The sequence below is a fragment of the Mirounga angustirostris genome, unplaced genomic scaffold (genome assembly GCF_029215605.1).
Source record: "Mirounga angustirostris isolate CCGP_5_RB_7025 unplaced genomic scaffold, mMirAng1.0.hap1 SCAF_3, whole genome shotgun sequence".
Classification (NCBI taxonomy): Eukaryota; Metazoa; Chordata; class Mammalia; order Carnivora; family Phocidae; genus Mirounga; species Mirounga angustirostris.
The window spans coordinates 186326348-186398436 of NW_026991711.1; the positions used below are offsets into that span (position 1 = coordinate 186326348).

At 43.6% G+C, this 72089-nt stretch overlaps 1 protein-coding gene across 2 annotated transcripts; it reads right to left on the reverse strand.

The window, feature by feature from the left end:
* Positions 1 to 11367: 11367 nt before the first annotated feature.
* SLC16A14 (solute carrier family 16 member 14) lies at positions 11368 to 40522 on the reverse strand. Of its 2 annotated transcripts, none has more exons than XM_064587211.1 (5): positions 40304 to 40522; positions 33561 to 33832; positions 26592 to 26735; positions 19988 to 20965; positions 11368 to 13846 (listed from the first exon to the last, which is right to left on the reverse strand). In XM_064587211.1, exons 2-5 carry the CDS (start codon positions 33817 to 33819, stop codon positions 13695 to 13697), a joined length of 1533 nt encoding a protein of 510 aa, XP_064443281.1. In that variant the 5' UTR covers positions 33820 to 33832; positions 40304 to 40522; the 3' UTR covers positions 11368 to 13694. The 2 variants fall into 2 exon arrangements, with proteins under 2 accessions (XP_064443281.1, XP_045723282.1); XM_045867326.3 differs by having other exon boundaries at positions 11369 to 13846; positions 39996 to 40520.
* Between the last annotated feature and the right edge of the window lie 31567 nt (positions 40523 to 72089).

The window sequence follows — 72089 nt, forward strand, 5'->3', positions numbered from 1 at the left end:
GCAGGGGTAGGGACAACTCGCTAGCCACCACTTATCATTATTTTCCCAGCGGCTTCTGTCCAAGATGGTCACCAGCCCTCATTAATTACCCCAACCTGACTCCCAAGATGCCAAAGACTAATATAGAACAACCTTACGAAAAACATAAACATGTGCATGGCATAGTTTTTTACTCTGATATTTAGTTTGATGACATTTATCTTCAGTTTGTGTTAAGATAATATACCGTGGGACAATATCCAAACTTTTCAACTCTGAACAGTTGTTTTCAAATGACGATGAATGTCTTCAATTGGGTGTTAAAAACGCTAAGTAGACAAACTACCACCACATGAAAGAAGAAGGTGCCCTGGCAGTTAGGAGCATAATGCCATGTATCGGGTCATTTTACAAAGGAAAATTGCTATCTTAGCTTTACGCATTTATTATTTTGAAACAAGATCATCTACACATGGGATAGCAGTGGTTTGTCCTCGTAATGTGGAGTCCTCAGGGCCGGGAGCCACAGAGAACTTCCACGTTTCCTGTTTATTACGTTCCCAGATCTGTGTTCCTTCCACAGAGATCTCCATTCAGAAAAGTAATTTTCAGTTGTGAAATTTGTTCTGCACATCCAGAAAGTTTTACAGCCATAGATCCATGGTCACAGACTGAGTTGGAATAACCTTAGAAATAGTAAAAAGAAGAAGAGGGAGAAGGAGAAGGAGAAGAAGGAGAAGGAGAAGGAGGAGAAGGAGAAGGAGGAGAAGGAGAAGGAGGAGGAGGAGGAGAAGGAGAAGGAGAAGGAGAAGAAGAAGAAGAAGAAGAAGAGCAGCTTCCATTTATTGAGTGTCTATTGGGTGCCCAAAAACAGGTAGTAACCAACTTAATTCTTACAGCAACCCTTGAAGGTAAGTGATTATTTATTATTTCTGTCTCATAGATCAGAGATCTTTAAGCTACGGTATAGGCCTAATTTGACCAGCCACTTGTGTCTGTGGAATAAAGTTTTATTAGAGCACAGTCTATGTATTATCTCTGGCCACCTTCACATGACAATAGCAGTGTTAGGTATGGCCTAACAATAGACTATATGGCCTGCAAGGCTGAAATTAGTCTCAAAGAGGACAATTTTCCCAAGGTTTCATGACTAATAAGTGGTAAAGCTGAGATTTAAATCTATACTGAAAGTCTATGGGGGGTTTTTTGTTTGTTTTAAAGATTTTATTTATTTATTTGACAGAGAGAGACACAGCGAGAGAGGGAACACAAGCAGGGGGAGTGGGAGAGGGAGAAGCAGGCTTCCTGCGGAGCAGGGAGCCCGATGTGGGGCTCGATCCCAGGACCCCGGGATCATGACCTGAGCAGAAGGCAGACGCTCAATGACTGAGCCACCCAGGCACCCTCTGAAAGTCTATGTTCTTAATCACAAGTGCAACATATCACTTCTCCTTTCGGAACCAACACTGCATTTGACCAATGGAATTTGAAAAGGTGATAGGATTTACCCAAGGTCATTTGAATTAATTAGGCCCTGAGCACAATATAAGAGACCATTCTAATTTATTCCAAGCTTTTGATGAACTAAATTATTCATTTTTTATTATTTATTTATTTTTATTAAAAAATATTTTATTTGTTTATCTGAGAGAGAGAGTGAGAGAGAGAGAGATCATGAGCAGGGGGGAGGGGTAGAGGAAGAAGCAGACTCCCCGCTGAGCAGGGACCCTGACATGGGACTCAATCCCAGGACTCTGGGATCATGACCTCAGCCAAAGGCAGACACCTAACTGACTGAGCCACCGAGGTGCCCTTTATTTTATATTTTTTATTTTTAAAATTTTAATTCCTGTGCAGTTAACATACAGTGTTATATTAGTTTCAGGTGTACAGTATAGTGATTCAACAATTCTATATATTACTCAGTGCTCATCAAGGTAAGTGTCTTCTTAATCCCCTTCACCTATTTCTCCCATCCCCCCCTCCACCTCCTCTCTGGTGACCATCTGATTGTTCTCCATAGTTAAGAGTCTGTTTTTTGGTTTGTCTTTCTTTTTTCCCCTTTGATTGCTATTTTGTTTGCTATTTTGTTTCTTAAATTCCACATATGAGTGAAATCATATGGTATTTGTCTCTCTCTGATTGGCTTATTTTGCTTAGCATTGTACTCTCTAGATCTGTCCATGTTGTTGCAAATGGCAGGATTTCATTCTTTCTTATGGCTGAATAATATTCCATTATATATATATATATATATATATATATAAAATATACCACATCTTCTTTATCTATTCATCTATTGATGGACACTTGGGCTGCTTCCATAATCTGACTATTGTAAATAATGTTACAATAAACATGGGGGGCATGAACACCTTTGAGTTAGTATTTTCATACTCTTTGTGTAAGTACCCAGTAGTGCGATTACTGGATCTTAGGGTAGTTCTAGTTTTAAATTTTGAGGAACCTCCATACTGTTTTCCACAGTGGCTGCACCAGTTTGCATTCCCACCAATAGTGCATGAGGTTCCCTTTTCTCCACATCCTCACCAACACTTGTTGTTTCTTGTGTTGTTGGTTTTAGCCATTCTGACGGGTGTGAGGTGATATCTCATTGTGGTTTTGATTTGCATTTCCCTGGTGATGAGTGATGCTGAGCATCTGTTCATGTGTCTGTTAGCCATCTGAATGTCTTTGGAGAAATGTCTGTTCTTGCCTTCTGCCCATTTGTTTCATTGGATTACTTGTTTATTTTAGTGTTGAGTTGTATAAATTCTTTATATATTTAAAATACTAACCCTTTATTGGCTATATTGTTGGCAAATATCTTCTCCCATTCATTAGGTTGTTGTTTAGTTTTGTTGGTTGTTTCCTTCACTGTGCAGAAGCTTTTTATTTTAACGTAGTCCCAATAGTTTATTTTTGCTTTTATTTCCCTTGCCTCAGGGGACATATCTAGAAAAATGATGCTACATCCGATGTCAGAGAAATTTCTGCTTGTGCCCTCTTCCAGGATTTTTATGGTTTCAGGTCTCACATTTAGGTCTTTAATCCATTTTGAGTTTATGTCTGTGTGTAGTGTAAGAAAGTGGTCCAGTTTCATTCTTTTGCATGTAGCTCTCCAGTTTTCCCAACACCATTTGTAGAAGAGATTGTCTTATTCCCATTGTATATTCTTGCCTCCTTCATCAAAGATTAATTGACCATATAATTGTAGGTTTATTTCTGGGCTTTCTATTCTGTTCTGTTGATCTGTGTGTCTATTTTTTGTGCTAGTACCATACTGTTTTGATTATTACAGCTTTGTGATGTAACTTGAAGTCTGGAATTGTGGTACCTCTATTTTTGTTTTTCTTTTTCAAGATTGCTTTGGCTAGGGGCACCTGGGTGGCTCAGTCAGTGAAGCCTCTGTCTTCGGCTCAGGTCATGATCTCAGGGTCTTGGGATTGAGCCCTGTGTCGGGCTCCCTGCTCAGTGGGGAGCCTGCTTCTCCCTCTGCCTTTCCCCCTGCTTGTGTGCTTTCTCTCTCTCTGTCAAATAAATAAATAAAATCTTAAAAAAAAGATTGCTCAGGCTATTTGGGGTCTCTTGTGGTTCCATACAAATTTTAGGATTATTTGTTTTAGTTCTGTGAAAAATGCTGTTGGTATTTTGATAGGAGTTGCTTTAAATCTCTAGATTTCTTTGGATAATATAGGCTTTTTTTATGTTCAATTAGCCAACATATGAAACATCATTAGTTTTGATGTAGTGTTCAATGATTCATTATTTGTGTTTAACATCCAGTGCTCATCACCACACGTGCCCTCCTTAATACCCATCACCCTGTTACCCCATCCCCCCACCCACCTCCCTTCTGTAACCCTCAGTTTGTTTCCTGGAGTGCAGAGTCTCTCGTGGTTTGTCTCCCTCTCTGATTTCTTCCCGTTCAGTTTTCCATCCCTTCCCCTCTGGTCCTCTGCACTATACCTTATGTTCCACATATGAGTGAAACCATATGATAATTGTCTTTCTCTGCTTGACTTATTTCACTCAGCATAATCTCCTCCAGTTCCATCCATGTCAGTGCAAATGGTGGGTATTCATCCTTTCTGATGGCTGAGTAATAGTCCATTGTATATATGAACCATATCTTCTCTATCCATTCGTCTGTTGAAGGGCATCTCAGCTCCTTCCACAGTTTGGCTATTGTGGACATTGCTGCTATGAACAGGCTAGACTTATCCCCCCCAAAAAAGAGAAAGGACCCAAATTAATAAAATCATAAATGAAAGGCGGGAGAAATCACGACCAATACCAAGGAAATAGAGGCAATTATTAGAACTTATTACCAACAGCTGTATGCCAACAAACTAGGCAACCTGGAAGAAATGGATGCTTTCCTGGACACTTATAAACTATCAAGACTGAAACAAGAAGAAATAGACAATCTGAACAGACCAATAGCCAGCAAGGAAATTGAAACAGTAATCAAAAACCTCCCAAAAAAACAAGAGACCAGGGCCAGATGGCTTCCCAGGGGAATTCTACCAAACATTTATTTTTTTTTTAAAGGTTTTATTTATTTATTTGACACAGAGAGAGAGAGCACAAGCAAGGGGAGTGGCAGGCAGAGGGAGAAGCAGGATCCCCACTGAGCAGGGAGCCCGACGCGGTGCTCGATCCCAGAACCCTGGGATCACGACCTGAGCTGAAGGCAGACACTTAACCCACTGAGCCACCCAGGTGCCCCGCTATCAAACATTTAAAGAAGAAGTCATACCTATTCTGAAGCTGTTCCAAAAAATAGAAATAGAAAGAAAACTTCCAAACTTGTTCTATGAGGCCAGCATTACCCTAATTCCAAGACCAGACAAAGACCCCGTCAAATAGTATAGACATTTTAACAATATTTGTTCTTCCAATGCATGAGCTTGGAATGTCTTTCCATTTGTTTGTGTCATCTTCAATTTCTTTCATCATTGTTTTATAGTTTTCAGAGTATAGGTTTTTCACCTCTTTGGTTAAGTTTATTCCTATGTATTTTATTATTTTTGATGCAGTTGTAAACAAGACTGTTTCCTTAATCTCTCTCTTTGCTGCTTCATTATTAGTGTATAGAAATGCAATGGATTTCTGTACATTGATTTTGTATCCTGCAACTTTACTGAATTTATTTATCAGGTCTAGTAGTTTTTTGGTGGAGTCTTTAGGGTTTTCTATATATAGTGTCATGTCATTTGCAAATAGTGAAAGTTTTACTTCTTCCTTACTGATTTGGATGCCTTTTATTCCTTTTTGTTGTCTGATCGCTTCGGCTAGGACTTCCGGTACTATGTTGAATAAAAGTTGTGACAGTGGACATCCTTGTCTTGTTCCTGACCTTAGGGGAAAAGCTCTCAGTTTTTCCCCATTGAGTATGATGTTTGCTGTGGGTTTTTCATATATGGACTTTATTATGTTGAGGTATGTTCCCTCTACACCTACTTTGTTGAGGGTTTTTATCATGAATGGATGCATGAATGGATGTTGTACTTTGTCAAATGCTTTTTTTGTGTGTGTGTGTCTGTTGAAATGATCATATGGTTTTTATCCTTTCTCTTGTTGATGCAATGTATCACACTGACTGATTTGTGAATGTGGAACCACCCTTGTATCCTGGGAATAAATCCCACTTGATCGTGGTGAATGATTTTTTTAATGTATTGTTGGATTTGGTTTGCCAATATTTTGTTGAGGATTTTTCCATCTAGGTTCTTGATGAATTAAATTACTGCCCCTTTTTTCCTATAAACAAGTACCTTAAGTTCATTTAATAATGAGTTAATTCTTTTTCCAAACCCTCACACACTCTTCAGGAAAACTAAGTAAGGGATTGAGTGGAGGGTTGACTATGGCTCACTGGGACTTTCAGACTGAGTCCCCTCTTCTTCCTGCCACTTCTTCCACTTGGGAACCAGTCCCTCCCAAAGACTCTTCCCTTTTTCTACTTGACCTGACAACGGAAGGGGCTCCCCAGTGCCAATGTGAGACCCTCAACCCAACCCTCTCTGCTTATCATTGCCGGAGGCCCATAGAGTTCATTTGTGGCACCTTTAATTTTTCCAGTGATCTCCACCCTCCACATGACCCAGTTTTCCTTTCTTTCCCAGCCTTCCTAATTTAGCATCAGCATTATCTCCTCACTTCACTGTTTGTGAACGTTTTGACTTTGGAGACCTCTGGCCCCGATAAGCCACACTTCCACGTGGCCAACGTGGCGGGCTCTTCTGCAGCATTCCCATCTGAGATTTCTGGGGTGAAGCCAGGCTCCCTTTTCAGGGATGTCTCCTTACCCACCCCTTGTTCCAAGCATCTCTGACTCTGCTCTCTGCTCTTCCTGTTCAGGCAGTAGCCCTTCACCGGCTGTGTTTGGTAGCCCGCCCTCTCTGGTCTCTGTGATCAGTGACACCCTCAATGACACCTGACGGCCCTCCCCCCTCCACCATCAGTGTCTGCCGGACTGGCGGACTACTTCATTTTCCCTGCGGCAGAGTGCAGAGCATTGCTGGGGAGAACATGCTCAGATGCGCTGCCTTGGTGCACCACAGAATCCGGCCAGGCTCATCTGGCTTCCCGCCACCCCTTTAACAGCCCACTTATCGTCTCACCTACTTCCTGGACTCCTTACAGCAGATCTTCAAACCTTGTCTCCCCCTTTGCAGAAATTAAGTTATCAGTGTAAACTTCATAGCTGCGTTTCTCTCCTGCTTTAAATAAATCTCCCTGTCCTTGGCCCTGCCTTCTCTTCTTTCTACCTTGAGAGGCAGATGATACCTTATTTCCAACGCTCACTCCTTCCCATTGGCAGGGTCCATGGTCCTTCCCGTCTCTTTGCTCTCCCGCACCTTCAGGCTCTCCTCTTCACAGATCCCTATCGGTTTTCTTTCCTTATCTGCATCCATCTCTTCTGGAAAGAAACTTCACTTCATCCTACTGTCCATCTCAGTGCCATCCTGTTTCTCTCCTTGGCAACCTCCAAACTTAACTCTTCATTTACCAGCCCCCTTGCTCCCACTCTGTCCTCTGGTCTTCCTGCCTCCATTGGCAGCCTTCTGAAGTGACTCCCTTAGTTTCTACCTTGTTTCTCCTTCTTAATTCATTTCCAAACTCTATTTATTAGTTACTCTGCTCCAAGCACTGGACTCAGCACTGGGGATGCTCATGTAAACAGAACACAGCTCGACCCACCAGCAAGTTCACAGGCAGTAAACATTCAGCTTTTTTCTCCTGTAACATCCAAGGTTCTTCACTAGCGGGCTTGCTTCCTAGCTCTCTGCTCCTTTCCTCCCACCCCTAAACGTCCTGCACATGTGCCTCTACTTACCTCCAGGTTAGTTCTCCAGGCTGTTCATGGGTCCAAGCCTGTGTGATGTGATGCTGCGTGAGAGAGAGGCTGCTGGTGCTCAAGCTCACCACCACCGAACACAGCACCGCAAGGGGACTTTTGCCCAGGTGCTTCTTAGGCTCCTGCTTTGTGCCCAGTGGGCCACACTGTGCCAAGGGCCTGGGAACACCTTGAAGAAGTTGGGCCAGGGGGCCCTGTTCTCACGGAGCTTGCTTGGTGATGGCAGTGGAGGAGGGTACCGAGGGTAGGACGGTGATAGTTTGAAATCCCTCCCTTGGAGGTTCTGATATGCTCCCCAGGGAGATGGGGTTAGTCTCTGCTCCATCCTGTTCTTCCGGGACACACGCTTCCAGTAGGAAGGACACTTGAGACTCAGCGTCTGACAGCCAGCCTTGCCTCCCGCCTTGCCGAGGTTGAGCTTAACGGTGTGAACTTCACAGCTTCTTTTATTAGCTTGTCTGTCAAGGTCTTGCCCCCCACGCCCCCCACCGGTTTACTTCAGACGACTGTTGAACCTGAACTCCTCCTGGGCTTTCGCGAGTCGAGGTTTCTGCTCACATTGATCTCCCCTTGCCCCCCGTCACAGTGCCAGCCCCTTAACCAAATCACGCCCAGCCTTCAAAGCCACTTAACTTCCAACGACCCTCTCCTTCAGATTCCTCCAGCACAGCAGTTCTCAAAGTGTGCTGTTGGCCCTCGCAGGGGTTCCCTGTTACCCTTTTGGCAGTCTGTGAGGTCAAAAATATTTTCATAATGATCCTAAGACATTATTTGCCTTTTCCACTCATTCATTTATAAGTGAACAGTGGAATGTTTCAGAGGCTACATAACCTGTCGTGATGTCAGTGCTCTGATGGCTAGTGGAAAGTATGCTTGTCTATTTTTGTTTTCTAAAATGTTCTTCAGTAGTAGGTTTAGGGTATAAATCTGTTCAGTTTTCAGAGGCTGCCTCAGTTCATTCTCAGTACTTCTACTGTGCTCTCGCTAGCTAGCTTTGTTCTACTTGCCGTAATTTATGTAACTTCATTATCATGGAATAAATCATTTTGATATCCTGAAGTTTTCCTACATGGAAACACAAGCAAGAGGTAGATATACTTTGTTGGTTTATTTTGCAATATAATTTAAAGATATCCTTCCAGATGGTTTCTAAGTTTTAGACTTTATATAAAAATCAAGATTTTAGAATTTAATAATATTTTATTCTAAAACTTAAAAATTTACTTATATTTTTGTTATATTCAATGATGGATCATTTGCTTTAAAAAAGTACATTAGGAAGCTTGCTTTCCTAGCCCACAGCTGCACCATCTAAACCTAAAGATGCTGAAAAAGAGGAAACTGACATCTACTAAAAAAAGTATAAATACAAAACAAAACATTTCTCAAGATTTATCTTTTCCTCGGCTTTATGATGTTAAAATCTTACCTTTCTGGGGCCTCTTCAAGTTGTGGCACCATTTTGAGAATAATAATGTAGGGTTTAAAGAAAAGGGAACCGAGTATTTTAAATGTAGATGTGATGAGTTCATTAAAAGCCAAAAATTGATCATTACAGCCTTTCAAACGAGGAATGCAAAAGCCATTGAAGTACAGCTCAGGGAAGTGACTGCGCCCAACTGCCTGGAGACAGGCACAGGCCCCCATACAGCTGATGCCGCTGAATGTCTGCTGGATGGAGAGTCAGCAAAAGGAATCACAGCAGTGCCACTTTCTAATGATACAGTAGCTTGTCATACTAAAGATTCAGCTGCAAACATGAAGGCTGAGTTAGTATCTTCTCTGCAGTATTGTACTTTTGTCTTACACATGGACAAGTCAAGAGAAGTGGCTAGACTCGCCATTTTGCTTGTGTTCATCTGATATCAGCACCAGCTAATCCGGGAACTTCTTCTTTTTAAAAAGATTTTATTTATTCATTAGAGAGAGAGAGAGAGCACAAGCAGAGGGGGCAGCAGGCAGAGGGAGAGGCAGAAGCAGACTCCCCCCCCTGAGCAGGGAGCTCAGTGAGAGGCTCCATCCCAAGACCCTAAGATCATGACCTGAGCGAAGGCAGATGCTTAACCAACTGAGCCACCCAGGCACTGCCCCCTGCATCCCTGCACCGATCTTCTTTTATGTGAATGCTTGGAAACAAACTCAAATGGTGCTGAAACATTCACACTATTGAACAATTATATTCACTCTCATGGCTGATCCCAGGGCAACTGTGTGGACGTTTGCACTGATGGTGCAAAAGCAACGTGGGGTCAAAGCGCCTTAGCCCGGGTCGAAGAAGGGACGCCAAAATGTCCTGGAAGTCATTGTATTTTTCACTGCCATGCGCTTGCAGTCAAATAATGGCCAGATTCACTTATCTTTGATGAAATCGTAAAAATTATCACCTTTTCTTTATTAAGTCTTTCCTCTTGAGTCCACATCTTTTTAATATTCTGCGTGACAAAATGGGAAGTAGGCACAAAGCACAGCTGCTGCAAATCAACGTCCAATGGTTGTCTTGGGGAAAAGCGCTTCTGTAACCAAGCCGCAAGCTCACTAGTGCCTTTTCTATGAAACGCCGTGTTTATATTTGGCAGACACATTATTGAAAATGAGGCTGTCACTTCAAGGAAAATAACTGCAGGATTTGTTGCCAATGATAATATTTAAGCTTTCAAAAGGAAATTAGAATTTTGGGTAATTTATATCAACCTCCATGAGCTTGTCCACTTGCCAACTGAGATAGAATTTACATATCATGAAATTCACCCTTTTAGAGCGTATAATTCGGTGGTTTTTGTAGATTCACAAAATTATGCAATGAGTATCTAGTTCCAGAACATCTTCATCACCCCAAAAGGATACCCTATTGGCAGTGCCCACTAGCAGTCACTCCCCATTCCCCCTCTCCTCCCAGCCTCTGGCAACCACCAATATGCCTTCTGTATTTATGGATCTGTCTAGTCTGGATGTTTTATATAAATGGAATCACACAAGGATCGTGTGATTTTTAAACACATTGTATGAAATATAAAAACATCTGGAAGATCTGTAAGACTCAGTGGACCAATATTTTCCAAATGACTAAAAGCATTATGTTACAAAATCATTAATTGGGCAAAAGATTCATCCCAGGTGCAAGACAGATCAATGGCTTCTAATGTGAAGATTGTACAAAAAGTTCACTGATACCATGTCAGATTCCGCATTGCAACTAACCTTTAAGAAATACAAGTGCGTTGAGTTTTGGCATGGTATCAAATAAAAAATCTACAATTATCTGAAAAGATTATTAAAATACTCCTCCCCTTTCCAACTACATATTGGTATAAGGCTGAACTTTTCATGTATATCAATCAAAACCACATATCACAACAGAATGAATGCAGAAGTAAAGATGAGAATCCAGCTGTCTTCTATGAAGCCAGATATAAAAGAAATCTACAAAAATGTAAAACAATGCCACTATTCTTTTTAAAAATATTTATTTATTTTTGAGCAAGAGAGCGTGCACAAGCTGGGGGAAGGGGCAGAGGGAGAAGCAGACTCCCTGCTGAGCAGGGAGCCAGATGGATGTGGGGCTCAATCCCAGAACCCTGGGATCATGATCAGAGTTGAAGGCAGATGCTTAACCGACTGAGCCCTAGATGGGTCTTTAAAAAAAAAAAAAAAAAGGTTGCGAAATACCATACTTTATTTTATAGTTCCCTATTGATGGACATTTAAGTTGTTTCCAGTCTTTTATATAACAAACAACAAATCTAAAAATCTTTGTTCATTTGTCTCTGTTCATATGTAGGGAAAAATTTTAGAAATGCAATTGCTGGATGAAAAAGTGTGTACATTTCAAATTTAACAGCTGGACTTAGCACTTCTAACAGCTACCCTACGTGATTCTCTCTAGGTGGTTCAATGACCACATCTGGAAAGAAACTGTTGCAGGGGAAAGAACCACACAGCTAAACATCTTAGTTATGTCTTAGGACTTTCCCCCTTTAAGGCCAAGAAAATAGAGATTTTATACAAAACCACACTGGCCATCTTTGAAGAGGACAAAATTTATTTCATCGTCTATAAATAAAAATGACTTAGATATGTGAGGGGAACACTATAAAGCACGTGGTATAAATATACAATTAACCCTTTATAAGATCGCCAAAGAACTGTAAAGAATAACATCGTTTAAACAGAAAGGATTCATATATTTGCTGTAATTCCTCATGGCATTCTCTTTTATTCTACTGTCCACATGAATATTGCAAAGGAACTTCTGATTGGGTAGAAATCACCATTCCGTCAACACAGAGAGTCAACGAACACCTGTATAAACTGCAGATCTACCTTGGGAATAACGGGAAAAAGTTCCGTTGATGATGCACAGCCAACAGCGTGAGCATCAAAACTCATTGGCTCTAGCACTGTTCAAAAAAAATACTTAATTTGGTGTTGTCTGAAAATGAGTCATGGAAGTCATGTAGTCAGTTTCAAAACACACGTTTCCTTGGTCTAGTTCTTTGACTGTACAGTAAATAGAGAGAGAGAGCATTTCCGCAGGATTTAAGAATACCTTTATCAAAATAGACATCTGGATTATTAAACAGCCGCCAAAACTGTAATGATAGCAAATAGGTCATTGTGTTGAACCAAACGGAGGCTGACATGCAATTTATTATCTATAACAATCTACAGGCGATTCTCGAGTCATTAGAGGTAATATTGAGTGTGTATACTAACCATGCTTTTGTTTCTCCTTTCCATTAGCTGCCTTTTATTATTATTGTGATTTTGGTGGCCCCTCTGATGATCTAACCCCTCCCACTAGGCATTAGAGCAGGAAATAATGGAGATGGAAGAAAATGGAGGCTTGTCCTTGTAATCCCTTGTTAACAGCTCCGAAGGGTTTGGTGGAGGAAAAGTCTGAAACTGTTGGCTGAAACAAAGCTTGGGGTAACACTCTGTGATTCTGATCGTTAGGACTATTCCTGCCTCTAATTACCAAGGATAATTAAGAATGGTCTGTGCTCACTTTAGATAAATTTGACCCAAGACATTGGCAATGATATGAAAGGATTTGTGTGCGTGTGATGAACAAATTGTGAGTGGAAATTGAAATAGTTCTAAAATATGTGTAAACAAGTAAGGCAGCCAGAAATTTCCAAACGACTCTGGGGAAAGAACATTCTGCAGGCTGAAAACTATTTGGCTTAGAAAAAGAGAGATCTCAGATAAAGGAGGAGCATCATTTGATGTCATGGATTACAGTTATCTTGTGGATGAAATCAATCAAGAGACCAATTTTTAAAACCGTGTCAAGCTCAGGCAAACGAGTGGTCTATATAACAAGAGGCCCTGGAGAAGGGCTACCAGTTACCACGTACTCCAACGTCAGGTGCACAGACTTCTAGACTGAAGGCATTCCGTTTCTTATGCTTGCAACTTGATAGTCTCACATTTTGGACCAGTAACACACTTCACAGATGATTTAATTGCCAACTTTGCACACCAACCAGCAGTTCCTTCTCTGTTTTATTTATTGGGCAGGAGAAACTCAGAAAAAATTTTATAAACTCCAGATCATGCTCATAAGTGAAGAGGCTAATGATATGAAGAAAAAGGCTTAAATCATAGCCCTTGATTCAATGTTTGCGTGACAAATACGACTTTTTGCTAAGGAAATCAGTATTATTTATCTAGGTTTTGAATTAAGATTCAGTTTATAACTAAATAATACTAAATTAGGATTGATGACAGATGCTTTTCTTAGAGGAAGATTGAAAAACTGTACCCCCTAGCTGCAGAATTCTTTCATAAAAATATAAACTGTGCTTCTTTCATTGTATTAAATGTATTACCTTTGAAATCAGAGTCTGCATTTACTTCTTCCACTAGTAGATCAAAGCCCCCTGTAACAAGTTCTGAAGGCTAATGAGATTTTTGTGCTTGAAACCCATTTATCTATAAGCTTTCCAGAAGCATTTAGATACATTATTTTCACCATACAAAGAGTCGATGAGTTTAAAAGATTTTATTCCGTGTCTTTGTTTCAAAAGCTGTATCTGAAACCTTAGTCCCAGTGGATGACGAGAGAGTGGTTCTCGTAAGGGCATTTCTACCAGTTATTTAACAGGCCGTCTCCGAAGGACACTGTCATCTCTGAAATGTATGGAGTCGTTCATTCCTTCCAGCATTGCTTCTCCCCAAACGGAAAGACGGTGCTGTTTTCAAATGCAGTCGTGACCATGGCATTTACAAATGACAGGGCAGGTTACCATACAAAGCGCTTCTCCACAATGTCACGGGCTCCTCACAGCAACCATGTGAGGTAGGCATGGGTACCCCCAAGAAATCTTACGGGAAACAGAACATGACGCTAAACGTGTGCACCATCCATGTATTTTTTTCTGGATTGTTCTATCATTTGGATACACGGCTGAATGAGTAAAAAGAGTATCCCTACCATGTAAAGTAAGCCACATATATAGAAGGAAAAATCATATTTTTCTGTGATGTCATAGATCCAGCCTGCAAAACAAAAAGGAATATGCTCAGTGTAACCTAGCTGATAAAAGTCAAGAACACAATTACTGTGACTGTAAATATTTCTACGAGAATTTATTTATATGTCATGTCATGCCCCAAATATTTCAGTTCGCCATTTTTAAGCCCAGGCTATATAAGCCAGAGTTTCTCAGGGCCTGAGAATGGCAGGCATTTATCTTCCAAGCTGCGAGGGTACCTTACAAAGTGCTTAAGGCATGGAAAGAGTAGCTGGCTGACCCTTGGGAGGATCTGGCTCCCAGCCCTCAGAGTGTCTCAGGCTGACACAAAGCCAACAGCGAAAAGAGAACCTAATGATTTCTTTTTTCACAAATATAACCACAAATCTTTTCTAAAAACCTTCAAAACTCTTCTGAAGAAGTTTCTAGGGTATATCAAAAGAGGCTGAGTAGAAGGCATTTGAACTTTCATTCACTGTGGAATATTTGAGAGTAAACATCTGTTCTAGAAAGAATAAAATTTTCCATGTTTTATAAAATTCACATTTACAGCTATAAAACTTTAATATTTCTATATGCAAAGAACTTTAAATTGCCAAGGATATAGCCTTCAATGCTGACTAAATTATCAGTTTTTAATACTATAATCTAAAACTTTCATATAATAATCTTACTAGGCACTCTGGAAGATACTAGTATATTTCATGGATTCTAAGATACCATGAATTGCATGATGCCTCATTATCTTATGTAGCAACAAGAAAGAAATATCCTTGTCAATTAAAATATGACTCATTGTTTTCCTGGGACTTTGTAAAATGCATTCCAATTTCAGAGATGTTAAAATGTGAAAGAAAAGCCTCAGAAACTATGAAATGGATTAGACCTCAGTGATTAAATCTAAGCATCAGTCACATGTCACGGTCCCCACGTAGCCAAACCATGTGAACTGAGAGGATTAAGCCGTCCACAGGAATTTCATTTATGGTAAAAACACAAATTTTGAACATTCCCTTTTTTTCATATCAGCAAGTACATTCATTAGCAAAGACATAAGGAAAACAGGAATGATTTAAAGACCAAACGTAGTTTTCGTGACCACTTTTCAAAAAACATCTTTTAAAAAATATCTAACTGGCAAACGAATAATGCACAAACGCAACACAACCTTCTCTCACCAACAAATAGCTACACAAAAGCCACTGCTCTGGTCAAGCAGTACCTCTGACTCCCTGGCAATTGTCTGTCTTCTGCATTTCTGTCTGGTACGTAATTAACGCACCTGGGTGAGTCAAAGGTCACAAAGAAAAACAAACACTTGACAGCATGAAACATTTATATATTGTAACCACTCAAAAGCTGTAGACTCCAGATACCCTTTAAAAGTTCACCAACATTTTTTAGTTTGTTTATTGTTTGATACACACAAAAGAAGAAAACACCGGACTCCTGAGATGTAGCTTTAGTAAAATGCTCTATCAGTTTTTCCCAATCTCTGATTTGAGACAAGAGGAACAAGGGAGATGAACCGTCTAATCCAAAAAACAAAGACTCAGCTTCCGAACTGAATCAGAAAGGTGCTATGAACAAGAACGCACCCAACTTGGCTCAGGGTCACCACGGGACCACTGCACGCCTACCTCTTTCCCCTGCAGCCCCAAGCTTAACCATGAGCACAAGCCCCAAGTTTTTGGAGTTTCAAACACATTTTCTCTTGGCTTCTTGTCTGTACATATACAGGTCCTCCTTCTGCGGGGGACAATAAGAAACACCATCCCCCTTAGCACACCCTAGCAATCCCTTCCCTCCACCCCATCCCCCCTCTTGCCTCTGCAGACTTTGGAACATGCTAAGTAGATTATACATTGTTACGGTCGTTAACTGAGTTCATTATATTTTAAAATAGTTTCTTTCCTCTAAAAGTATAAATGTTTGTAAAAGGGTGTCTGTCCTCTCGCTCCAGTCTTTAAAAGTAACTCAGGAACTCATGCGTCCATTTTTTAAAAAGTGCCCCCAACTTGACCACACAATTTCATAGGAAAGAATTGGGGGAAGTAATCCTAAATTTTATGTTAAATTAACCCCATAGGTTTTTCTAGTCTATCTTTCAGATTTATTTTTAAAAGACTTGGGATCTTGCCCCTTTTTCTTTGGTGCCTGTTTTAACATTTCTGCCAGTTTGAATTGAATCCATTCCTGCATCAGAGGCAAAGCAGGTCAGGAGAGACAGGACTTCACTGTGTGCTTTGATCCTCAGCACACATGGATATAACTCTTCGGAGAAATGTTTCTGACGAGCTACCCACCTCATTCATCCTTCACCACCTCTCCTTACAGATCTGATCTCGGTTCCTTGGTTCAGAGCCTGGCATCCTTGGCAACCCTGATCCAACCATCAATTCAAATCAGCAGCTTCCAAATAAAATCTGATTCCCTATTAAATTGCATTCACTTTTCCTTTGAGTCTGTCAAATGAGGAATGATGGCTGTTTTTCTTACTTATTAAATAGGTATTCCCAGCTTTTGATGAAAAACCCTGCAAATTGTTGTTAGGGTGTTATATTTTAGGCAAAGAGGAGGTATGTGTGGATTCTTAGTCAAATCTGGTGGCCACGTTTTGTTATATTTTACACTGGAAACGTCTAGAAAAATTTGCACCATTATTACATCTTTACAGGAGAAGAACTGAATACCCAACAATATTACAAATGAACTAGATCAAGAAGTTCACGTTGCTAAATGACACAGCTGCAATGTCTGTTCGCTATCTGATTGTATATTCTTCTCCTAAATGGAACTGATTGTCTAACACGCTAGTAAATGGCACCAGATTTCTTAATGCCAGTAGAAGCCACTTTGAAAAATGGAAAACACATTCATTTCTGAACCCCTTAAAAAAGAAAAAGGTAATGTGAACAATAATTTTCCCCGCAGCAAACCCTGAGTTTCTAGCAAGAACGTAATGTGGCAATTTGGTCACTCATACTGCCAGTCACTTCTGAACTATGAGGCGTAAAAGGCCGGGCCTGAATCTCATTGCAATGTTGGCTCTTTGGCCTGGAAAGTCAATGAATCAAACGCAACGCAGTTAGTCAATGGTGCCGTTCAGCATTCTTCCGGTGCGTGACTTCAGTGCAAGGAGAAGAAACAAACGAACGAACAGAAGGAGAGTCCCCTGAGGTTGCTGGCCTAGAGACGCACAGCACAACATGGATTTTCTAGTCCCCATGGCAGCCTTTGCCATCCATTCATAGACGGTTCCTAACCGTTAATACAACGGCTTCTACCATCCACGGTGGATGACATTCAGCTCTAGACCCGCTTTGAGGGAGGAAGCTTGAAGCAGGCAGGGGTAACCCCTGATGACTGGGGGCCGGGGATAACTCCCTGCTTCTCATTCTAATTCCCTTCTCTTCCACTCCAAAACGTGCACTGGAATGCCATCCTGCGAGAAGGATGTGACATGCGAATGAGATAGAGAGGCCATGCTAGCCAACTTTGGTACTTTAATGAACATTGATCGTGAATTGCTTAAGCCACACCTCACAGCTGTGTTATGATGCTGCTACTGAAATCTGGTAGATCAGTGTAAAAATAACCCCAGGCAGACCGTTAGAAGCAGAAAGTACGCCTGGATCATGGAAAGAACCAACAATGACAGATTCCATTCCCACAGACGATACAGCTGAAGAACCTTCAACAAGAGAGTGGATGAGCCACTGATAATGTCCACATCCCCTCAATGGATATTTCAGTTTACCATCTCTGGAAGGTACCATTGGTTGCCTGACCCAACCCCCAATCTCCATTCTTTTCTCTTTTCCTTCCTCTAGTACAGAGGCTAGGAAGCAAAATACAGTTCCCCCTGAAGCTTGAACTAGCTGTGTGACACAGTTCTGGCCAATCAGATGAAAATGGAAGTTGGCTGAAACTGAGCCTTTCTTCCCATTTTCCTCCTTGGTATAAATGAGGATGTAGGGCTGGAGCAGCAGCAGCCATTGTGTGGCCGTGAGGCAACTAGCATGAGGAAAAGGCCAGGAGGATCTTGGAGACACTGTCCCAATACCATCTGGTATCTCTGAATTATAGATTTTGGACTATGTGACACTATTAAATCTCTGCTTAAGCTACCATTGGTGGGATGTTCTCCTACAGCCAAATGGATCCCTGAGATAGAATTCTACAGGAGACTACTGAGTTCCGACTTTACAGCTGCCAATGTAGTTTGCTGCACTGCGATAGTTATTCACTGTCATGTAGAAATGCTGTGCCTGCCTCTGTGCACAGGTGGCCACTGGGTTTCCTAAAGTGAGTCTTAGTTCTTAATCCTTTAGTCAGCCAACTGCCAGTGTTGTCAGCTGTATAGGCAAAAAACCATGATGTCTTGAACTTCAAATTCTGTGGAGGACTTGAAAGTAAATGTGTTGAAACAAGCCTTCTGCCAGTGGGGTCTTAGGATGGGAGATGACTCTATGATCCCGAGAGACCGGGAAGGAAGGGGTGGGGAGGGCTTTGTCCTGCACCTCTGGGGTTCCCTGGAGGAGGTATTCCTGCAGAGGATATGAGAATAAAGGGCCAGGAGGAGCCAGACGAGCAGGGAGTGTGGGCATCTGAACAGGTGAGGCTCTTCGGAGTCAGCTTACAACACTGCACAAAACTTCTGTCAGCTGGGACAACAGCCACTGGTCCTGGCCTGGCAGCCCGGATGGCCACCTTGGGACAGCACCTTTGCATTGATGTTTGGCACCAGCCCAGGCCACACTATGTGGACGCCTGCCTCCAGTCTTCAGACAGAGGGTGGACCTTGTCACCTTCGTCCAGTACCTGGCCTCTTGGAGATTAAGTCTACCTGCTAATCCTGATGTGTTTTTCCACAAACACCAGGTTCAGAGAGGTTCTGGCTTCCACAGGACCCCTCGGTACCTGGGATTTCTGGTATGCCCATTGCAAGAAGCAAGTTCTCCATTGAACTGAGGTGAACACTTGTGAGAGAGCTTGCCTGGGATGTTGTCACCTGGTGGGCTCTGGGCCTCTGGTGTGCAGAATGCCCCAACCCTCCCCAGCTGCTCACATCCTAATCCCCGGAACCTGTGAATGTTACGTTACGTGGCAAAGGAGCCTCTGCAGATGTGATTGAGTTAAGGACCTTGCGATGGGGGGTCATCATGCATTGTCCCGCAGACCGAATGTAACCCAGGTATCTTTATCAGTGAAAGAAGAAAGTGGGAGAGTCAGAGTCAGAGAGAGGTCTGTGACCACTGCTGTGTCACTGGCTTAGAAGATGCCAGAAGGGGCTAGGAACCACAGATGCAGGCAGTCTGAAGCTGTAAAAGGCAAAAAAGTAAAATAAAATAAAAAATTTAAAAAAGGGATTCCTTCATAGAGCCTCCAGAAAGAACGCAGTTCTGCTTACACCTCGATTTTAGTCCTTTGTGATCCAATTCAGCCTCCTGACCTCTAGAACTAGAAGATTATAAATCTGTATTGTTTTAAGCCCCTGCATTTGTGGCATTTACTATAGCAGGGACAAGACATTGCTATGGGGCTAGATCCAGCTCATAGATGTGTTGTGTGGGACCGACACGCAGTGTTTTAAAGATCTGGAAATGTTACGGTTATTAGGGTGAGCCAATTCATTATGTACATAATTGTTGAAGCACTATGTGGTACACCTGAAATTAATGTAATGTACGTCAACTATATTCAATTAAAATTTAATTTAATTTAATTTAATTAAAAAAATCTGGAAATGTCCCCCAAGAGCCCAGAGTTCCTAGGTTTTTCTTGGGGGGAGAAACCCCTAACAATAGAGGATCTGGTAATAATTTTCCATGTTTCTTGGTGACAGACATCAGCTGGAGGTGGGTAGAAGCTGCCTCCTCCCGACGGGGTAGGGGTTCTGCACTATTCCGTTACCCACTTTGCTAACCTGGCCAACTTACCTTGCAGATAGAGATGAAAGGTTCATCTACGTTCTGCTTGAAAGAATGACCATTACCTTGCTAACATTTACGAATGAGAAGTTGGGGGAGCAGAATGGGAAGAAAAGGAGCACGTACACAAATGGGAACATCTTTCTTATTTATCTCGGACTTCAACATATAAATGAGAACACAACCTCACTCTCCACCTGTACTCTAAGCTCTTAAAACCTCGTATGGTTTACCTGCGAAGGGTGGTCCCAGCAGCGCAGAGATGCCATTGGCACAGATGATGATCCCGTAGGCGTTGGCCAGGTGCTCAATCCCCACCAAGTCTTCAGTCACTACGGGCATGAGGGAGAAATAACCGCTGGAAAAGCCTATCAGTGCGCAGATGACGGCCAGGCCAGCGTAGGTGTGCATCAGTGGGAGAATAAAAATACTGAGGACAAGGGTGAAGTTGGCCATCAGGAAGACATTCCAAACGCTGATGCAAGGTAAGTCGGCCACAATGCCCAGGATCACTTTTGCAAAGATATGCACTATTGCTATAATTGAAGTCAGAGGGAAAACATCGTTTTGCTCCGATAAATGATACAAATCGACGATTTCCGGGAGGTGGATGAAAGGGATGACAAAGCTGCTGTACGCAAACAGAGCCCAGAAAATAAAGGCGACAAACATTCGATTGGTAAAGAGCGAGGCTGTGCCAAAGTAGCCCGAGTACCAGGCGCGGAAGCCCCTCCTGACTCTCACGGTCAGCTGGCTGGCGGCCTTCAGAACCCGGAGGGCGCACAGGCTCTGCGTGCGCTCGGCCTTCTCCGGGCCCGCCTGGGCGGGGAGGTCACCCCCCGGCTGCTCCTCGTTCCCGGGCCCCGCACCCTTCTCGTCCGCTCCGCCCGGCGGCCCACTTGACTTCGACCCAGGCGAGGGAGCCAGCACGACCTGCGGATCTTTCCCTCCCGCGTCGTTCCGGTCCTTCCCGGGGGAGAGGGGCCTCATGAGCGCCCCGCAGACACACAGGTTTAAGGACACGGCGCCTTGGATGAACATTGCATTCCGCCATCCGTACTCCGCGCACAGGTACTTGAGCAACACCGTCATGAGGAAGGTGCCGAACCCCGTCCCGGTGGTGCTGAGGCCCTGGGCAAGCGCGCGTCTCTTCTGGAAGTACCTCCCCACCATGACCACGGCCGGCAGGTAGGCCATGCCGCTTCCAAAGCCTGCGCGGGTTGGATGGGAAGAAGAAACCCACGGCACAACATAAATGGCCAAATCCAGAATTTGCAGCCCGTAAAGGTCATGGGCATTTCATTATATTCGTTTCTGTGTTTTTGGGGTTTTTGTTGTTGTTGTTTTTAATTTTTTTTTTTTTTTTTTTTTAATTCATGACAGTCAGAGAGAGAGAGAGAGAGGCAGAGGCAGAGGGAGAGAAGCAGGCTCCCCGCCTAGCAGGGAGCCCGATGCGGGGCTCGATCCCAGGACCCTGGGATCATGACCTGAGCCGAAGGCAGACGCTTAACCGTCTGAGCCACCCAGGCGCCCTTGTTGTTGTTTTTAACACAAAGAAATAACGTTTGTGAAAAAGGCAGCTCGGTGGGTAAGCACCGTCAGGGTCATCCATGGAAAGCTTCCAGCCCATCATTTCCCTCCAGCACGGACTACACCAATAATAAAATAAGCCAGCATCCGCACACCGCAATATCAGAATGAATGAATGGATGAGGAGGTAGATGAATGGAAGAATGAATGGGTGTTGGGGCCCTGCTGTCAGTGCTAATTGCATTGAGTGCCCAGGACAGTTATTTTTCTACCAGCGGATGGAGAGCAATTCCAGGCAATTTGCAGAAGCCTCAGGAATGAGTCCATTTGTTCACAAATTAATAGGAAGAAGAAAAGGAAGGTACCTATAAATATACCCAGCGACTGGATGTCAAAACCACCTAATACTAATTTGTAGCTCTGATTTTCACTTGTGTTTTTCTTAGAAAATTGGAACAGTTTGTGATTTCCATCGACAAAATTAAAATGCTGGTGGGGTAGACGGTGTGTGTTGGGGGCAGGGGCATAACAGAACTCTCTGTACTTGTTCTCAATTTTGCCGTGAACCTAAAACTGCTCTAAAAAGCATGAAACCTATTTTTTTTTTAGATTTTATTTATTTATTCATGAGAGACAGAGAGAGGGAGAAGCAGGCTCCCAAGGAGCAGGGAGCCCGATGCGGGACTCGATCCCAGGACCCTGGGATCATGACCTGAGCCAAAGGCAGATGCTTAACCATCTGAGCCACCCAGGCGTCCCATGAAACCTATTTTTAAAAAAAGACAGGAAATAAAATAAAATAAAAAGCTGCCCAAGATGTTGTGGGTTGCATTCTCAACTTCTAGGTACAGAGGGAAACCAAAAGACCCACTTTAATGATCATGGGGCCCCATATGGTTCTAATACTTAAGACTTCCTGACATTAGGACGGTAGCATGATAGTACAAGAGACTTTGACCAATGTTGTTTCCCAGAGCCAAAGCCTCCTTAGTTCAGCATCATTGAATAGTTTCAGAAATACTTGATTTTGAAAGGAGACCAGAGTAATCGTACATACACTTATAATACTAATTACCATTAATTGAGTACCAGTGATGGGCCAGTTGCTTTATAGGCTTTATGTGATTGGGTTTTCACAATAACCCAGAAGTTAGCTGTGGCTCTACTTTTTTTTTTTAAGTTTTATTTATTTAAATAATCTCTACACCCGATGTGGGGTTTGAACTGACAACTCGGAGATCAAGAGTCGCATGCTCTTCGGACTGAGCCAGCCAGGCATCCCTCTGCCTTTTTTCTGAACCTCGTGAAGAGTTAAGTAACTTTCCCAAGATGCTGTTGCAGGAAACTGGAGAATCCGGGGTGGAACTCAGACCCAACTGCACAGCCTGGGCCTTTTCCACTGCTCACTGCCTCTCACCCTAAACCGCTCATCCCCCTGGCTGCTGGCAGGTAGGATTTTGAAGAAGGATTTTGCTTCAGCCCGGGCTTCTAAAAGAAGCCTCCAGAAGCAACCCACCTCCTTTATTTACCTGAGAGCAGTGATATTTACAGCAACTGTCAGAAGTCAATGATCCTCAACCAGTCTTCAGGTGGATACCCTTGTTTTAAGAACAATTAAGCTAGCTTCTAAGTGATTCCCAGCAGAAGTGGAGGCAGGTCCCCAAGCCCCTTTGCAAGCCTCAGTGAGGGTAATAATTATTTGCATTTTGGGAGAAATGAGCATGAAGAAAACAGCTATCCTTAATTTTGACTAAACTCTGGATTAATCTTTATGACGTTTAAGTCCACAAAAAAACCAGAATTTCTCATTTCCTAATATTCAAAGAGGCAGAGAAAAATATTTAATAGCCTATAAACACACTCCCTCCTCCCTCTAATTGTAAAGCAAACCTCCTGTACATCATTTCAAGTGCAAATATTTTAGTATAAATCTCTAGTAGAAGAATTCTTTAAATAGCATAATGATTAAACAGCATACTGATAAAATAAATAATTCCTTGATATCATGAAATATCCAGAAGGTGTTCAAATTTCTAATTGTCTCATAAATGACTATATTTTTAAAAAACTGTCTCTTTAATCAGGATCCAAATAAGGCCCACACAGTGCTACTTGTTGATATGAATCTTAAGTCTCTTTAAATTTCTATTTTTTTCTTGAAATTTCTCTCTCTTTTTTTCTTGAAATTTATTTGTTCAGGAAACTGGGTCATTTGTCCTGTGAAATTTGTCATTGTCTGGATTTTGCTGAGAGCAGAAGTTTAATTTTTTAAAAAACTTGATTTGTTACTGACAATAGCCAACATCCTAAATTTAATGTGGTTATAGATTTCTAAACAACAGTGGAATAAAATGATTACTAGGAACAGAACCTAGGTACCTAAGCCTAAGAGCAGCACTAATTCTAACTTAGTGTGAATAATAAACAATCCTATGTGTGAGGAAAAAAGAAATCCATGCCCAATGATACAAGTATCCATTTCTCTGTTACACCATCCATGCCCTTAACAGCATCCCCTCCTTCCTCACATGGCTTTGCTGTCTGTTATGGGCACAATTATTCCATGAGCTTGTAGGACAGGCCTTGGGATATGTGGTTCGAGCCCAGTGGTCAGTCAAGGCCCTGCTAATGTCCAGCCCTGGGCAGGATCCTGGAATAATTCTTCACCACATGCCGGTTTAGAGGAGGGTTTACAGCCCTCCCAACCAGGTGGAGGAAAGAGGCCCAGATGGGGAGAGAAAATCCTGTGATCCTGGGTCAGTGTGGGTAAGGGAAAAGGTGTCTTCAGGAGACAGGCTTAAGAAAATGCAGCTCTGGTAAGGCTGAAGAAATTTGGTCCAGACTCCCCTGGCTAAGTAAGTTTGCTCAAACAGACATTATTTTTCTGCTTAATAGGAGGATACTCCTACACAGTTTTAATTGTCTAGGTGTTTTTTTAAAAAAAGAGAGACAGATACAAATAAATCTGTCTCAAATGCTTTTTGGAAGGAAGAAGGATATCAATAAAGTTTTTTTCCAAATATACATTGTACAGTGAAATGTATCTCTCAAGTGCTTGCTTTTTTAGATTTTCCCATCTTTCTTTTCTGTTAAATAGGGGCTAGATTGCCAGTCAGCTTCCACAGGCCTCCCTGATGACAGCCCAGGATTTTGCCTGTATAAGCTAACTGACTTAGCTGGATTTTCCAGTTACATATAGTTAGATACATGTTTGTGGGGGATGTGATACATTTATTTTCCAAGACTTTCTTTGGGCTTTTCCTGTATAAAAAGTGGGAGCAATAAAGTGTCTCAAGACACACTTCCCCTTCAGCAGCCCCCTGATCTTCCTCCTACTTTCTTGGGTCCAGAAATATTTGTTAAATAAGTGAATGAATATGGAAATAATAAAATGGGACGCCTGGGTGGCTCAGTCAGTTAAGCGTCTGCCTTCAGCTCAGGTTATGATCCCAGGGTCCTGGGATGGAGGCCCGCATCGGGCTCCCTGCTCTGCGGGAAGCCTGCTTCTCCCTCTGCCTGCTGCTCCCCCCTGCTTGTGCTCTCTCTCTCTCTCTCTGACAAATAAATAATAAAATCTTTTTAAAAAAATATGGGAACAATATTAATGGCAGGTCAATAAGCAATTAACTGCAAGGAATAAAGTTCATGTAAACAAAGAATCTAATCATAGAGATCTCTAACTGACGAGAATTAATCTCAAGTCCCAGTTTGTAGGATCAAGTCAGTCTGTATAATGAACCACCACCACATCCAGTTCACAGGGGTGCCACGTGTCTGCCCGGGGACCCCAGTGTGGCTCCTTAGGCTTAGCAGGAGTGTTTATTTCCTCACCTATAATATAAAAACCCCAGTGCCGGCTGTCTTCATTGGAGTGTTTGGGGGAAAGTTTCTAAAACACTCAGGGGAAATATCTTAAGTTATTCTTTAAGAACTGTTACCAAGTCCTTCAGATCAACGGTTTTCAAACTATGCTTCAAAGCACATAGAAGTGCTTTATGTGTAGATGTGGATCGATGTAAATTACAGAGAACCAACTTGCCAACTTTTTGGAGAGTAGGTGTTTGTGTTCACAGTCTCCTGCTGTCATTAAGCATGCGCTTAAGCTCATAATAAGAATGTTACATTAATATAACAATTACATATTAGCTAACACTAAGGACTCTATTGTGTAACAAGCATTGTGCTAAGTCCTTTATACAGATGATCTCCTAATCATTTCAACAACTCTCTAAACCAAGCATTCTTCATGACCCCATTTTGCAGATAGGGAAACTGAGGCATAAGTAGGTTAAGTAGTTTGCCCAAAGTCACACAGATAATAAGTGGAAAAAAAAAAAGGGCAAGATCTCCAAATTCTAACTTTTACTTCTTATATCAACACTTCTGTCAATGTGTCATTTATTAGGATGGTAGCTCTGTACTCAGAAAGTCAGGCTGGATCTGGTTTACTGCAATACAATTGTACAAGTGAGAAACTACTTCTTATCTGTGTGAATTCTGCTTCCTGTTGATAAAGGAAATTATAGCTGGGAATGTATTTTGCAGACTGGATATGTAAACCATGCTGCCTGGTAGCCAATTTTTACCTACTCGCTGGGGGAGTGACATGCTCTGCTCTAGATTTGCTTCTTAAGAGTCTAGATATATGTGGATTTTGCTGCTATTTCATTCATTTGAATAGGGCTGAAGGAGAAAATTATTATTCTATGATTCATGCTCCATTCTGCAGTTATTAAATGAGAGAATGTTCTTAGTTTTCTTAATATTTAGTCTATTCACCTACGTCTGTATTATTACTTTCCTTTTCCTATTCTTCATAAGAGAGAAGACTAGCACTTGGAACAAATCATGAAAAATTTAATTAAATTCTAATAGGAAGGCCAAGTACACTTGTTAGGTTGTTTTTCCACGCTTAAGGCGTATATAATATCTTATATTAAAAAGTATTTCCTGGAGTATATGGTGGGGTGGGGTGGAGGAAAAGAAGGACAAACTATGGGACGCCCAGGTGGCTCCGTGGGTTAAGCGTCTGCCTTTAGCTCAGGTCATGATCCCAGGTTCCTGGGATCAGGGCCCGCAGCACCAGGCTCCATGTTCAGCAGGGAGTCTGCTTCTCCCTCTCCCTCTGCACCTCCCTCCCCAGCCCCCCCGCGGCTTGTGCTCTCTCGCACGCTCTCTCAAATAAAGAAAATCTTTTAAAAAAAGGACAAAATATTTTAATGGGTTTCTTTTCTCCACAATTATTCATGGTCAAAATGCCCAACAAATATATTTAAAATTAAGATTAAAAAAAATCAATATGCTTACCAGCTGTCACTCCAAAGGTAATAAAGAGATAATGCACGTTTGCGGCGTAGGCGCTCAGTACCCAGCCGAGCGAGTTCACCAGCCCTCCGATTATTGCGGTCCGGCGACACCCACAGGTGTTAATAAACAAGCCGATGAAAGGTCCTGTCTCGGAACATTGAAAAGGGAATTGACTGATGGTGTTTTCTTTTCATGCTTTCTTCGCAAATCCTCACATGAAGACAAAGAATAAAACATTACTAGGGCTATTAAATAAAATGAACCCAAACCCCCATTGCTTTATATGCAAAAAGCTTTTAGCATGCAAAGATGGGTTTCAGTAATTTCACTGGAGAGCACAAAGTTCTAGGTTTTCAAGAAAGGCAGACCTGAAATAAATAGACAAATGAGTTAGTTCGTTCTCTTGTCTACAACACAGGTAGGTCCTAAACTAGCGGTCTATGGGCTTATTCAGCCTGTGGATGCATTTTGTTTATCCAGAACATAGTCTAAAAGATGTTTTGGGGCGCCAGCGTGGCTCAGTTGGTTGGGTGTCTGCCTTTAGCTCAGGTCATGATCCCGGGGTCTTGGGATGGAGCCCCGCTCAGCAGGGAGCCTGCTGCCCCCTCTCCCTCTGCCTGCCGCTCCCCACCGCTCCTGCTCTCTCTCGCTCTTTCTGAAATAAATAAATAAAATCTTTAAAAGTTGTTTTGAATCAGCTGCCAGCATTGAAAAATTAAGAACATTCACCAGAAATCCAATGGCAACACAGAATCCAGCAGGTTCCCCCGCAGCCAAGATGGGCTGGAGCTGGGCTGTGGCTCATTTACATTACTTGCTATTTGAGTTTTTGACTCCAGACCTAAGGGGAGTAAAGAAGGGGGTCCTCAGGACTGCCATGCTTCCAAAGAACTGGAAAGGGCTGCCTGGTAGCTTATCAGGTAAGCCCCTGATAGCTTATTTTCATGAGGACACCTGGATGCAAACCGTGTTGAAAAGAACTTCTCATAGCTTTATATGTACTTCAGCCCCTGCCGACTCTCAGTCCCAAGCTGGCCCCACCAGGCTATGCATTTTATTGACACTGTGGAGATTCCGGAATACGCTTCAGTCCGCAGTGGGTGCCATGCTCACAGCAATATAGTATCATATGACATACAGCCTGGCTACTTACTTTCCTATGACGCTCTGGGTTTTGTCAAACCTCTTTGTTTTCTTCCTGATATTTACTTATTTATTTATTTATTCATTTATTCATGCATGCATTCAATCATTCATTCTTTATTTTTATGAGGAGGTTCCATGCCCAGCATGGAGCCCAACGCGGGGACCACCCTGAGATTAAGACCTGAGCTGAGATCAAGAGCGGGATACTGAACCAGCTAAGCCACCCAGGCACCCCTGTGGTAACTTCTGATGTCACAGAAGCTTAATGCTTGCCTTGTGATCCATGATTCCCTGTGCAAAAAGCAATCTGTATTTTAGCAATACAGTAGGAGGCTGTCATCAATATTCAGTAAGATGGCACATTTTAAAAATCATCTTATTTTTGATCATTGTTACTTTTCATAGTTATGAAACCCTATATTCTGGTGAGACTATTTCAGGTTAAAAATCTGTTAAACTCTAAGGAGCTTCCCCTTTTAGTTCAAACTGAAATTAAAATTTCCTTTAAAGTTCTAACTATATTCATGTACATATTTGGATGTACAGTTTGCTAATGAGTTTTTTTCCTTGTCTAATGAATTTGAGCGGGCCTAATCCTAAAAGTTATGAAGCTAATGATTTATTAATTTAATTAACCATGGTGCATTACAGAAAATAACTCAGCAGGTAAACCTCTTAGAATAGACAATATAGTAATTATATTTTACATAAATATACTGTTATATATTATAAAATAAGCACATGATATAAATAATACATAAACCAAACACATTGATATAAACATCTGAGGGAATTATTGGGGGCAACTGAAATTCTGAAACCATAAGTTGAAGATGTGTCTTTGATTTCTTCACAAATATTTATTTTTCTTTTATTTATTTATTTTAAAGATTTTATGTATTTGTCAGAGAGAAAGAGAGAGAGAGCATAAGCAGGAGGGAGGGGCAGAGGGAGAAGCAGACTCCCGGCCCAGCAGGGAGCCTGATGCGGGGCTCGATCCCAGGACCCTGGGATCATGACGTGAGCTGAAGGCAGACACTTAACCGAATGAGTCACCTAGATGTCCCACAAATATTTTTTTTAAAAAGATTATTTATTTGAGAAAGAGAGCATGTGTGTGAGTGGGGGGAGGGGCAGAGAGAGAGAGAGAGACTCTCAAGCAGACTCCCCGCTGAGCCTGGAGCCTGAGGCTGGGCTCGATCCCAGGACCCTGAGATCATGACCTGAGCCCAAATCAAGAGTCAGATGCTTAACCAACTGAGCCACCCGGGCGCCCCACAAAGATTTTTATTTTCCTAAACCCATAGTCACTTCACTACTCGAATCTCAGATGAGTGGATAAACAAAGAGAAAAAGGCACAACTCATAGGTCCGCTGTTAATTGGCCCTTTAAGCTATGACAGGTCACCAGATCGCAGTTCAGGAGCATGATCATGTTTTCCATGTAACAAAAAGGGCCCAGAAGCAAGTGTTTCTGTGATACTGTATATTTCGGAAACACCGCATTCAGAAAACATTTGGGGAGAAAGGAGGGAGGTGGATTTCCCACGTAGGAGCAGATATTCGTCTGGAGAGACGTTGTATATCAAAGAGAAAGGATGAATTGTTTTACTGATAAGAAGTAAGTTGATAACAGTGTTTGGCTTTTCAGTTCATCATCTCTCACGTGGCAGAGCTGCCGTCCGGTACGACTCGCAGATGGGCAAAGCCAGCCCGGGAAATGCTGTGACCCCTCCATGGCCACAAAACACGGATAGGTCAGAATAAGGAAGTCGGGCCCAAGCGTTCTGATTCCGCTCCATTTTCTCATCACTGCTGATGCTCAGCTGGCATCTCCGAGACCAAATTCGCGTTTCGCCAAAATGAAACGAACTCCCTACATGGTCTAAGGACAAGGGGCGAAGGAGGTGGAGGAGGGACAGTTGTCTGGCTATATGATTCCCACTTTTGTGGAGGAATTCAGTGTTCTGGGATGAGACGCACACTTTCTCCTCTGCAGAAGGGATCTGACTCTGGCCCATTTCCCACATAATAAAGGAATAATAATTTCTTGATGGTTCCTGCATCTCATCGGTTCACAAAAGTTCAGGTGAGGAGAGAAACTATCTGAGGCGACCTTGGCACACAGTCAAGGATGAAAGAAGGTTCATCGAACTGCTGGCTTCCTGGGCTAACCCTTCACTGCAATAAGGAGTTCAGAGCCTCTAAACCAATGACTCACTGCCTTGGCTGAGCATTGGAGTCACTTAGGAGCTTAAAAAAAAAAAAAATCCTGATGTTCGGATCCCATCCCAAGAGGTTTTGATTTGATGGTCTAGGTGCAGCATGAGCGACAGGGTTTTTAAAAGCTTCCCAGGTGGATCTGATGTGTAGCCAGGATTGGCAACCATTGTTCTAACTCTACTTAGCAAGACAGTGACCTTTGGCAGCCCGTAGATTCCCCTAACGTGGCTTCCACCAAGAATTCTTCCGAGGGCTGTCACCAAGGCTGCTGTAAATACGACTGAGACAATTACGTTTTGTTAAAAATTGGGACCTTTGGCAGGTAACTGGCAAAGTCCGGGCTAGCAAAGAATGAAACAAGAATGAAATTATCGAGTTTCCTACATGCAAGCCACTGCCCAAGAGAGGGATGGCTTCCAACTCTGTAACGTAATTCACGGATTTTTTTTTTTTAATTTAAAAGAGAAAACCTAGGGCGCCTGGGTGGCTCAGTCGGTTAAGCGACTGCCTTCGGCTCAGGTCATGATCCTGGAGTCCCGGGATCGAGTCCCGCATCGGGCTCCCTGCTCGGCAGGGAGTCTGCTTCTCCCTCTGACCCTCCTCCCTCTCATGCTCTCTGTCTCTCACTCTCTCTCTCTCAAATAAATAAATAAAATCTTTAAAAAAAAAAATAAAAAAAAAAAGAGAGAAAACCTAAATAGGTTCACAATGATTGGAAAATGAGAACAATTTCTATTTATTCACTTCACACATATTTTCAGTTCTCATCTGAGGTAGTGGCAGGCGGTATGGTATAGACGACACAATTGTGAGTCCAGGGGACCAGCTTTGAAGCCTCGCTCATGCTTATCGGCTGTTCAACCTCCAGTAAGTTACTTAAACTCTGTGAACATTGCATCTTCTTCCTCAGACAGAGTTCTTCCTGGTGCTAGTGTTGTTGCGGGATCTAAATGAGATTGTGGACATAACGTGCACATGGCATATGGTAAGTGGCAAATAAAGGAGAGCTGTTCTGGCGGGCTTCTGGCTTGGAAAACACCCAACAGACCTGCAGCCGCCCTGTATCAGGCAGCTTAAGATAACTAACAGCAATTTAGGGTCATGATAAGATAAAAGACCTTTTATTATATAACTATGAGCCTCGCTGTGCTATGATTCCCAAGACACAAGATATTTATCCAGCAGGTGCCTTTCCTGTTGAAAGGTTAGTCTACAAGCTGAAATGACATTGTCTGGGATTCATGGACTCTCAAACAGAATTCTGGATATATAGTTACCTCCCAACTAAATTAAAGAGGACAATCACATTTCACCGTCGCTATGAGTTAGGTGTTCTTATTTTGGGGGTCATATTCAAAATCATTGCCAATGATTTCAGGACTGCTTCCCACTGCTTATTTTTGTAGAGCTTGTGAAACACAAAATAACATCTAAGACCACCTCACTGGATGATTCAGAAAATAATGGGACTTTTCCTATCCTGGCCTTTCGCTGAGTCTTTTTTGTGGTAGACACATACTTCCTAGATTGAATCTGTAAGTATTTTGTTCTACCCCTTAAAGATTTTTTTTTTTTAAGATTTTATTTGTAAGTAATCTCTATACCCAATGTGGGGCTCGAACTCATTACCCCAAGATCAAGAGTCGCATGGTCCATGGACTGAACCAGCCAGGCTTCCCTTAAGGATTTATTTTTAAAAAGGTAAAAATTGGATGCCTGGGTGGCTCAGTTGGTTAAGCGTCTGGCTTCCAGCTTGGGTGGCGATCCCAGAATCCTGGAGTCGGCTTCTCCCTCTCCCTCCGCCCCTCCCCTGACTTGTGCTCTGCTCTCTCTTGCTCACTCTGTCTCAAATAAATGAATAAAATCTTTAAAAAAAGGTAAAAAACCTGGATGTTAGGTATTCTAGAAGCACAGTTTTCCTTCACTGACTTATTGAGAAGGTTGAATCACATCCAACATAAAACTAACACATTGCCTACACTGAAGTAAAACTTCCTGTATTTTAACTACAATATCCTAGTTTTAACAAAGCCAATGTAGGGTTGAAGGAGTCAGTTGTTTAATGTTGCAGGCAAGATGATTTACCAGCAATTCCCTCACACACGTAATGGTGTCCTTATGTAATTTTAAAACTAGATTACTATTAATTCCCTTCGATAAACACACATACTCCACACACATCTTGAGAAATAATACTTTGTCCTTGTTTTCGATCATTAGCACTACCACCGTTATTAATGTTGTTTGTATTATCCAAAATAACATTGACTGAGTGCCAGCCAAGATCAACAAATCTTGGAATTGGATTCAAGGAGTTAATTACCAATGTGGAAATCACTGAAAAGGGAGACTCCCATCAAACTTTTGTACAGATGTCTGTCATACACAAACTCTCACAGAACCGGGAGAAGATTTGAGGCAATTTATGTTTCCAGTGTAATTTCCTGAATACTTGAAATTAAAAAAAATTTGATGTAGAGGTGCCTGTTTGGCTCAGCCAGTTAAGCGTTGGACTCTTGGTTTTGGCTCAGGTCATGATTTCAGGGTTCTGAGATCCAGCCCGGAGTGGGGCTCTGTGCTGGGAGTGGAGCCTGCTTGAGATTCTCTCTGCCCCTCCCCCACCACCCGCTTGTGCGCGTGCTCTCTCTAAAATAATAAATAAAAATAAATGTAAAAAAAATTCGATGTAAAAGTATGGCTTTTACTTTCAAGAGATAATGTAAGGGAAAACACCTGGTGTATAATAGATGCTTATTAAATATTAGTTGACAGTAAAAATTGTTTAGTTCCCAAAAGGAAACACATAGGCCATATTATATTTATGACAACTTTCTAGCTTGGCATTTCCAACTGCATGAGAACCACTTTCACAGATTGGTGTGTGGTTAGGTTTAACTAGAAAATACGTTATTATTCCTTCTTGTTAGCTATATCAGTAACTTTTCTAAAAGCAGTTTAATAGATTTTTCAGCAGCATATGATCAATATTTCAAATTAAATCACAGGAACTCTGAAAAAAGATTGTTACTTGCCTTTCTGTGGTGTTTTCTCTAATATTTTTATCTTTTACAAATATTCACAAATATTAAATAAACAGATCTGTAATGATAATGATATATAATGAATTAGAGCAGTCAAAGAAACAGAGTTCGGGGCAAAAGAGAGTTTTTTTAAATGATCAATTTTTAAGACACTCCAAATTTTTTATAATATTCAAATAGTAATATCACACAAAAGGACACGTATTGTATGATTGCACTTATGTGAGGTACTTTCATAGAGACTGAGGACAGAGGGGTAGTGGTCAGGGTGAAGGGGAGGTGGGAACAGAGAGTTATTTCAGGGGTGCAGAGTTTCAGTTTGGGATGATGGAAAGGCTCTGGATGGTGGAGATGAATGCACTCAGTGGCAATGAACTGTATACCTAAAAATGGTTAAAATGGTCAATTTGATCTTACATATATTGTACCACGATAAAAAAAATAGTACCATCATTAATATCTAGGATCTAATGTTTCAACAATATAAAACCTTACTTAGAGCAGGGGAATTGTCAACTTATAATAATTCAGTTTTACAACAGGTCACATGCAAACATACCCACAATCAAGGTGATGCCCATGCTGAGGGAGCTGACCCATGCAGTCAGGCCACGGCTCTGATGGAATTCCTCAAGCCATTCCACGTTGAGGACTCCCAGGGCCATCTGGGAGCCCATGATGAGGATGTGCACAAAGAAGGAGGAAAGAACCACCATCCAAGCCCATCCACTGTCAATGTTTGGGTGGGGCTTAAGTGTCTTCTTATCTTTGGGGTCATCTTCAAAATCATACCCGATATCTTCATGACTTGTATACATTTTCCAAGATTTTCTGAAATACACATGACAAATAATTTCCTTGAATGTCAAACCAAAAGTAGCTTTCTCTTCTTTGGACAGCTCTACCTCCCCATCATAACCAAACTGGCCTTCAGAATCATCTTGTCATCATGCAGATTTGGGAACACTCCTGACTCTTTTACTGTCAAGCGCTTTTATGAAACCTGTTTCATCTCTACAGTCATCCTATCTATGAGCATTATTATTCACATTTTAAAGAAATGGAAATAGACTCAAAGAAAGAAGTGCCTTTCCCAAGTTCTCATGGCCGGGAAGTATGGCTACCCAGGAACCTAAGGAATCAAACCCAGCTATTCCTGACTCCAAAGCCCATGCCTTGTGTCCATTATTGAGTTGGATACTGACAGGTGACAACAAAGAAGACAGTTGGCTCTAAACAGTCTTTCAGGGTAGCTTTGCCTTGGTAGAGCTCTTGACAGAGCATCTGGTCCTCATTTTGTGGGTCCAAGCGTTGAGTTTGTTCAGTACAGCAGAGTGGATTTGCCTCAGAAGACCAATTCATATGAACCCAACTCAGGAGAGACTGGTAAACTAGAAGGCCAATTTATTTATTTATTTTTACAATGGGAGCTAGAGCTTTCTAATAATGGTGATACTCAGGTCTGATACACAAGACACAAAAAAGAGGCTTGGGGGCTGGATGGAGCTGGAGGGGGCTGGTGATGCCAGGTCAGGGCAGGACTCTGGTTTCATTTTTATTTCTTAGGATGAGAATTAAGTACATGTATAAGAACTGAGGATAAGGAGTAAAAGAAGGACAGACAGAGACAGAGACAGTAATCCTGGAGGTGGTGGGACAGGAGGATTGGTCTTGATCAGGAGGAACAAAGCAGAAGGTGAATGGAGATGATGATGCCAAGGAGTGGGATGAGAAGTTACACCCAATAGTCTAATTCCTGGATGAAGTAGGAAGTGAGGTCACTGGCTGAGAATGAAGAGGATGGTGGTTATGAAGGGCCCTCAACATTTAGGAAAATGGAAGAGACTGTTGCCCACAATGGGTGGAAATGATTGCCAGGCAGTTCTGAAGGTGGAGCTGAGCCCTGCAAGACAGCACCACAAAGCCACGGGCGTGCAGCACCAAGGACAGAGCACTGGGAGCCTGAGCATCATCATCAGAGGAGAACGTTAAAACAAACGACTACAAGCTGGTCAGCTTTTTATTATGATCACTATGTGCCAGCAAATCTAGGCAACGTCACTGATAAAATACTCTTCTTCCGAAAAAATCTTTTGCTGCTCTAAGTTGCAATGATGTTTTAATTTTCTATCTGTAAGCTTCAAACCAGCGTGGTGCTATTACTTATCCTCTCATAAACACTGTATTATCCTTGGGAGTTATTTCAGAGAACTCCCGGTTCTACAGTTGACCCCGACACCCATGAGGCCCCAGCCACACACATGTGCTTTGGGAGTAAGTTCCCAGGAGTTGAGAATTATTGGAAGTCTCTGTGGCACAATTTGGTCCGCAGCCCCCAAGGTGTCGCATGTCCCCACCTTCAGCAGGACGTTCAAGATTGACGAACAACACAGTTACTGTAGAGACGAAGAACCAGAACTTGACTTCTTCACTTCTGTCACTCTGCATGCCTACCTGGAGATTTTATTTTGTTTAACATGTAAAATAGCGAAACAGTGCAAGACTGTGAGGTGAAAACGTTTCGTTTGGAAAGTGAAGTGTGCAGTTAATACAGGCAATGTTTTACTCAACTGGAATAATGTCTTCAAAATAGAAATCTGTTCTTTTTTCAATTAATTATTTTGAAAACAGAAGAAAAAATAAGAAAATATTGATTATTACGAACGCACTACATGGTTGTTACTGAAAATCATGTCATTGCAATGGAGGAAGGAGGTCTAAAAAATAATCCCAAATACATGAGGATCCCCTCCAATGGTGGGGTTTTTCTCAGCAGTGTTCTGGTGTGGACAGGTTGGGGGATGGGCAGAGAAGCAGATTGCGGTGGACTGCACAGTGCGTGGCCCACAGCCTCTTTCTGTACACCCCCGAGCTAAGAATTGTTTTTACCTTTTTTAAAGGCTATGTGGTCCATGAAACTTAAAATGCTTACTCTCTGACCCTTCATAGGAAAAGCTGGCTGATCCCTGGACTGTACCATTGGTTCTGGCTATGAATTTGTTGGGAAGAAATGGGCACCGGGGACCCAAGGACGCCAGTGGAAGAGCAGTTTAATGGATCTGTCCTGGGGCTCATCCTGACTTTCCTCTTCTCTCACACCTGTCCTCGTTATTATTTTTATCTTTTAAATGGTTTTATGTCCTAAACAGCCATCCAATTCTCAACCACTATACTTCCTGCCCATGTCGCTCTTCTCTGCCTGGGTCCTTTTCCACCTCCCTGTTCTGCAGTCATCTGGGAGGGATAAAATGCTATCTTGCCATGTGATTTATTCACACTGTCAAGATATCTTTAGGATCAAGCCCAAACTCCCCTTTGCCACTGCCAGGTTCTCCACAGATTATCTGCCCCCCTGGTCCCTGTGCTCCAGCCCTGCTAAAGCACTTACAGCTCCTTGACCTTGGCACAGTGTCTCAAGCTTTGGGGCATGACCTTCTCTTCTTCTCTCTTTTGGGAACACACTTCTCTCCTTCTAACCTCCTGCTCCTCCTTCAAGATTCAGCTAAATATAGTAGTGAAACCTTGACACGGTGAGAACCCTCCACCCCTGTAAACATCTCTAATCTCCAACAGTAGAGTATGTGTTCAATCAATCAATCATTGTACAAGGTTGTTTGAAGACATGGAAAGAAGGTGTGAATTATACACGGGAGTGCTACAAAATTGGATGTGTGCAATAATCCCTTCATTGTTTTTGTTAAGAATAGGTATCCATTCACTCCAAGATTGAAGTGAAACAAAAATTGTAAGGGAGATTACTCTTTGGATGATGGTCTTAAAGTAATTTTCCTCCTTTTAATTGACCTTGTTCATAAAGAAAATCGTAATAAATACGTATTAACCTTATAATAACAAAATAAAAGTCCCTCTATCTTTTAAACATCATCTGGATCAGCTTTTTGTCTCTGGTAGATGAGTGGCTGAATTGTAAAAAAGAAGGAAGATGATTCAAGAGCCACTTCCCAGGGTAAGTCTAGCCTGCCACTACCCTGCTCTCCCCCAGCAAGAGAACAGCCTGCCTGGGGACAGGAAGTGATGGGGCGGCCCTTGATTTCCAGAGCTCGAAGCCCAGAAAAGAGCTGCATTGGCAGAAGGCCCAGAGGATAAACCTACAGGGAGATCAGAAGGGGTGTTCAGTGGTTGTCCTCCTTCTGTCTCTTCTACTTGTATGCAGAATTCCAAGAAGCCAGAAAACGAAGAATCAGGGGAGTGACTGGCCTATATGAGTAATAATAACATCATTTTATTTTATTTTTATTTTTTTAAATTAAAAATTTTTTTTTATTAGTTTCAGAGATTGAATTTAGTGATTCATCAGTTGCATATAACACCCAGTGCAGTTGGGTGATGGGCATTAAGGAAGGCACTTGATGTAATAACATCATGCATATTAAATCTGTGGGATAATGCTCAGCTCTGTTTAGTAAGACAAAACAACACGACTTGGCATTTTCTTAAAGCCCACTTACATCAAGGAAAAAGTGTGAAATAGTAATATGAAAAAAGTTATAGTTTTTCAACCCATGAATTGAAATAGTAAGCATTTTCCTAAGCAATGTTAAGAACTTGATATTCTCACTGAATTATTTATTTTATGGGTTAAGAGATGCAATTGTCACTGAACTGCTCTCAACATTTGCATTTTATTTGTTCATAAATAAATGACATCAAATAGCATTTAATTGCCAAGTTTTATCCAAGAGGCGCAAGGGTGCGCATAACGTACAGTAGCCAATGCAGAGACTGGTGGAGGGTGGGGGTGGCTAAAACGAAGTTCTGTCGTGTCCTCAGGAGGTCCCTGAAGATACACCTGGTAATAGAGCCATCTGCATGTCATACCTAAATCTCTCTATAAGCAATTCACGTTTTGACTAATCACAGTTAACTTACTGCCCAACCAGGTTAACTAAAACAAACAAAAGACAACAGAAAAATAATTTTCTACCCCCTCCACCCCCAAGTTTGCTTTTAGCATTTACATAACTATAAGATACAAAATAACCATTTGAGTATTAAAATCCTAGTCTACACCCCATGAGCAGAGAGAGAGAGAGAGCACGTTAAGTGAACCAGCAACGGTTCTGGACCATCCTGTCCCCAGGCTTCCTGTCTTTCTCCACCACATGGCCTTCAAGCTTTCTCACCTTCTCCAGGTCCTGACACAAGTGTAGAACATTAACATGCATGGGGTACACTGGGGGTACATGGAAGCACTGAGTGTGAGGCTTCCTCTAAGATCAATATGTAAGATGGAACCCATTCGAGGCTGGCCTGTTGGAAGCTCAGCATATAACATTAGGGCCTTGCACAGAAGGAGGTGAAGGAAGACGATGGCAAGTTTATGGGACCAATAGTCAACCTTCCATTTGCCCCAAATGTGGGTTCATAAATGGTGGAAGAATATCATAAATGGAGGGAAATGAAGTAATCCATGAAAGCTATGAGATGGAGGCCAGCTACATATTTATGTGCTACCAGTTTGAGGCGAAAATAATTTAGAGCCAGCTGGAGTGCATCAGAGATTAAAACTAAATTAATATTCCACAGCTCTGTTCCCAGAGTAAATTTTATAAACAAGTCATTCACTTTTAATTTGGCTACTATGATTATGTTAGCATGCGGTGAGTTCTTTATAAATGACAAGCAAAGGGGAAAGCGCCCGGTTAAAACTAAAATTACAACCTTCCCAAAAGGTGGACAGAGTAGGATGGTTACTGGTTCTTCATAAGATGCAGGGGAGTGGTGCGTCCACCTCCAACTGGGCTGTGGGTTCTTTTGCCCCCTAGACCTGGTGTGCAAGGCAATCTTGGGCCTTAGGGGGCGCACTTGAGCCCAACAGGCTGAAGAGGTTAGAGCCTCGATGGTTGGGGAGCTGAGGGAGTGCAGAGGCCAGCGCAGGGGAATCGGAAACTTCCCCTGGGTTCACGCTGTACTGGGGAGAACCAAACATAAAAATGCCTTCTAAACATACAAACTAAACATACACCACAGGGACTGTGTTGAGTGGCTTCTCCACACCGATCCTGTCCAGTTGGCATTAATGTCCCATTTCACAGACGAGGAAACTGAGGCTATTGTCGAATGGGGACAGTGAAGCTTGGAGGTCAAACTAGCAGGTAGTGGAGCCAGGCCTGAGGGATTCCAAAGCCTACTTTATCCACCCTCCCCCCCATCTCTCTCTCTCTCTCTCTCTCCCTCCCTCACACACACACACACACACACACACACACACACGCCAGACAAGGCGAAAAGGAGTCTTTCTAATCCTCAATGATAATCCTCACTCATCCTTGCTAATTAGCCTGAATCAACTTTCCCGCGGAAAGAAAACGACTTAATTGATAAGCAGAATTCAGTTTTTAAAACCTCGCCAATGGCCTTGGCGGCGTCTGGCCGGGTAATGGCCGCCCCGCGTCCCTCGCCCCCGTTAGTCTCCCTTTCCTCCCCCCGGGAGTCGGGGGGGGGGGAGGTAACCAGCACCTGCGCGCCCCGCTCCCGGGCTCCGCGTTCTGCCCGCTTCCCCGCACCCCGAGAGCCCCGACCCGCGCACCCGCGTCCTCCGGCGGGCTCGGAACCCGCCAGCTCCGCGGGGAAGCGGGCCGAGCGCAGTCCCGGCCGCCTGCGCGGGGAGGCTTCCGCACCCCGAACGTCCCCTAACCGCAGCCCCTGGTCTCCCCCTCTCCGCTCCGCCACTGCGTGGGTCGAGTCCCACACTGGACTCGCGGAGGCGGGAGCGCGGCCCGGCCAGGGTGCCGCCGGGGGAGCGAGGCGCGCGTCCCCGCGCTCCGCCCTGGCCCGAGGTTCCCCGCCCGCCCCGCGGTGGCCTCGTCCGCGGCTCGCGACCCCCGCGCCCCGGCGCAGCCCGGCCCGCCACCGCCCGCAGCCTTCCCGGCCCTGCCTCCGGCCTGCGCCGCGCCTCGCCGAGGTCCCGGGAGAGCAGCGGCCACCCGCGGTCCAGGGCGCCTCCAGGGCCGCATGGCCTCGGGGGACTCACCGCCCGCGGTGCGCGGGGCTTCGGCCTCACTCGGCTCCCGGCCCCGATCCCCGAACTCGCTGTTTGCCGCGGAGCCCCCTGAGCGGCTGGGCGTAGAGAGCTGTTGCGATGTCGCCCAGCATCCTGGATGGAGATGCCGGTGGCCGCGGCTCGGCTCTCCGGCGGGCTCCGTGCGCTCGGTGCGCGGCGCCCGGGCTCGTCTCCGCCGCTCGCTGCCAGGCCCGGTGAGCGCTTCGTGGAGCCTCGAGCTCCAGGCCTCAGTCCGTGTGGCTTTAAAAAGGGTACGTTTGGAGGTGCCCGAACCTAACCTGGGCTTTCTTCCAATCGGTGCAATTTCAAATCTTCACGCTCGTTCATTCCTATACCGGCTAATTCTGGTTTGGCAGGAAAAAATTGCAGTCATCCCACGTGCACACTCTTGTGGCCGGTTGAAGTTTACAGCTTTGGCTGAGGCTCGCTAATGCTCTGCACATTGATAAGCGGAGGAAAGGGTTTGAAACCTCGCTCCACGTGCGCCTGAGAGAAGTAGCTTCCATTTCACCGAGATAGCAGGGAGGCGAGGAACCAAACCCTCACCAAGTCTGGGCCGCCAAATACTGCACCTTGTAGATGGAGGAGAAGGGCGGGGCCTGCAGTCTTCTTGGCCAAAGAGGACCGAAAATCCCTAATTCTTCGTCCCATTCTGGGTCCCACCTCTCATTGCTCTTTTTCCAGTCAGTATCTGCCCGTTGGCTCTTACACATTCAAGGGCACCGGGCACAAATTTCATTTCATGTGTGTGTACCCTGTTCCCAATAAAATTCTTTGCCCGTGGAAAATTCTCAATATTTAAGTGGGGGCGCCTGGGTGGCTCCGTCTTTAAGCGTCTGCCTTCGGCTCGGGTCATGATCCCAGGGTCCTGGGATCGAGCCCCGCGTCGGGCTCCCTGCTCGGCGGGAAGCCTGCTTCTCCCTGTCCCGCTCCCCCTGCTTGTGTTCCCTCTCTCGCTGTCTCTCTCTGTCAAAAAATAAATAAAATCTTTAAAAAAAAAATTGTTAAGGGAATGGGCATAAATGAAGTCAGTGCTATTTTATCTCACCCGAAGGTATTTATAGTAGTTTTCTTTTTTTTTTTTTAAAGATTTTATTTATTTACTTGAGAGAGAGAATGAGAGAGAGAGAGAGCACATGAGAGGGGGGAGGGTCAGAGGGAGAAGCAGACTCCCTGCCGAGCAGGGAGCCCGATGCGGGACTCGATCCAGGGACTCCAGGATCATGACCTGAGCCGAAGGCAGTCGCTTAACTGACTGAGCCACCCAGGCGCCCTATAGTAGTTTTCTATCGCTGGTGTAGTAAGTTACCACACATTTAGTGGCTGAAAACACAAATTTAGTATCTTCCAGTTCTGGAGGTCAGAGATCTGAAATGGGTCTTACTGTGCCAAAATGCAGGTGTTGGCGGGTTGTGTTCCCTCTGGGAGCTCGAGGGAAGAGCCACCAGGTTGAGAGGGTGCCTACGCTCCTTGGCTTGTGGCCGCTACTCCTGTCTTCACAGCTAACAGCATTGCATCATTCTATGCCTTCCTCTTGGGCTCACATCACCCTCTGTCTCCCTCCTCCATTTTTAAGGGTCCTTGGGATTACATTGGTTTACCCAATGGTAATAGGATTATTGGATAATCAAAACAATCTCCCTGTTTTGAGGTCAGCTGATTAATAATCTTAATGCCCCTTGCAACCTTAGTTCCTCTTTTGCCATGTGACCTATTATATTCACAGGTTCCAGGGCTTAGGATGTGGATGTCGCTAGGGGATCATTATGCTGTCTACCACAGATTGCCTTCTTCTTTCCTTGTTTCATTTTCTTTTTTGCAAGAAAGAATATTTATATGGATTTCACATGGCCATTTTTTATATTAGACCCTGATTAAAAAATAATTGAGAACATTGTGAGAAATTATGGCTAACTGAGGACATTTTGATGAGGCACTAGGCTTATGCGTTCCAAATGTTTTAATTTGCTGATCGGAACATGAGCAAATGGATGGTTAGTAGTCCCTTCGGTTGTCCTCAGATTATCACTCACTTCAAGCAGGCTTTTGATAGCAAGCCAAGATTGGGGCAGTGCCTCAAGTGCAGAGGGCCCATCTTGTTTGAAAAGAGGTCTGTGAGATTTTTACGTTTGTTTTTCCCCTCAGAAACCTTGTACATTTATTGAGGTATAAGTGATGTAGTATGAACTGTAAATATTTAAATGTGCATGTTTACATTTGATGAGTTTTACCGTAAGTCAGGGGAACCATCACCTCAATCAAATAACTCAGAATTTTCATGGTACCCTTGGTAATCCATGCCTCACCCCGTCCCAAATCCCCACGAAACCTCTCATCTGCTTTCTGAGAAGCTTCTACTCTGGACCATGTGTAATTCGTATCTGGAATGCCCAAAGGAGGTTTTCTTTTCTTTCTGTTTCCAGCTTCATTGATGTATATTTGACAAATAAAACTGTATCTATTTAAAGTATACAATGCGATGACTTGATACACAAGTACATTGTGAAATGATGGCCACAACCAAGTTAATTCACACACCCATCACCTCATACAGTTACCTTTTCCTTTGTGGTGAGAACACTTACGATCTACTCTTTTAGCAAACTTCAGGTATACAATCCAGTATTGTTAACTATAATTACCACACTGTACATTACAGCCTTGGAACATAATCATCTTATAATTGAAAGTTTGTGCCCTTTGACCAGCACCTCCTCACTTCTGCCATCCCCCAGTCCCCGGCAACCAAGCAACCATTCTATCCTGTGTTTCTGTACATTCAATCTTTTTTTTTTTTTTTTTTTAAAGAATCTACCTATGAGTGTGATCATACAATATTTGTCTTTCTCTGTCTGGCTTATTTCATTTAATATGATGTCTTCCGGGGGCACCTGGGTGGCTCAGTTGGTTAAGCGACTGCCTTCGGCTCAGGTCATGATCCCAGAGTCCCGGGATCAAGCCCCGCATCAGGCTCCCTGCTCAGCGGGGAGTCTGCTTCTCCCTCTGACCCTACCTTCTCTTGTACTCTCTCTTTCTAAAATAAATAAAATAAAATCTTAAAAAAAAAAAGATGTCTTCCAGGTTGGTCTCTGTTGTCACAAATAGCAGGATGTCCTTTTGTTATAGCTGAATAATATTCCATCTTCTTTATCCATTCATCCATCAACAGACCATCCATCCATCAACAGACACCTCGGTTGTTTCCATAGCTTGACCACAGTGAACATGGACGTGAAGACACCTCTTCAAGATACTGATTTCATTTCCCATAGAAGGCTTTCTGGTAAATTATTCTCCTTCACAAGTGTCACCGCTCTTACCTGCCTAGGGGTCTCTCGCTAATACAGGTACCTAGAGAGCAGGCCCAGAGCAAAGGGCCTAACTGTGATCCAAGGGTTGGTACATCCAGTTAAAGGACTAGAAATCCACTCTAAATTCGAATGTCAAAGACAAGCACTAAACTCTTCTCATGGATCTTCAGTAGAGAAACCTAAGGTTATCTCTTGATTTTCAGGCAAATTACACATTGTTCCCATAGTAGTCTTACCTTTCATTGAATTATATCAGGTAATAACCTTGTCCCTTAAGAAAATGAAACATTTCAAGAGCTGCCTCTAGAAGCTGTTTCTCTTAGTGTTATTTATTCATTTATTATTTTTTTATCTCTTAGTTTTATTCATGCATTCAACTGATTTCATAACTGGAGTTGGGGTAGAACTAAGAATTTGGACAATCTGTGCCTTAATTTTGGGGGTTTAATGGTGTGGATTAGGCATAGATTGGGATAAAATCAGCTTTTGAGGAAGTTGCTAGCACAGAATATTGAAAGGTTTTTTTTTTTTTTTTTTAAGATCTATTTATTTATTTGAGAGAGAGAGAGAGAGACTGTGAATGGGGGGAGGAGCAGAGGGAGATACTCTTCAAGCAGACTCCCTGCTGAGCATGGAGCCCAGCTTGAGGTCGATCTCACCACCCATGGGACCATGACCTGAGCCAAAACCAAGTGTCGGCTGCTTAACTGACTGAACCACCCAGGCATCTCAGATATTGAAGGTTTTTCAGGAATACCTTAATGTGTTACCTCGACTACCTCATTTGAGCAGAACCACTAGGAAGTCAGTCCAGACATGAAGATGACTCAAAAACTCCATCGTTGTCCCATGGACACTGTTCTGTCTGTCCCTTGGTGTAGAAGGCAGCCCCCCCACACCCCTCCATTTTTACTGCAAAGACACTGTGATGGTCAATTCTGTGTCAACCTGACCAATAAGTGTTGGTGAGGATGTGGAGAAATTAGAAACCTCGTGTCCCATTGGTGGGCATGCAAAAAAGCACAGCTGCTGTGGATAAGTTTGTGGTCCCTCAAAAGATTAAACAAGGAACTACCAAATGACCCTGCAATTCCACTCCTCCGGGTATACCCCCCAGTAAGGAGAACATGAGTCCACACACAAACTTGGCCATGAATGTTCACAGCAACATTATTCATAATAGTCAACAGTGGAAACAACGCAGATGGCGATCACCTGATGAATGGCTGCATGGAATGGGATCAATCTGTAAGATGGAGTGTGGTTCAGTCACAGAAAGAAATGAAGTACTAGTACATGCTACAACACAGATGAGTCTTGAAAACATTATGTTAAGTAAAAGAGGTCGGTCACAAAACGTCACATATTGTATGACTGCACTTAGAGGGGACATCCCGAGTAGGCACAGCTGTAGAGACAGAAAGTGGATTAGTGGTTGCCTAGGGCTGGGGATGTTGGGGAGGCAGGAGAGAGTATCTGTTAATGGGTACAGGGATCCTTGAGGGTCATGAAGACATTCTAAAAGTGATTTCGGTGATGGTTGTGCAAGATTGTGTATAAACTAGAAACCACTGAATGGCAAAAACACAACAAAACCCAAAACCAATAAAAAAAAAAATCCCCCCTCCCAAAACTGACTAGAGTGGACCACATATAAACCAATGTTGGGGAAGGTCATGGAAAAGGCGGGACTGTTAGTTGCCCTGAGAGCTGGACTTGGGCACTTGGAGGCTCTTCACTCCTGCCCCTGTCTTTCCCATTCCCAGAGGCTGTTCCAAGGACAGATCCTGGAGATGGTGATGCCGTATTGAGAACACCTGCATGGTATATGTGACCGACCCTAGTTAAGGCCTCTCCTCTGTCTAAACTTTTAAGATGCGGTAGATGGTGTGGCGATCCACTCATCATGCTGGTGCCCAAGACAAGCCTCCTCTGTAAGTTCCCTTGCTTATTAATGTTGCCACCTCCCAACCTGGAGTGGCTTGCCTCTTGGTTTGGTCTCTTTCTGGCCTCCATGCTTTTGGGGGCCAGTTTCAGATTATAGAAAAGCTCTCAGGAGGTTGACTGACGCATAAGCTGTGCTGAGAATGGGTTATGATCTAAGCGTGATGGTGAATCCACTTCTATGTACCTGAAGTCCAAGATACAATTAATTACACAACTCTGTTCTTTCATTTAAATCCCTTCCTGGGGCACCTGGGTGGCTCAGTCATTAAGCATTTGCCTTTGGCTCAGGTCATGATCCCAGGGTCCTGGGATCGAGCCCCGCATCGGGCTCCCTGCTCCGCGGGAGGCCTGCTTCTCCCTCTCCCACTCCCCCTCTTTGTGTTCCCTCTCACTCTCTCTGTCAAATAAATAAAGAAAATCTTTAAATAAACAAACAAACAAACAAACAAACAAATAAATAAATACCTTCCTTAGCCTCATCTTAAGCAATAATATCCATAAAATCATGGTCACGATGTGCTACTTACATACTTGTCTAATGCATACCAATAGAAAAGCCTAATTATTTTAGAGTTCATCAGCCTGTGTCCTGCTTTGTGGTTCCTGCAACTGCCCCCTTTCTCTCACTGCCTACACACAGCTATCTGATACACAAGCTGAGACAGAGCCCCAGTGTCTGCCCACAGGTCTGGTTTGTGAGTGAGAGTCCATTTGCTTTTCCTAAGGGGTGTTAGAAGCAACGACGTGAAGAGAAATCCCAAGCATTCAGGCTGGAATTTTCTTCCTGGTGTAGGACCTCCTCAGACTTCATCCCAAAGCACCAACAAAACTTTTCCTGCCCCAGGTGGTTGCAAGCTTACATTTTCTATGGATTCAAATTCAAGGACAGATCAAGGGTGAAATACAGTAAAATCAACAACACGCTTCCATCTTTACCTTAGTCTTCCAAGTGTCTTACATTTTCCTTTCTGATAGAAATAATCAATATCCTCATGGAGTAGCATGTGACTTCATAAGAGTAGAAATTCTAAAAATGCCAGTGCTGTCACTAACTTGGAAATTAAAAATTTCCTCATGCATGTGTCTTAAAAGAAATAATGCTCAGTTTGTGGCCATTGTATGATAATTTTGTTGGTTAATATTGAACATGATTTTTAAAGACTTGAAGGAAATCAGTGATGATAGTAAGCAAATCATGAAATATTTTTCTTGCAGCTATAGGTGTTTCTTCTTTTATTCAATATCCATTTTCCCAAGAAGTTGCTTGTAGATTAAATATTATTTTAAATGCTCTCCGGATGTTCACTAATGGAAATGCCTAATGAATCCTTCTGAGGCTAGAAGAATACCCACATGCCAATATATTTATTCACCAACTTCATTGTTTTATAGGTTTAGATTTAAATTTTATCACACCCTCTAAAGCACAGTACACTTGTAACTTATACTATTTTTAAAATATGTTGAGTGTCCAGAAATGGATCATTGACTTTAAAACATGCATGCTCTATGTTCAAAAGTCAACTCCACATTATATTCTTTGAGAAGGTCACTAATGAATAAGACTAAGTCTGGGGGGGAAAAAAAAAAACTAAGTCTGGGACTCCATGAACTGGTTTGAGAAAGATCCAGCATTTTCTCTGCTCAGTGATGACCTCAGTCTTTATTTGCAGAAGCAAATGTTTCTGATGAATCCAGTTGAAGAGATGAAATGTGGATGCTGTGAACATAAGAGGCAAGGAGTTTGGATGGGGCCACTTGAGCCATTCTCTTCTTGTGGGACAAGTGTGCTTTCCAGGAAAATGAATGCAAGCTATTATAGGACGATGTATAGTTTAAGGGAGAATCAGTAGACAGGCTCTTCTTCTTTACATAGGAGGTAGATGGTACTTTTTTCTATGACTGTTTTCTATGATCACTTTTGGTAGATTTCTTATGCTTCTACCCTGTACCTTCTAGTTGGACAGACACACCTAGGAAACCGATTAGCAAGAGGTCACAGTGGGCTGCAGCTCTTCAGCCTGGGGTGGTGGTGTTCTTGGGTCTCTTTGTTCTATCCTGCCCTTGGGGCTTCCTCCACTCTGTTTTCTGCCCAACTCTTGCTCATGTTGACTTGGCCTTGTGTCTGTGGTTTCCAGTTTTCCTCTTCGTCTTGATGGCAAGTTGGACTCCCAGTGCTCTCTCTGGGACACCAGTGGCTCTTCCAGCCCCAGATGATTTCTGTAACCTTGTTCACCAGGCAGGTTCCCCAGCGGGGCCTACGTAGGTTCCTCTGCAAGAGAAGATCAGTTGATTTCAATATATTGTGAAGGCCAAAGGCCAGCATTAAGAAACTCCTAGGACAGTGTAAACCAGTGATTATGAAAACCAAAGAGCTGTCCTCTTCCTGGATGCAAAGCAGCAGAGAATGTGTGGCAGAAGCCAAGAGCACATGGTGCTTAGGTATTTAGGTTGTGAGGTCAGTCAGGCCTGAGCTGGACTCCACTCCTCCCCTCTGTGTTTATGTAGCCTGGGCATTAGCCCTAGAGTAGATGTGAAGGCAGGACCACATCACAAGGTTATTGTGAGGATTAAGTAGGATAATGCACACAACGCACATGCTTGGCATGTAAGCAGGGGACTTCTTTCTCACGTAGTGAGAATGGTGTCATCTCAACCCATTCTAGTTCAGAGAAAAGATGGCCTGATAGCAGCCCTTTTGAGAAGCAGCATAAATTAGTAGTTAGGAGTATAAACCATGGAGCCTCATCACCTGGATTCAAATCTCAATGTTCACTGCTTTTTTTTCTCCTCTTAATGAGGTTACTTACCTTCTTGACATCTCGGTGTTATCTTCTCTAAAATGGGAAGAAAGAAGAAGAGAAGAAGAATATCTAGTTCTTGCGTTGTTGTGAGATATAAATGATTTAGAGGATTTAAAGTCAAGTGATGTATGCCTCCCAATGTGATGCATTGAGAAAGGCAGCATTTCTTCCATGAGACTCTCGGCAAAAAAATACCTAAGTTAAATCTCATCAAGAGGAAATAGCAGACAACCCTGAATTAAGGGATATTCCAAAAAATAACTTCCCTGTATTCTTCAAGAAGGTGAGTGTCAGGGCACCTGGGTGGCTCAGTTGGGTAAGAGTCTGACTTCGGCCCAGGTCATGATCTCTGGGTCCTGGGATCGAGTCTCACATAGGGCTCCCTGCTCAGTGGGGAGTCTGCTTCTCCCTCTGCCCCTCCCCCACTCATGTGTGCTCTCTCTCTCTTCCCTCACTCTCAAATAAATAAGTAAAATCTTAAAAAAAAAAAAAAAAAAGGCGAGGGTCATGAAAGACAGACAAAGATCCAGGAACATTCCAGATTAAAAGAGAACAGAGAGACGTGACAAGTAATGCAATGTGGGATCCCAGGTTGTTTTTACCAGTCGTAGTGCTAAATCTGATTCAGGTCTGGAGATTAGGTAACAGTGTTATAACTTTGTTAAATTTTTAATTTTGGAAATTGTACTTTGGTTACGTGAGAGAATGTCCTTGTTTTTAGGAAATGCTCACTGAAGTATTTAGGAGTAAAGAAGAATTTTTAAAGTATGTGAAGTCCTTAGAACAATGCCTGGCACTTAGCAGGACATGAGTGATCCCTGTTATTTGCTAACTGAATTTCTTCCAGTGCTGAATTCCATTTTGTATCAAACAGTGCTATCATGGCCTTCATTAACAATGTTGCAGGAAACTGGCTAATCTCACTGCTTTTTCTTTTCCTGTTTCTCAGCCTTTGGTTTTGGATTTTATGCAGTCCCAGAAAATTCAGAAAAGCTACAAGGAGTTTCCTTTGCAGACTTAACATCTCTCCATTCTTGTTGCCCTCTGTATGGAAATTGACTTAGGAATGGACTCATAACCCAAACCAAGCTAATCAACCCCATCCCAGAACTTTGGCTTAACTATTAGAAAAGAGGCATTCTCGTTGGCCTCACTAAGGTCGTGAAACTCAAGCCTCAAACTGCTGGGGGGAGCTTTTGCTACCACATCGGACATGGGGGTGGTGCACAATCTAGGATTAGAGAGAACAGAACCATGAGTTGGAAACACAAAGAAATGATGCCCTCATTTGAGCATCTGGGCCCAGCCATGCTTTCCAGAATCTGTGCTTTTTGTTATGTGGACCAATGTGTGCTCTTGAGTCAGTTTGGGTTAAGATCCATCCCTTGCAAGGACGAGGACCCTGAATGACATGGGGCCTGTGTGCCTTGTATTTCTATTGATTCCGTGGCTCCATGTGATTGATTCTGGATGGCGGGCCCCAGTGCCCTGGGTAACTAGCACTTGGAATGCTTGCATGGGTGACACTTCTTGCCATTGGGTGGGTCGGAGGTCTTGCTCTGTTCCTACTGGCCTTGTGGAGAATCCTCTGGTTCACTGCTCTTGTCCTGATAAGGAAAATCTGTGTTCTAAGATGGCCAACCGATCCGGCGGGAGAGTCCCAGTCCTTGCCCCGGGGCTCTTTCAGGTTCTTCTCCCCACGCTTCTTCCTACTCACACCAGTCCAGTTCTTCTCCCTGCCCTGCTTCGCGCATGTGCCAAAAGTGCCAAGTATGCGGAAGTAGAAGTGTATAAATTGCCCCCTTTGTTTGTGCTTGGGGCTCAGACCTTTGGAGACTCCTCTGAGCCCACTGGCATTAAATAAACCTCCCATCCTCCAAGATCTCAGAGTTCTGCTTGGTTCTTCCATCGGGTCATCTAGTCCAGGTTCCATAACATTTGGTTCCCTGACTGGGAAACCCAACTGCACTGGCCCATTGTTGCCACCGGTTTGGGGGCAACGGCGGGGTGGTGACAGAACAAGGGATTGTAACAGAGAAGGCGCGCCCTGCCTAATTTTCAGCAATCTCCCGCCCCAGTTGCCTTGGGCTGGCCCCGCTCCGCTGTTCCCGCCGGACTTGAGGAGACTTGGCAGGTGAGGACCTGGTCCCGACGTTGGATTCCGGTAAGGCCTGGGGCCCCAGGACCCAGACAGGCCCACCCCCATTGGGGTGGAAGGGGATCACCTCCCAGAAACCTCTTAGAGGTCTCACAGGTAGGGATTCCCAGGGAGGGAATGTGATAACTTCTGGAGTGTGAATGTGTAAATGAATGCGCAGTCCAACTTGGCTTGCTCAAGCGGACTGATTCTGTGACTCCACGGGTGGGCACCCTTAAGTCCCCAGAAGCCTATGGAATCTGAGTGGGCCCGTCTGCAGTTCCGTAGTGAACGGCATACGGTCTATGGCAGCATTGGAATAGTTTCTGATTATAAGTCACAACGCTGAGACCACTAAGGCTAAGCCTCACCTAAGCTCCTTCAGGACATGGCCAGACAGGCATCTGATTGGTCTCCTCATCTCAGGAGGCACTGCCCCCACCTCCTCGGGACTGCATCACCGCACACGGGGACATCATGGGGTCAGGACAGAGTAAACCTACGGTTCTAGAGACCATGATCAAAAATTTCAAGAAGGTCTGGCCAAATTGCCTAAGCCCAGTCGTGTGTGAAATGCTTCAGAACACTTGATGGAGACAAAGCGGAGCAACTAAAATTGAGATCATGAGACAGGCCTGGGGGTCTGGAATTTGCGGAGGCCGGAGGACCTGGGAGTCAAGTCGGCCTTCTCTAATAAGGCAAGATCTCAATTTTGCAGAGGAGCCCTTGGTATTGTGCTAGCTGAGAGTTGGGAAGAAATGGTGTCCCTATGCGTTCATGAGGGACACAACAGCATGAGGGACCTTGACATTAAGTTCTTGCCCTAGGGTAGGTTTGTCTGCCTCCTTGATGAGTAGGATTGTGACTGCCAGCGCCCTGAGGCATGGTTCTTTAGCTTCACAGAGCACCTTTCCCTGTCATCTCTCGGTGGTGGGAGGTTGGGGCGAGCATCCCCCAGGGATGGGACAGGTTTCAGGTAGGGAGAGGCAGGGGACACTGGCTCTTCTGGAGAGGACTGGGGCAAGGAAGTTGGGGGGAGGAACCCTACTAAAATGAAAACAGAGAAGAGGTCAGATCAAAAGCCAAGCTACTATACTGTGCAAAGGCAGATTCCAGTTGTCTGTCTGGGGTAGGGCTGACATTGGCGATTTAAACAAGATACTCCAGATGATACAGATCCTGCTGGTCCACTGGCCGCACTCTGAACAGCAAGGCTTAGACATTGTTTCCAAACCTCCTTTATAAGAGTCACCTGGGAGGACCTTGTTAAAAAGGCAACTCTTTGGGGGATGGGGTAGCCAGGTGATGGGTATTAGGGAGGGCACGTGTTGTGATGAGCACTGGGTGTAATACTATCTGGCCTATGCCAACCCACTGAATCAAAACGGGTGGGATGGGGGGGCTATCCCAGAAGCTGTGTGTTTAAAAAGCAACCCCCAGGGGTACCTAAGTGGCTCAGGAAAACAAACAAACAAACAAAACTGTCAGACTTGGGATACCAAGCCTCATGGAAGAAGGCACAAATCTGCCAACAACAGGTCCGATACCTTGGTTTTTCTCCTCACCCAAGGGAAAAGAGAACTAGGGCCGGAGAGGAAAAGGGTCATCATCTCCCTGCCACAGCCCCAGACAAAAAGAGGCCTATGAGAATTCCTGCGGGCTGCAGGATTCTGCCGCATCTGGATCCCTGGGTTCTCGGCAATAGCAAGACCCCTTTATGATCTCCTAGGAGGACCAGATCGAGAACCCCCTGCCTGTACTGAAAAGGAAAAAATAGCGCTCGGGGTACTCACCCAGACTGTTGGAATCGGGCAATGGCCAGTTGCTTACCTGTCAAAGAAGCTGGACCCCGTGGCAGCAGGATGGCCACCATGCCTCAGGGCACTGGCAGTCACAATCCTACTCATCAAGGAGGCAGACAAACCTACCCTAGGGCAAGAACTTAATATCAAGGTCCCTCATGCTGTTGTGTCCCTCATGAACACATAGGGACACCATTTCTTCCCAACTCTCGGCTAGCACAATACCAAGGGCTCCTCTGCAAAAACCCGCGGGTCACCCTCGAAACAGTAAGGACATTAAACCCATCAACCTTTCTCCCCACAGAAGAGGGGGAACCAGACCATGACTGCTCCGAGGTGACTGATGAAGTCTACACAAGCCGTCCAGATCTGCGGGATCAAGCCATAAAGAATCCAGAGCTCACGCTGTTCAGTGATGACAGCAGTTATCTACAAGAGGGTGCCCGGAAAGAGGGTTATGCAGTAACCACAGCCACTGAAGTCCTAGAAGTTAAGGCATTACCAGCTGGATGGTCAGCTCAATAGGCTGAATTATATGCCTTAGTCCAAGCCCTCACCCTTGGTGAAGGCAAGCGAGTCAACATCTATACTGACTCTCGGTACATCTTTGCTACATGGGGCCATATACAAGGAAAGAGGCCTCCTAGCCGCAGCAGGAAAAGCTATCAAGAACAAGGAGGAAATACTGAGTCTCCTCAAAGCCATCTGGCTTCCAAAGGAAGTAGCAATCCTGCACTGTAAGGGACACCAGAAAGGAGACGACCCCATAGCGTGGGGAAATCGTCCGGCAGATAAGGCAGCCAAGACCGCAGCCAGTGAGGACATGGACAAAGCCCCTTCCCTCACCATGGACCTAACATCCCCGGAAGAAGTCCCTCCGCCCAGTTACACTAAAAAGGAAAAAGAATGGGCCATGGCTGAGGGAGCCACCCTGACTGAAAAGGGTTGGTGGATGATGCCAGATGGTGGCATCTTTGTTCCAACAGCAACTGGAGGGCATCTAGTCAAGGAACACCACCGACTCACTCATCTGGGAAAACTGCATTAGAGGCCCTTGTCAAGAAGCACCACTACCTCAGTCAGCTGCCAGCACTATGCCGAGCACCGAGTGAACGATGCATAACATGTGCTAAACATAATGCTTGGTCTGCACCACGGTCCCCGCCAGGTGTCCAGAGGATGGGAGCAACCCCTTTTGAAGATCTAGAGGTAGACTTCACAGATGTGCAGCCGAGCAGGGGGTTCAAATATCTCCTAGTAGTAGGATGCACATACTCTGAGTGGGTCGAAGCCTTCCCAACCAGGACGGAGCAAAGCCAGGAAGTAGCTAAAGTCCTCTTGCAGGAGATCGTGCCCTGGTGGACCTGCACTTGTGGCAGACATTGTACAGCTCTTGACCAAATCTCTCAACATCACCTGGAGACTCCACACTGCTTACCAGCCCCAAAGTTCAGGGAAAAGGGCTTTCGAGAGACTATGGAGTCAGGATGAACCCCAGCAAGTTGAGAACCCTATGTGAATTGGAATGGCCCACTTTTGATGTCTGGTGGCCTTCAGAAGGGACATTGGATGTCCCAACGATGGTGAGTCATAACAGGAGAACCAGTGACAAGTCTCATTTGTACATAACACCCCATCCTACTCTGAGAAACCACAGGCCATGGTAGACCTCATAGAATCCCTCTTCAAGACTCATTGGCCAACCTGGGAAGACTGCCAACAGTTACTCCTTACCCTGTTTAACACAGAGGAAAGGAGGAGAATAATGAAAGATGCATGGCAGTACCTGGAAGAACATGCACCAGCGGGAGTCATCAACCCTGCTACCTGGGTTAATATGGCCGCACCCGAAGAGCGCCCAGCATGGGACTTCACCACAACTGAGGGACAGACCCACATCTGGGGAATCCGGGTAGGAGCTAAGAAACCCATGAACACAGGACATACACTCCTGTTGACCCCGAGGCACAGGAAAGCCAACAGATGGTAAACACCTCCTTTGTGGCTCAGGCAGCCCCAGACATCAGGAAAAAACTTCAGAAACTAGAGGGTTTTGCTGGGATGAACATCACCTAACTAATAGAGATTGCCAATAAGGTCTACATGAACAGGGAGGTCGCAGCCAAACGGGAAGCCGACAAAAAGATGAAAAAGAAAATCAGCCTCTTCGCCGCCGCCCTGAAAGAAAAGGACAACACAAAGACGGGGAGACCCCAACCACCGAAAGGGGGGGAAGCCCAGAACCCCGTTGGCAAAGGATCAATGTGCCTATTGTAAAGAGAAAGGGCACTGGAAAAACGAAAGCCCAGCCGCTACGAGGAAGAACCCCGAGAGAAGGACCTCATAAGCCTTGCGGGAATGGACTCAGACTGAGGGGGACCAGGCTCTTTCCTCCTTGGCCCCCATGAGCCCACAGTCAGAATGAAGGTGGGGGGCCAACCAGTGAATTTTATGGTTGATACTGGGGCCAAGCACTCTGTTGTCACCTCCCCAGGGGCCCCTTTCAGCAAAAGGACTGTGACCATCCTTGGGGTCACCAGGACATGGGCGATACAACAGCCCTTTTGCCAGGCTTGCCAGTGTGAACTCGGGGACCACAAGATCTGACATGAATTCCTTTATCTGCCCTCTCCTGGGCCGAGACATAGTCTCTGAACGGTAGTAGAGTGAATGAATCACAACCTCAAGGGAACCTTAGCAAAGTTTTGTCAGGAGACTAACTTTCATGGGCTGGATCTGCTACCCCTAGCTCTCCTGCGTGCTCGCTGCATGCCCGGGACAGTGCTTGGGAAGCCTTCCAGGAAACTTGCATCAGGTTGGAGATAAAGGGATAAAGGAGCAGCTTTAGACCCTGGGGGCCACCCTACAAAAGTACACCTTTGAGAGGGCCCCAATCTCCTTAGGGTCTCAGGTACACTTCTTCCAGACAGGGGACTCAGTTTGGGTCAAAGATTGGAAGAGAGAAGGAAGCTCATCATTTGGACGGGGAGCCGCACCAGTGGAGTTTCCAGCCAGACTTCACGAACCCCCTCCGGCTTCACCTTCGATGAGACCCCACCGACTGATGGACACCTGCTCACCGTGGTCACTGGCTCTCATCAGCATGATTTCCCTCATCTTGGGAGTCGGACTCTACACTGTTGCCCCTCCTGACTGGACTTTTCCCCAGAGGCTTCTACCTAAGGTCATAGATCCCACTTTTACTGACCCTCTGCTGTCTACTCCTGAGTGCATTTCACCACGTTTTTCCTGGCCCCAATCAGTCCTGGTCTTCTGCTACCTGGTGTGCTGTTAAGTTTATGATTAAGTATGTGTTTGCCCCAAGCCTTGCAGTCAACCTTCAGAGTCAAACAGAATGATGCCCTCTAAACTAGGTGTTTAAAGGGGCATCAAAATGGGGAATGATAAGGAAAATCTGTGTCCTAAGATGGCTGACCAAGCTAGCAAGAGAGTCCCAGTCCTTGCCCCGGGGCTCTTCCGGGTTCTTCTCCCTGCTCTGCTTTCCACGCACCAATCCGGGTTCTTCTCCCTGCCCCACTTCATGCACGTGCCAAAAGTGCCAAGTATGTGGAAGTAGAAATATATAAATTGCCCCCTTTGTTTGTGTGGGGCTCAGACCTTTGGAGACCACTCTCCTCTGAGCCTCCTATCCTCCAAGATCTCCAAGTGCCGCTTGGTTCTTCCATGGGGCGATCCAGTCAAGGTTCCATAACCGTCCTACTTCCCTCTCTGGATGTCAACTTTCTCTAATTGCCAACAGCAAAATAGTTGCTGTGTGTAAACATCTTTTCATTTGTTCAGTCCAGGACCATGGCTCATCTGCTCCCTTTTCCCTACAAAAACTCCACTTTGGGGATTAGAAGGGTGTATTCCTGGCTTGAAATTTATTTTGCTTCCAGGCATTTTGTTTATTTTATTTTATTTTTTGTTTTTAAAGATTTTTATCATATTTATTTGTCAGAGAGAGTGTGTGTGAGAGAGAGAGACTGAGCAAGCAGGGGGAGTGGGAGAGGGAGAAGCAGGCTTCCCATGGAGCAGGAAGCCCATCTAGGGGCTCGATCCCAGGACCCTGGATCATGACCTGAGCCAAAGGCAGACGCTTAACGACTGAGCCACCCAGGTGCCCCAGCCTCAGGGCATTTTAAATAACATCACAGATCAGCAGTAGATACTCCATGTTTTATTTAAATTTAACAGAAAACCCAGAGGCCTGAGAGCCTCCAAAAGGATGAGATTTGCAGGGAGCTCTTCATGAACTGGGAGGAAGGGGAAAAGAAAGAAAGTCTCAGCACAAAGGCCTGAGGTTCAGAATTTAAATTACATCTATGAACAGGGACGGTCCAGAGCAAAGACGTCAAACATATTAAGTGTCTTTGGAGCCCAACCTGTTCCCAGTTCAGTGGTGCATCTCTCCGCTCCCACTGTTCCCTCCAGGTGCCTTCTTGCCCATCAAGCCTCTGACATCGACTGGTCCTCTGATCATTTCCAAGTGGGTCTCCCCCACCCCCCACCACCACCTTGACTGCTGGAAATGACATTCCTCATCCTCGGGCCAAATTGCCCGCCTCCTGGGTTCCCAGTGTCTTAGTGGCCATTATTCCTGGTTGCCAGGCTAGAACAGATCGGCATTTCAGAGGTAAGTTTCAGATCATGTCACCCCCCCTTCCACGTGAAGTGCCCACGCTCCATGTGAAGTGCCCATGCCCCAACGCAGCCTCAGCTTCCACCACTTAGTTCTCTGCCCCTGCAGTCCTGGGCTCTAGCTGGACGGAACTCCCTTTCTTCCTCACACCACTCTCTGAACGTGGCTTCACATTTTTTACTTCTGTGACTTTTGTCATACTATTCCCTTTTTCTGGGATAATTTTTTCCCCATCTTTTCTTGGCAGTGCTCTCCATAATTCAAGGGCACCTGGACCCTATTCTGCCACTGAGTAAGGATATTCTTTTTTTTTTAAGATTTTATTTATTTGAGGGAGAGGGGGAGGGAGGGAGCACAAGCAGAGGGAGCAGGGAGCCTGATGTGGGGCTCCATCCCAAGACCCTGAGATCATGACCTGAGCCAAAGGTAGACCCTTAACTGACTGAACCACCCAGGCATCCCTCAGAAAGGATATTCTTGAGACCCCATGAACTAACCCATCTCCTAGTCTATGGCTTCTCATTGCATTTATCACACTCTAGCTTGTGGGATGGCCATTCATCTCCTGTTTCAAGTTCCCCACTAGAATTTTCTCTAAGGGACCAGGTCTGTCTTGCTTCTCTTTGCAGAGCAGTGCAGTGAAGTGGTTATGATCGTGGGCTCTGGAGCCAGGTTGCCTGGGCTTGAGGTGTGGTTCTATCATTCACTAACTGTGTGACCTTGGGCATTTTACTTAACATTTCTAGTTTCAATTTTCTGAGTAAATGGGAATAATAACAGCACCTGCCCCATTGGATCATGAGGATTAAATAAAATAATATGTGTAGAGAAACCAGAACAGTGTGTGGCACAGCATAACTACTTCCAGGATTGGCTATCATCACCATCATCGTCTTACTCTCATTCATTCAACAAAATACTCACACTGTGCTATTACATGCAGACACTGTTCTAGGCAGTGGGATTACAGTGATGGGCCAGGTCAGGTCTCTTCTCTTGTGAGGTACATGTTGGGGGAGGTGAGAAAGGATGCAAACAGACAAGTGGACAAATAGATGGCTTAACTTCAGATGGTGATAAAGGCAGAGAAGTGATAATGAAAAAGATGACATGATAGAGACTTGGAGGCTTTGGGATGTATTTTTGATCACTGTTACATGATACAACTGTAGATGTCTTGCATATTCGCAATGCTCAAAAATGTTTGGGAAAGATGAATAGATGAATAAACACCGAATTATAGTATTTCCCAGTGGCTGTGTTTATTCTCATCAATACTGGAATCTTGAGAAGCTCTTATGATTCAGTGGATTGTAGGTATGACAGAAGGTGGGTGGGAAAAAGATATTCTGAGACAAGGGCCTGTTCTCTGTCTCCCTCCTCCCATTTCATACATTGTGGCTCCCTTGATCTCAGGTCTAGTCTGATTTCTGATGAGGTGGTCCTCAAGTTTAGACCCTTGGTTCTGGCTGAGTCACAGCTCCAGCCAACTGGCTTAGATCTCACAGCTGGGGAGCTAGGGGCGGTAAGGTGCTGCTCTGTGAGCTGTGGAAGGGTCATGGCCAGAGAGGAGCCCTTCTTATTTATTTACTTAGTCCCACAGAGCATGGTAAGAATGTGTTCCTGGAAATCAGGGCGAACATTATGTAGAATGGATAGAACCAGCCTCCTGTCCCAATTGTGTAGCATACTTTCAACTGTCGGCAGCTGAATGCAGATGGGTTTCTCAGTTTCTAAGCGGAGAGCTGAGGGAAAGAGACACAGGGCAGGGCATTTTGATATTGGATGAATGTATCAAGAGCATGAAATGCTCTGGGAGCATTGGCGGCATGTCAGATAGGGACACCAGATAGAGCACCCAGGGGTGAAGGAGGCCAAGGCCAGGAAAGAACGGGTGTGCAAGGAAGGGGGAGATAAAGGAGCAGCTGAGGCAAGCTTAGTTTGTGTCATATCTGGCTTAAGGTTGCCCATGCTGTGAATGCAAGCCCTGAGGCCCCTGTGCTCAGAAGCTCTGTGTGAGCCTCATACTGAGACTGAAAACAATTTTATATCCTTTACACTTCTGAAGTAGTTCTTCACACAGTGGGAAAACCATATATATTTGTGAATCCCGGTGCCACATTATCTGTTCCAAACTGTCTTCCAGTCCATTCTGGGTACAGCAAGGCTAATATTCAGCTGGTATTCCTAGTTTGGCCATATAGGATGTTAAAATGCTGACACATTTGGATTGCTGACACTTTTGGGGAAGATGGTGGAGTAGGAGGGCCCTAAACCCACCCCATCCCATGAATACAACTAGATAACATCCACATCCTTATAAATAACCCAGAAAACACCCCGAGGACTGGCAGAACAGACTCTCCACAGCTCAGTGTAGAGAAGGGTCTACATCAAAGAGGGTAGAAAGTGTGGGGATGCAGTTGGGAGCAAAATGGATCCTCACATCAAGCACCCCATGTGTAGGGAACCCGCATGGGGAAGACAAATCCCCACAACGTTTGGCTCTGAAAACCAGAGGGGCATAATTTCACAAATTCTCACTATCAGTGGGGCTTAACACCTGGAACTTCAAAAATCAGCAGGCCCTGCTCTGGGGGGAGCTAGAAGAAGAAAGGAAACTGAGTCCCTGCCCTTAAAGAGACAAGACAACAAATAGCTCCACAGAGATACAGCATAGAAGCAGCAGTTTGAAAACACCTGGGCTATACGGGAGGGAGACTTGTTTACTAATCTCAGAGCATGTGCTGGGATCATTGGAAACAAAGGAGCTGGCTGGCAGCATTTCCCTCCCTTGCTGCACAGCCAAGATACACGGACACCAGCAGGAACCAGTGTAGTGCCAACACTTGCTACCTAACTTGCTAAGAGCACACCCCACCCTTTTGTTCTCCTGCAGACATGCCCCCTGCACCCAGGCCTCGGCTCTCGGTCCTCTCCCACAGCAGACCCTCACAAACATGCTAACACTGCAAGCCCTGCCTTCTGCATTTTCTGTGGACTTGTCCTCTTCAATAAGTCCTTGTCTGGAGCTGGTCCAAAGTGGTACCACAAGCCTGGCAGCATGCAAGCAGTCTTGACAGGGGCCAGCACCATTCCAAAGTGACTCTTACCCTGGGCAGAGGGGAAGGTAACCATACACACACCAGTCTGACTGCAGCAATGGGTTGGGGGCAGATATTTGGTCTGACTGCAGGCCCTGCCTACCAGCAAAAGTTTTTCAGGGTACAACACAAAGAAAGCATCCTGCAGTTCAGTGCTTCTGCATCTTTGATAAACACCTGGTCTGACTCAACTCAAGCCTAAGGTGGCCCCAGACTGGCCCACTAATAACACAGGGATCAAACCTTGCCCACAACAGGCAAAGAGAGTCATTGCAAATGAATGGGCTGAAGGCGAAAGCAATTCAGCCACAATAGTAGGGTGCATGAAACACAAAGTAGACACCCCTCAAGTGCCAAGTTCTGATGAACAGAACAGAGGGCACCATAGGAACTCTTGCTCATAAAGTCACTACTTTCAACAGCCGGTGATGTAGCTGACCTTCCTAACACATAGAACCAGACCCAGAGAGTTAGACAAGATGAAGAGACAGAGGACTGTGTCCCAAATAAAAGATCAGGACAAAATCACAGCAAGATAGTTAAATGAGAAGGAGATACATAATATGCCTGATAGAGAATTTAAAGTAATGATCATAAAGATGCTCACTGGACTTGAGAAAAGAGTGGAAGGCTTCAGTGAGACCCTTAACAAAGAGACAGAAAACATAGTAAAGGACCAATCAGAGATGAAGAGCTCAATAACTGAAATTAAAAATATGCTAGATGAAATAAATAGTAAACTAGAGGAAGCAGAAGAATGGACCAGTGACCTGGAGGACAGAGTAGTGGAAAGCAATCCAGCTGAGCAGGTGAGAGAAAAAAAATAATACAAAATGAAAATAGATTTATGGAATTCAGTGACACCATCACACATAATAACATTCACATTATAGGGACCCAGAAGGAGAAGAGAGAGAAAAGGGGGTGGAAAATTTATTTGAAGAAATAATAGTTGAAAACTTCCTGAATATGGGGCAGGAAACAGAAATCCAGATCCAGAAGGCACAGAGGGCCCCCAACAAAATCAATTCAAGGAGATCCACACTAAGACACATAGTAATTAAAATGGCAAAAAGTAGTGATAAAAAGAGAATTTTAAAAGCAGTGAGAGAAAAGAAGATGGTATATATAAGGGAAACTCCATAAGGCTATCAGCTGATTTTTCAGCAGAAACTTTACAGACAGAGGGCAGTGGCATGATTCAAAGTGCTAAAAGGAAAAAAATCTGCAGCCAAGAATACTCTATCCAGCAAGGCTATCATTCAGAATAGAAGGAGAGATAAAGAGCTTCCCAGACAAACAAAAGTTAAAGGAATTCATGACCACTAAACCAGCCCTACAAGAAATGTTAAAGGAGACTCTGAGTGGAAAGACCATAAACAGGAGTAAGAAAAATGAGAAGCACAAAAGCAGTAAAATTAAGTGTACCTACAAAAACCAGTCAATGGATTCACAAAATAGAAGGATGTAAATTATGACACCATATACCTAAAACATGGGGGTTGGGGGAGAGGCATAAAGAATGGGTTCAAACTTAAGTGACCATCAACTTTATATAGACTGCTATATGCATAAGATGTTATATACAAACCTAGTGGTAACCACAAATCAAAAACCAGTAATAGATATGCAAAAAATAAAGGGAAAGGAATCTCAGCAAACTGAGAGAAGAGAGCAAGAGAAGGAAGGAACAGAAAAGGGGTGCCTGGGTGGCTCAGTCAATTAAGTGTCTGCCTTAGGCTCAGGCCATGATCCCAGGGTCCTGTGATAGAGCCCCTCATTGTGTACCCTGCTCAGTGGGGAGTCTGTTTCTCCCTCTGCCTCTGCCCCTCCCTACCCGCCCCCAGCTCGCTTGCTCTCTCTCTCTCAAATAAATAAGATCTTCAAAAAAAGAGAGAAAGGAACAGAGAAGAACTACAAAATAACCATAAAACAAGTATCAAAAAATGGCAATAAGTACATACCTATTAATAATTACTTTGGATGTAAATGGACTAAACATTACAATCAAAAGACATAGGATGACAGAGTAGGGATTAAAAAACAAGACTCACCTATATGGTGCCTATAAGAGACTAATTTCTTACCTAAAGACACATTCAGATTGAAAGTGAAGGGATAGAAAGACATTTATCATGCAAATGGATGTGAGAAGAAAGCCAGGGTACCAATACTTATATTGGACAAAATAAATTTTAAAACAGACTGAACAAGAAACAAAGAAGGACACTATATAATCAAAAAGGGAACAATCCAACAAGAAGATATAATGATATAAATATCTGCACCCAACATGGGAGCACCCAAATATATAAAGCAGCTAAAAACAAACATAAAGGAAGCAATCAATAGTAATAGAACAATAGTAGGAGACTTTAACACTCCACTTACATAAATAGATAGATCATCCAAACAGAGAGTCAACAAGAAAACAGTGGCTTTGAATGACACATTGCACTAGATGGATCTAACAGATATATTCAAAACATTCCATCCTAAAACAGCAGAATGCATATTCACACATTCTTCTCAAGTGCACATGACACATTATCCAGAGTAGATCACATATTAGGCCACAAAACCAGTCACAACAATTCAAAAAGATCAAAGTCATACCATGCATCGTTTCCAACCACAATGCTATTAAACTAGAAATCAACTGCAAGAAAAAAATCTGGAAAAAACACACAAATACATGGAAGTTAAATGACATGCTACTAAACGATGCATGGGTCAACCAAGAAATCGAAGAAGAAATTAAAAAAAAAACAAAAACACAGAGACAATAGAAAATGAAAACACAATGGTCCAAAATCTTTGGGATGCAGCAAAAGCTGTTCTAAGAAGGAAGTTTATAGCAATACAGGCCTACCTCAAGAAACAAGAAAAATCTCAAATAAAAACCTAACCTTATACCTAAAGGAGCTAGAAAAAGAACAGAACCCAAAACCAGTAGAAGGAAGGAAATAATAAAGATTAGAGCAGAAATAAACAAAATAGAAACTAAAAAAAAACCAATAGAACAGATCGATCAACCCAGGAGCTGATTCTTTGAAAAGATCAATGAAATTGATAAACCTTTAACTAGACTCATTTAAAAAAAGAGAGAGAGCGAGCAGACTCAAACAAAATCAGAAATAAAAGAGGAGACGTAACAACCAACACCACAGAAATACAAAGGCTAAAATAAGAATATTATGAAAAATTACATACCAACAAGTTAGACAACCTAGAATAAATTCCTAGAAATATATGACCTCCCAAATCTGAATCAGGAAGAAATAGAAAATGTGAACAGACCAATTATCAGCAATGAAATTGAATCAGTAATCAAAAAACTCCCAACAAACAGTCCAGGACCAGATGGCTTCACAGGTGAATTCTACCATACATTTGAAGAAGAGTTAATACCTATTCTTCTCAAACTACCCCAGAAAATAAAAGAGGAAGGAAAGTTTCTAAATTCATTCTATGAGGCCAACATTACCTTGACACCAAAACCCGATAAAGACACTTCAAAAAAAGAGAACTACAGGCGAATATTTCTGATGAATAAAGATGTGAAAATCCTCAACAAAATATTAGCAAAACGGATTAAGGACATAAATGTGAGACCTGAAAACATAAAATTCCTAAAAGAGAGCACAGGCAGAAATTTCTCTGACATTGGATGTAGCAACATTTTTCTAAATCTGTCTCCTGAGGCAAGGGAAACAGAAGTAAAAATAAACTATTGGGACTACATTAAAATAAAAAGCTTCTGCACAGCAAAGGAAGCAACAAATAAAACAAAAAAAACAACCTACTGAATGGGAGAAGATATTTGCCAATGACATATCCAATAAAGAGTTAGTATTCAAAATATATAAAGAACTTATACAACTCAACACACACACACACACACACACACAAATAATCCAATGAAAAGTGGGCAGAAGACATGAACAGATATTTCCCCAAAGGAGACATTCAGATGGCCAACAGACACATGAAGCGAAGCTCAATGTCACGCATCACCAGGAAATGCAAATCAAAACTACAGTGAGATACCACTTCACACCTGTCAGAATGGCTAAAATAAAAAACACAAGAAATAACAAGTGTTGGCCAGGATGTGCACTGTTGGTGGGAATGCAAACTGGTGCAGCCACTGTGGAAAACAGTATGGGGGTGCCTCAAAAAGTTAAAAATAGAACTACCTTATGATCCAGTAATCTCACTACTGGGTACTTACCCAAAGAATATGAAAATACTAACTGAAAGGTATACATGCCCCCCATGTTTATTGCAGCATTATTTACAATAGCCAAATTATGAAAGCAACCCATCAACTGATAGCTGGATAAAGAAGATGTGGTATATAGATATACAATGGAATATAACTCAGCCATAAAAAAGAATGACATCTTGCCATTTGCAACAACATGGATGGATCTAGAGTGTATAATGCTAAGCAAAATAAGCCAGTCAGAGAAAAACAAATACCATATGATTTCACTCATATGTGGAATTTAAGAAACAAACAAAATAAGAAAGAGACAAACAAAAAAATAGACTCTTAACTATAGAGAACAAACTGATGGCTACCAGAGGGGAGATAGTGGGGGGATGGATGAAATAAGTGAAGGGGATTAAGAGGACACTTATCATGATGAATACTGAGTAATGTAAAGAATTATTGAATCACTGTATTGTATACCTGAAACTGATATAACACTGTATATTAAATGTATGTATGTAATTAAAATTAAAAAAAAATTAAAAATGTTGACACTTTTTTTTTTAAAGATTTTATTTATTTGACACAGAGAGACACAGCGAGAGAGGGAACACAAGCAGGGGGAGTGGGAGAGGGAGAAGCAGGCTTCCCGCCGAGCAGGGAGCCCGATGCGGGGCTCGATCCCAGGACCCTGGGATCATGACCTGAGCCGAAGGCAGACGCTTAACGACTGAGCCACCCAGGCGCCCCTGTTGACACATTTCTATCATGGTTGGTAAATAGGAAAATAACTGCTTTCTGGTGGATACCCTTGCTTTACAGATATGAAATGTTTTGATACCTACGAAAGCTGCACAAGTTAGCTATTATTCTGTATTATGCATTTAGACATTTAAAGGTATTGAGTTAAACTATTTGCTACAAATCCACAATTTTTGAGTGTGTGTTATGTGTAAATGATTGGATAAAGTCTGCATGCTGGACTAGCCAGGCTATAGGAGATACCCATGAGCCCCCACGCTGATACACTTCACCCCACAAAAGCCCAGATGCTTGCGTGCCTCAGTCTCCCGTTTCCCTTTGTGAGGAGAAACAAGAAGAGGGAAGACCAGAGAAATACCGTAAGAACCAAGCCCAGACAAGCTCTCCTCTGCACCCACTCCTTTCAGGACCAAGCAGAGCCCTAGTCCTGCAGAGCCACGTAGCAGCAGCTCGGTGAGCAGGTGCTGTGTGGTTCTCCTAGACCTGGAGGCCCCGGGGTGTCTGAGTGAGTGGAATAAAGCCATCAAAGGAGTTAACCCGTGGGAGAGGGCACTAGGACTGATTTCTCAGGGTCTGAGTGAGGACCAAATTTTGGTGGGGGGTGGGGTAGGCTGCGTGGCAGAGCCTTGGTAATGGGTGGCAGTGTCTACAGGGTGGTGGCACTTGTAATGGGAGCAGAAAATGGGCCATCATGACTCAAGAAGAGCTTCCTAATATCTGGGGCCTTGGGAACAAAATTCTCTCTTAAGTCTTAGATGCTTTCAGAATGACATAAAATAAAGGTAGTAGATGGAATTCATTTTTAAAAGGCAAAGGAAAAAATGTTAAAGTTCTCTTTTTTTCCTTTTACTAATCCCTTGAGGGCTTGTTTTATTCCTTCTCAATGCCTTTTAGAGAGCAGGATCTCCTTGTTGAACAGAGGCCCATATTCTGGGGACTGATGGATGTTGGCTTTTAACCTGTTCACCACTGGGATGATAAAGTGGCCTTTCCTTCATTCTTGCTGTGAACATGCATTGATGTCATTCATTTCAACATGTGGGTGGTTGAAGCAAGTATCACCCCCCCCTTGTTCCTGGTCTCTATATGCTGGTGGGGGTGGGGGCAGTAGGGAGATGACCATGTATGGACTGTCTCTGATTTCCAGTCATCTAGACTCTGAAGGCCAACAGGATGACTTTTCCTCAACCCTTTCTCCTCCTCTGCACACTGACCTCTTCCTGACCATCCCTGGGGCCTACCCATGTCCATTCTCGTGGGCCTTAATTGAAAACTCATTCCAGGCTCAAGTTCAAACTGTTAAGGGACCACTGTTGGGGGTGTTGGCATTTTAAAAGTTTTAACTTGTCAGAGAATCTGAGGCTTGAACAAGATGTTGGAGATTATCTGAGCCAGGGGTCAGCAAATTGGGCTAAATCTACCTTGATGCCCAGTTTTGGAAATTTAAGTTTTTTTGGAATACAATGCCCATGCATTTATACATTTTGTGTGTGTGTTACAAAATGGCAACAATGGCAGAGTTGAGCAGTTGTGACAGAGACCACATGACTCACAAAGCCAAAGATATTTACTATTTACTCCTTTACAGATAAAGCTTGCAAACACCTGATCCAACCGAGCCCTGTTTCCCTCCCTTACATTTGACCAATTCTTGAACATCTTCTAGGACAGCTCACTTTCTAATACTCACCAGCTCTTTAATTCTAGAAGGTTCCTTCTTATGTTAAGCTGCATTAGCTTTCTTGATTTTCTTCTTTCTACTACTTTACTGGAAAACTAAAAAGTGAGATAACCCCAAAGAGCTAACTTCTAATGGTAGAATTACAAACACCTTTACAGATAGTTGGAAGTGAGAAAAAAAGGGGGCTTTAGAAGTAATTATCTTTCGAACTGCATGACATAGGTATTTGCCTCTTTTCTGACCAATTACAAGATCCACCCTTGAAAATTTGGGGATTCAGTCTTGTAGGCTGAGTCAAATCAGTTTTTGGCGGTGAAATAAAAACATAGGATGCCCAGTTACATCTGAATTTCAGATAAACAATGAATACTTTTTTACTGTAATTTTGCCCCAAATATTGCATGGGATATGCTTATCCCAAATAACTATTTGTTTTTTAACTGAAATTCAAATTTAACAGAGCATCCTGTGTTATTATTTACCAAATCTGGCAACCCCATCCCTGAGCCCCATATTTTCTCCCCTCCTGATACTGAATTGAGTGCCTATAACCTGTGTTCCCAGAGTGACTTGTGAATCCATCTTCAACCACCCCCTTACTGAACTGTAAACTCTTTGAGGACAGAGATTATGGCCAGTTCCCCCCTGAATCCCCAGTGCATTAGATATGGTCAGACATGTGTTAGACTTCCGCATTTGCTGAATGATTCATGCCTAATTTCTGTTCCTTCCTCTCCCCATTCCCTTCCCCAGGTAGGAAGCCACCCTGAGATCCAACTGAAAACCCAAGTATCTCTAACCTGAACCCCCAAATCCTGGTGTTGGAGAGGGAATGCCTGAATTGGGTCCCAGCAGTACTCCTGGTGTCAAGCTGGTGTCCATGATGGATCTTCAGAGCCAGGGAGAGCCAGGGTAGGTAGCAGGGGTGAGATGAAGAGCCAGGATCAGGAAGAGAAGGAAGGAAGTAGGTACAGACGGAAGCAGCAGGATGTTGATCTGCATGAAATCTGCAGAAGTTGTATTCCCAGCCAAGGTGATTTCATTCCCTCTATGGTGCACTTCTGTGATTGGGTGGAGCTGTTTTAGGGGACTGGCACTTGGTGGGCATGCTAAATTTTGCCTGAAGTTGGAAAAGGCAGGAACATCCTTCTGAGGCTTTGTGGAGCCACTGGAAGACCTTATATAGATCTTGAATGTAGCAAATCTCTTTGGTATCCATATATATATATATTCTATCTATATATATTGGTATCCATATATATATAGATCCATATATATATATATCTTTAAAGTAGGCTCCACACCTGGCGTGGAGCCCAATGCAGGGCTTGAACTCATGACCCTCAAATCAAGACCTGAGCTGAGATCAAGAGTCGGACTCTTAACCGACTGAGCCACCCAGGCATCCCTGGTATCCATATTTGAAATGAGTAAATAAGTGAAAATAGGTATTCATTTCTTTAGGGTTATTTTAATAAGAGTCAATGAAAGCAAACAATACTAGCTGACCGAGGATAAAATCTAATAATTGGCAGTCTTTTGAAAGTTGATTTCATTACCATTAGAAAGTTAGTAGAATGTGTTTGACATTTGTACTTCACAGAATACAGCTGTGGCTGAGCATTGTTTTCATTGGCTTCAAAGATTTTTGTGTCTGTGCCTTAGACTTCTTTGTTTAAGGCATAAAAATGGATGAGGGCCCTTAGTCACATTTATACTATAGGTAAAGTTATCAAGAAATCCATGCTTTTCAAAGCCTGTCAGCTGTTGGTCTTAAAACAATCAGTAAGACCAAATGAATTTAAACATAACAGTACTGAAGACAGTTTAAAAGGAAAAAAAAAAAAAACACGTAAATTGCTTTTGCTTAGTTTGTAAAAGATCTTTTTCAGAGATTTCTCTGGATTCCTGACTGCAGCCACCCAGGTCAGACAGAGGGGAAGCAGGACCCCTAATTTAAGAAAAAGGTTCTGTTGAGAGGTTCAGACTGGGTCACTGATGTTCAAAGAACAGAGCTTTTCTTTCTTTCCTTTTTTTTTTTTTTTTGAAGATTTTATTTATTTATTTGTCAGAGAGAGAGAATACAAGCAAGGGGAGTGTCAGGCAGAGGGAGAAGCAGCCTCCCTGCTGAGCAGGGAGCCTGATGCGGGGCCTCAATCCCAGGACCCCGGGATCATGACCTGAACCGAAGGCAGTCACTTAACCAACTGAGCCACCCAGGCGTCCCCCAAAGAGAGCTTTTCTGACATTTCTGTACATGGCTACACTCTGGCAAAGAGGCTAATTGATGCTCTGACCCCCATATCTCTTTTCAATTCAGTTAAATGATTGTGTAAACCCACTATAAGAAAAGCCCCAGCCTGAGTCCCAGAGGTGTTGACATAATGAAAGGCTTGGGCTCTCAAGGAGTTGACAACCCCATTAGTGGAGATTAGTGGGAGTACTAGACAGGCTCCAGGGGGTTCTTTGATTTCTTTTTTTTTTATTTTTTTATTTTTTATTTTTTTTTTAAAGATTTTATTTATTTATTCATGAGAGACAGAGAGAGAGAGAGAGAGAGAGAAGCAGGCTCCCAAGGAGCAGGGAGCCCGATGCGGGACTCGATCCCAGGACCCTGGGATCATGACCTGAGCCGAAGGCAGACGCTTAACCATCTGAGCCACCCAGGCGCCCCGGGTTCTTTGATTTCTTGTACTCCTTCCACACCTCCCACTGCTCTCCATCAAATCTATTAGCAATTACCCTGAATCTGTCCACTGCTCTTCCTTCACTACCACCATCCTGGTCCAAGATATAGACCTCTTGCCTGGACATGGGCAGTGGCTGCCAATGGTCCTCTCAGTTCTACTCTGGATCCCTGGAGGAAGCTGAATAAGGTTTCCTAAAGACATCAGGTCCTATTCTTTGGAATCTTTTTTTTTTAATTTTATTTTATTATGTTATGTTAGTCACCATACAATACATCATTAGTTTTTGACGTAGTGATCCATGATCCATTGTTTCCGTATAACACCCAGTGCTCCATGCAGTACATGCCCTCCTAATACCCATCACTGGGCTAACCCATCCCCCCAAACCCCTCCCCTCTAAAACCTTCAGTTTGTTTCTCAGAGTCCATAGTCTCTCATGGTTCATCTCTCCCTCCGATTTCCCCCCCTTCATTTTTCCCTTCCTTCTCCTAATGTCCTCCATGCTATTCCTTTTGTTCCACAAATAAGTGAAACCATATGATAATTGTCTTTCTCTGCTTGACTTATTTCACTTAGCATAATCTCCTCCAGTCCCATCCATGTTGATGTAAAAGTTGGGTATTCATCCTTTCTGATGGCTGAGTAATAGGCCATTGTATATATGGACCACATCTTTTTTATCCATTCATCTGTTGAAGGGCATCTTGGCTCTTTCCACAGTTTGGCTATTGTGGACATTGCTGCTATGAACATTGGCATGCATATGGCCCTTCTTTTCACTACATCTGTGTCTTTGGGGTAAATACCCAGGAGTGCAATTGCTGGGTCATAGGGTAGCTCTATTTTTAATTTTCTGAGGCACCTCCACACTGTTTTCCAAAGTGGCTGTACCAACTTGCATTCCCACCAACAGTGTAAGAGGGTTCCCCTTTCTCCACAACCTCTCCAACATCTGTTCTTTCTTTCCCTGTCCATTTTTGCCATTCTAACTGGTGTAAGGTGGTATCTCAATGTGGTTTTGATTTGGATTTCCCTGATGGCTAATGATGATGAACATTTTTTCATGTGTCTGTTAGCCATTTGTATGTCTTTTTCGGAGAAGTGTCTTTTCATGTCTTCTGCCCATTTTTTGACTTGGTTATTTGTTTTTGGGGTGTTGAGTTTGAGAAGTTCTTTATAGATCTTGGATACCAGCCCTTTATCTGTAGTGTCATTTGCAAATATCTTCTCCCATTCTGTGGGTTGCCTCTTTGTTTTGTTGACTGTTTCCTTTGCTGTGCAGAAGCTTTTTATCTTGATGAAGTCCCAAAAGTTCATTTTTGCTTTTGTTTTACTAGCCTTTGGAGATGTATCTTGAAAGAAGTTGCTTTGAAATCTGTGTTATCTTATTTGGAAAATATTTGCAGATATGATTAAGTCAAGAATGCTGAGAGGAGAGATTATCTTGGATTATCAGGGTGGGCCCTAAATGCAGTCACAAGTGTCCTTGTAAGAGAGAGGCAGAGGGAGCACATGGAGAAGAGAAGAAGGCAATGTGAAGACAGAGGCGGAGGTTGTAAGTGGCAGCCATAAGCCAAGGAATGCCTGAGGCCACCAGAAGCTGCTAGACGCAGCTGATTTTGGGCCCAGCGCTACTGATTTCCTTCTTCTGGCCTCCACAACCAAGAGAAAATAAATTCTTATTTGTGATAAACAAACAAATAAAAATACATTCAAGTTTGTACTGTATAATTTACTATAGCAGCCCCAGGAAACTAACTTAGCCCCTCAAATCCGTTCTCTACACAGAAGTCAGACTGAACTTGTGAAGATGCAAATCAGATCATGCCAATCTCTTGTTTAAGACCTATTCATGAATTATCATCACAAGTAAAATGGGTCCAAAGTCCCAGAGAGATATTTGTTGGACAACTGGGAAATCTGAATATGGACTGGATGTTAGATGATATTGTGGAATTATTGTTAATTTTTTTTAATGTAGTAATGTTAATTGTGGTTATGTAGCAGAAGTTCTCTAGTATTGGGGGATACATGTTGAAGTATTTAGGGGTGAAGTATCCTGCAAATTACTTTCAAGCAGTTCATGAAAAAGCATATATTTTTGGGGTAGCCTGGTTGGGTGGTCCTAGCTCAGAGTCTGTCAGTCAGATGTTGCCTGGGGCTGTGGTGGTATGAAGGCTTTCCTAGGCTGACAAGTTGCTGTGGGCAAGTTTGTTCTTCTCATGGGCCTCTCCATGAGACTGTTCCAGTGTCCTTACAATATGGTAGCTAGCTTCCCCCAAAGCTATTCCAAAGACAAAGGCAGAAACTGCACTGTCTTCATGACCTACCCTTAGAAGTCATGTACCAGCCACCACTTCTGCTTTATTCTATTGTTCATACAGGCCAGCCCCTGGTCATTGTGGGAGGGGCTTATTCCTGGGTGTGAATACCAGGAGGTTAAGATCATTGGAATCCATACTGGATGTTGGCTACTAAATTGGGGGGAAAATCAAATTAAATTAAATTTTAACCAAACTCTTTACTCTAGCTTATAAAGTCCTACATGATCTGACTCCTCTCCCATATCTTTTCAAATAATTCTTCTCCTTATCTATTCTGTTGTAAGGAAATTGATCTTTCAGTTCCCTGAAATTGCCAAGTATATTCATGCCTCAGGGCCTTTGCACTACCTGTTCCTTTCATCAGCTGTGTTCTTTCTCCTCATTACCTAGCTGAAGTTGGTCAAATCTGGGCTTAGGTATCACCTCCTCAGAGAGATCCTGTGCTACAGACTAAATGTTTATGTCTCCCCAAAATCATATGTTGAACCCATTCTCCCAGTGTGCTGGTATTTAGAAGTGGGGGACTCTGGAAAATGATTAGGTTTTGAGAGCAAAGCCCTCATGAGTGGGATTAGTACCCTTATGAAAGAGACCCCAGAGAGCTTCCTTGTCCCTTCTGCTATGTAAAGACACAGCAAGAA

Excerpts from the sequence above, each read along its gene's own strand:
- SLC16A14 (XM_064587211.1), bottom strand. The coding sequence starts at position 33,819 with ATGTATACAAGTCATGAAGATATCGGGTATGATTTTGAAGATGACCCC. Across the intron at positions 26,736-33,560 it reads GGGCATCACCTTGATTGTGG|GACCTTTCATCGGCTTGTTT; the intron begins GTATGTTTGCAT and ends GTTCCGAGACAG. Across the intron at positions 20,966-26,591 it reads TACCTTTGGAGTGACAGCTG|GCTTTGGAAGCGGCATGGCC; the intron begins GTAAGCATATTG and ends CAACCCGCGCAG.